Raw genomic sequence first — 70,247 nt, forward strand, 5'->3', positions numbered from 1 at the left:
CCCTCCGACTCTGTGCTGACAGCATGGGTCCTGCTTGGGATTCTCTCTCCCTTTCTCTCTGCCCCTCCCCCACTTGTGCTCTCTCTCAAAATAAACTTAAAAAGGCAAAGAAACAAGAACAGAATGAAAAAAACAAGAGGAAAAGGAACCCAGAGACTTATGAGCCATATCGACAAAATGCAAGGATGGATCCTGAATTAAATAAACCAGTTGTAGGGGCGCCTGGGTGGCGCAGTCGGTTAAGCGTCCGACTTCAGCCAGGTCACGATCTCACGGTCCGTGAGTTCGAGCCCCACGTGGGGCTCTGGGCTGATGGCTCAGAGCCTGGAGCCTGTTTCTGATTCTGTGTCTCCCTCTCTCTCTCTGCCCCTCCCCCATTCATGCTCTGTCTCTCTCTGTCCCAAAAATAAACATTGAAAAAAAAAATTTTTTAAATAAAAAAATAAAAGACAATGCTCTACCCTATGATCCAGTAATTGTACTACTGGGTATTTACCCCCCAAATACAAAAAATAAATAAATAAATAAATAAACCAGTTGTAAATGAGAGACAGGCAAGTGGGGCAGTTTGAACTTGTGGTTACCGTTCTCCAGGATGGTCCCCTAAGATCCTGGCCTCCCAGTATTCACACCCTCTCACAACGAAGCAGGTTGGCCCAGGTGACCAACGGAATAGTGGAGACGTGTGTGTGACTTACAAAGCTGGGTCAGGAAAGGTTTTGTAGCTTCCTCCTTGGATCCTTGCTCTGGGGGAAACCGGACAAGGTTCTGAGGCCATTCAAGCTGCCCGTAGAGAGCCCTTGTGGTGAGGACCTGTGCCCCTGCCAAAAGCCAGCACTGACCTGCCAGCCTGTGTAGATGAGCCACATGGAAAGCAGATTCTCCAGTACCTGTCAGACTTCCAGGTGACTGCCATCTCATGAGACGGTGATCCAGAACCACTTTGTTCATCTGCTCCCGGATTTCCAACAAACTGAGCAATAATAAATGTTTATTATTGTTTTAAACCTCTCAGTTACACAGCAACAGATAACTAATATAAATACTGATTAGATAATGATACAAAGAAGTATTATGAATGCGTAATGCGAAGAATGTTATTTGAAAGTTGTTTTAGAGATGCATACTGAAATATTTATAGATGCATTAACATGCCGCCTGAGATTTGCTTCCAAATAATGCAGTTAAGCGGTAGCAGAGAGTGGATGTATAGATAAAGCAAATGGTCATGAGTTTATATTGGTTGTGGCAATGAACATATTCACTGTACTATTTTCATATTGTTGAAATTTTCTATAATATTTATCATATATCATATAGATATAGATATATCTAGATATATGATATATATATCATATATCTATAGATATATATCTATAGATATATCTATAGATATATATCTATATATCTATATATCTATATATCTATATATCTATAGATATATCTATAGATATATATCTATCATATATAGAAATTTTCTATAATAAAAGTTTATTTTATTTTATTTGAGAGAGAGAGGGTGCGAGGGGCAGAGAGAGAAGGAGAGAGAGAAAAGCGGGAGCACCTGAAATGGGGTTTGTGTTCATGAGCCATGAGATCATAACCAGAGTTGAAGTCCAATGCTTAACCGACTGAGCTGCCCAGGTGCCCCATAAAAAGTTATGTTTTTTAAAAAGTACTTACGGGGCACCTGGCTGGCTCAGTGGGGGGAGCATGTGACTCTTGATCTTGGAGTTGTGAGTTTGAGCCCTACGTTGGGTGTAGAGATTACCTTAAAAAAAAAAAAAAAAGGTACTTTCAATGGTCCAGGCAAGAGAAAAGATGGCTGCAACAGAGCAGTAGTTATAAGGGTTATAAGAAAGGCAATGGAAGTAAAATATTCAGAAGGTAAAAATATACAGGTCTCAGTGATTGAACAGACATGGGGAGGTGAGAAAGAAGAATCAAGAGCGAGTCTGGGAGCTGGATGGACATACCGGCCACTTGCCAGCTGTGCAAGCTTGGGTGAGTTACTCAGCCTTTCTGTGCCTCGTTTCCCATGTGTGAAAATGAAGGTAAAAACAGTACTACCTATAAGGGTAATTGTATTAAGTTAGTTAAAACATGTAAAGCACTCAGAACAGTGCTTAGCACATAGTAAACCCTCTAAGTGTTAGCTCTTCCACTGGGGAGGCCCAGGACTCCTGCGGGATGGCAGTTTTGGCTTTCCGTGTGAGATTGTGGCGGTGGGGCACTTCCATGAAGATGGCAGGAGACATTTGCATCTCAATCTGAAGTTCAGGAGAGAAGGTAGAGAGAGAGATGTGGATGACTCGGCACATTTTAAAATAAAAGTGAACCAGCTCTTTGAACAGACACTTCACCAAAGATACACAAATAGCAAATAAGCACGTGAAAAGATGTGAACTATAACTAGATAGTAAGCAAATGCAAACTAAAGCAAAAAGGAAACACCTCTGTACCCATGCCAGAAAGACAAAAATTAAAAAAAAAAAAACCATATACAGTGATAATACCAAGTACTGGGAAGAATGTGGGGCAGCGGGAGCCATCATACATTGCCAGAGGTCAAGTTAAAATGGTATGTTTATGGGACGCCTGGGGTGGCTCAGTCGGTTGGGCATCCGACTTCAGCTCAGGTCATGATCTCACAGCTCATGAGTTCGAGCCCCGCGTCGGGCTCTGTGCTGACAGCTCAGAGCCTGGAGCCTGCTTCAGATTCTGTGTTTCCCTCTCTCTCTCTACCCCTCTGCCGCTCATGCTCTGTCTCTCTCTGTCTCAAAAATAAACAAACATTAAAAAAATTAAAAAAATAAAATAAAATGGTACGTTTACTTCTGGAACTTCTGGAAGACAGCTTGGCAGTTTCTCATAAAATTAAACACATACTAACCATACAACCCAGCAATTGCACTACTGGGTGTTTATCCTAGAAAAATAAAAATTTGCATTCACACGAAAACCTGTATGTGAATGTTCAGAGAAGCTTTATTTGTAATAAGCCAAACCTGGGAACAATCCAAATATCCTTCAACAGGTGAATGGATAAACTGTGGTATATCCATACAATGGAATACTCCTCTGCAATAAAAAGGAATAGGCCATAGATATATACAACAACCTGGAAGGATCTCAAAAGCAATATTTCATGAAGAACGAGCAAGCCCAATGGAACCCCAGGAACCTCATATGTAAGGAGCATATGGAAACCTTTTCAATCTGTCCACGGTTCCCCAACACAAGTGCTGCCTAGGTTCAGGCCCTACTGAATCTTGCCTGGGTTACTGCTCCAGCCTCCTCACTGGCCCCAGCCCCCAGCCCCCAGCCTGGGGTCTCTCCAGTCCACTCCACACACTATTTCTAGACGGATCTCTCTGAGGGTAAACCCCGGACTTTTCAATGGTACATCTTTGCTCTCAAGATAAAGTCCAAACATCTCAATGTATACTCAAATCTCCTGCTTACTTATGTCCTCTCAACTTTCAGATGCCATCTTATGCCCCAGTGGCCCTCTGCCCAGACTCTTCCGTGCCTCCCCACTCTCCTGTAGGCAACAGTCTCTGTAGGCTCCAGCCATAATACATTCATCTTTATGCTGGAATGTTCCATTTGATCGCTCGCTGCTAGGCTTTGGCATTTAAATTTTTCTGCCTAGAACTCTCACCGCCACCTTCCGTGGCTCAGTTAATCCCACCCTGCAGGTGATGGTCCTGTTACCGCCTCCTCTAGAAAGACTGGGTTAGAGCCCCTTCTGGAGCCTCCATAGCACCTGGGTGCGCTCTGTTGCAGCACTGCCCACGTTGTCCTGTGATCACCCAGTGACCGTTTGGCATCACCCACTAGAATTGTGAGTCCCGAGGGCTGGGACATGTCACATTCCCCTCTGGGCCCCTGGTATCTAGCTCAGTGCTTCACACCTACTAGGGGCCCAACAAGCGTTTGTTGTATAAAAGCAGTGTGGGTGGATGAGGAAATGAAGGCATGAGAGGGGAGGTCCAAGTCCACATACTCATGCTCTCTGTACTTTGCGCAACTCGTGAGGGCGTGGGAAGATGGCAGCTGATTTGGTGTGTCGGTCGCAAATAAAGCCTCCCTGCATTTCCTCTTCTCACCACCGGGTGGCAATTCAGGCCCGCGAAGCTCTCAGAGGGGCGCCGCTGCCATTGCACCACCTGGTGGCAATATATTTTCCAACCGTTCTGCGGGAAGTGATTTTTTGGAGTACAAAGAATCGCCAAGAAAATACGCGGCAAACTTAATTTTGTAATTTTAAAATAACTCCTTGGAGTGCTCCTGCCTTAGAGAAGACCCCCGGTGCTACCCTGTTGCCTTCCACACGAGGCAGTGACAACCCCGATTTCCTGATGGCTTCTGCCACCCGCGGCCCCAGTGGCCCTCTGCCCAGGCTCTTCCCTGCCTACCCACTCTGCTGCAGGAAGCAGTCTCCGTATTTATCAGAGTCCTGTCTCCAGGTGTCCTCTCCCTCCATGTCCGTGTCACTTTGGGACACTTCAGTGTCCCGTGGATGACCCTCCGCCTGGACCACCCTGCTCCCCGGTTCCCCAAATCTCCCAGTTCTGCAGGGACTTTCACCTCTACCTCACCTCAGCCAGCTGCACCGGATTGTAAAAGTCTACCCTTCCGCTCTCAGACCACAACCACACATGGGTCCCGTTCTCACTTCCTCTGCCTCTCCCCTGCACTGTGGTTGCACCCAAACCCCAGCCCTGCCCCTTCACCCTTCCGCGGTTTTTCTGCCTCTTTCAGCTCCTCCCTCTGTCGCCCTGCTCGGGCTGAACTGCCTCGTTGGAATCCCAGCTCTTCCACAGACAGGCTTTGAACTTGGACGGCTTACTTGAGCTCTCTGAGCCTCACGCTCTCATTCATATTCAAGTGGGGGTAACAGTAATGCCTGCCTGAAAGACTGGCGAGGGTAACTGAATTGATACGGACAGCACTTAGAACAGTCCCTGGCACGCTGTGAATGATGATACATCATATACGCTGATATATTATTATTATTGCTTAAGCTGGAGCCTGTGTGGATGACCTCACCAGCCACCTCAACGCCCTCATCAGCAAAACCCACCCTTGCACAAATCCCACAATCTTCCTTCGCTAGGCTTAGAACCAGGCCTCTGCACCCCAGCAAGAAACGAAATAGAAGCCACAAAAATTCCACGATCCTGTAGGTTGGTGCCACTAGACATTCCTGCCCTTCAGCCTCCACTGGGCTCCAGCCTCGCTTGAAAATCCCTGACCTGTCCTTAGCCCGACCCCTCTTCTCTATCTGCAGTGACCATTCCACATTCTTTACCACGTTCCCCGCGCACATGCTGTGAAGTTCAAAAGGTACAAACGGGGCACATTGGATTGTGGTAAGCTGATAAACGTGGCCACGATATTTTGTAACTGTTCCCCCTGGCGTGTGATGATCCCTCATCTCCCACGCTCTGATTCTCCTAACCCTGCACATTCCCTGCTCTGTTCCCATCTCCTAAAACCCTTCCCCTGGTCCCTCTAGAGCTCACTGCTCCCCATCAGCAAGCTCCCTCTGGACATAGCCCCTGTGAAGGGTCCCTCTGCCCTGCCACCTCTCCCTGAGGACACTGCTCTCTCTCCTTCAGCTCATGTGTCACTAGGCCAAAAGGTGGGCAGTGTCTTCCTTGCTCTTCAGTGCTGCTTTCAGACCCTAAAGTCCCTCAGCTTTGAATCTCCTCTGGACAGACTATACCACCTGCTATGCCTCCCTTTTCTACTCATCTACACTCCCTGGGTTATTTCCTCTCATTTCTTTTTTTTTCTTTTTTAATTTTTTTTTTTCAACGTTTATTTATTTTTGGGACAGAGAGAGACAGAGCATGAACGGGGGAGGGGCAGAGAGAGAGGGAGACACAGAATCGGAAACAGGCTCCAGGCTCTGAGCCATCAGCCCAGAGCCCGATGCGGGGCTCAAACTCCCGGACCGCGAGATCGTGACCTGGCTGAAGTCGGACGCTTAACCGACTGCGCCACCCAGGCGCCCCTCCTCTCATTTCTTGGAGGCTTTGGCTCCTGCCTCGCGGTCATCCCCTCTGATCCTAATTCTGTCCTAATGCTTAGAGATTTCAGTGTCCACACAGAGAGTTCCATGATCTCTTCTCCTCCAATGACCTGGCCCGACCCTATCTGAATTACCCACTCCGTGGTCATTTTCTGGTCTTCGTCATTACCGGTGACTGCTACCCCTCTGTATTAGTGTCCCAGGGCTGCTGTAACAAAGTACCACCGACTGGGTGGCTTTAAAAGCAGAAGTGTATTGCCTCACAGTTCTGGAGGCTGGAAGTCTGAGATCAAGGTGCCCTCAGGCTTGGTTTCTTCTTCTTCTTCTTCTTTTTTAAAGCTTAAACTTTTTTTCTTATGTTTATTTATTTTTGACAGATAGAGGGACAGAGCATGAGCGGGGGAGGGGCAGAGAGAGAGGGAGACACAGAATCGGAAACAGGCTCCAGGCTCTGAGCTGTCAGCACAGAGCCCGACGCGGGGCTCGAACTCACAGACCGCGAGATCATGACCTGAGCCAAAGTCGGACACTCAACCGACTGAGCCACCCAGGCACCCCTTGGTTTCTCCTTGAGGACTGTGAGGGAGCATCTGTTCCCTTCAGACCCCTCTCCTAACTTCTGGTGGTTTGCTGCCCGTCGCTGGCCTTCCTTGGCCTGTGGATGCACCATCATGACCTCTGCCTGCATCTTCACATGGCCTCTCCCTGTGTGCTACCTGTCCTTGTGTCTGACTTTCCACTTTTTATAAGGACACCAGTCATATTGGATTAGGGGTCACCCAAATGACTTCAATTTAACTTGATTATCCTGTAAAGTCTCTATCTCCAAGTAAGGTCACATTCTGAGGTACCAGGGGTTAGGACGTCAACATTTTTTGAGGGGGTCACAATTCAACCCATAACACCTCCTATCGTCTCAATCTCATGCTTTCCACCCTCTGATCATCACCTCATTTCTTCCCAACTCATTCCTCTAGTGCCCTATCTCCAAAATTCCCGTGGTCTCGGCAAGACCAGGAATCTACTGATCGCATCTCCACCATGCCTCTCTCCTTTATCATTCCCTCTTCCCTCTTTGACCCATGTAAAGCCCACAACCAACTAGTAGAATCGCTCCCTTGCATACACCTTCAGTCCCCTGGCCTCTCTCTTTCCTATTTTGTACTCATTTGGTGAATTGGCAGCCCTGGCTAATCCTGCCTATTCTGCACTTGATCTTAGCCAAAAGGCCAAGAAACAATAATCCTGCCTATTCTGTACCTAACATGGCAGGAGAAAGACCCCTACACGTTTGTGTTAATAAGTCTCACTTTACATTCCTAGTCACCTCAAGTGGACCCTTCATGCTGCTCAATACCCCTACTGTGTTCCCTAGAGTATCCACTCTTGACCTTCCACGTGGCTACTCATACTATATCTTCTCTTCTCAAATCTCCAGGACTTCTTTTCCCATCCTTCCTCTTAACTGATGACCTTGATTATTTTCTTGAGAAAATAAAAGCCATTAGAAGACTTCTTTTTTTTTTTTTTTTTTTACATTTTTAAATGTTTATTTAATTTTGAGAGAGAGAAAAAGAGACAGCATGAGTGGAGGAGGGGCAGAGAGAGAGAGAGGGAGACACAGAATCAGGAGCAGTCTCCAGGCTCTGAGCTGTCAACACAGAGCCCGAGGCAGGGCTCAAACTCTTAAACAGCGAGATTGTAACCTGAGCTGAAGTTGAACTCTTAGCTAACGGAGCCACCCAAGCACCCCAGAAGAGTACTTCTATAAAATAGACCCTCATACACCCAACTGCTTCTGTGCCTTCCTCCCTCCTGTACCTGTGGATGCTGCTTAGGGCCACTCATGCTCTAGAGCCCAACAATTCCCTTTTCTCTCTTGTGGGATCATCAAATTTTCTCTGTTTTATCTTTCCCATAAGTATAAGAAAATGCTTTAATTTCTTCTATCTTTAAGAATTCCTCTCTTAGAAGTGCCTGACTGGCTCAGTCAAAAGAGCATGGGACATGAGTTCAAGCCCCACATTGGATGTAGCAATTACTTAAAATAAATAACCCCACTAAAAAGAAAGAAAGAGGGGCACCTGGGTGGCTTAGTCGGTTAAGCGTCCGACTTCGACCCAGGTCATGATCTCATGGTTCGTGGGTTCAAGCCCCGCATCAGGCTCTGTGCTGACAGCTCAGAGCCTGGAGCCTGTTTCAGATTCTGTGTCTCCCTCTGTCTGCCCCTCCCCCACTCGCACTCTGTCTCCCCCTGTCTCAAAAATAAATAAACATTAAAAAAAAAAACTAAAAAAAAAAAAAAAGAAAGAAAAGAAAAGAAAAAAAAGAAATCCTTTCTTAGGGCTTAGGAGCTGCAACTCCCCAGTAGCAATGAGCATACCCAGCCTCCAGGTCTTGGTTTGTTTGTTTGTTTGTTTGTTTGTTTGAAGTTTATTTATTTTGGGGGAAAGAGGGAGAGGGAGAGAGAGAATCCCAAGCAGACTCTATGCTGACAGTGCAGAGCCCAATGTGGGGCTCAAACTCGCAAACCGTGAGGTCATGCCCTGAGCTGAAATAAGAATCGGACGCTTAACAGACTGAGCCACCCAGGCGCCCCTCCAGATCTTGGTTTCTAAATATCATTCCCCACCAAAAGAAACGCAGGGTCCTTTGGAAAAATGGCTGGTTCCAAGGCTGGGTTGGGGAAAGTCCAAGATGAATCTCGAGCACATTGTGCCAGAAAGTACATCCTCAAAGAATGACGGGCGTTTGTCAAAGAGAAGGAAGCCAGCCTAAAGGGGCTCCTACTGGCCAAATCATGGACATTTTGAGCACCAGAGTAAATGATGACAGTAATGGCTTACAAACCATTGAATAAAATAGGAAGTCATGAGTCCATACAGATATAAACAAATGAATAAAGAGACAGTTTGACGAAAATGAACGATTTACACAGTTTCAAAGTACCTCCCTGCTAGATTCTTATTAAGTATATAGGGAAAAATTGTAAATGTACAGTGAAGAAGTTGGGCAAATACCAACTTAAGTAATGAACGTGAACATCCTTAGTAATGAGGTAAATGAAAAGAATGGCCTGTAAAGTTTAAAAAAAAAAAGTCAGGTCCCAAGGTTAAGGACAGCCTGAAGTTTGTTCCAGTTTGAAGGACACTAAAGAAATATGACTGGGGCACCTGGGTGACTCAGTTAACATCAGACTCTTGATTTCAGCTCAGGTCATGATCTCACAGTTTGTGAAATAGAGGCCTGTGTCCAGCTCTATGCTGACAGTGCAGAGCCTGCTTGGGATTCTCTCTTCTCTCTCTGCTTGTTCCCCACTCATTCTCTCTCTCTCTCTCTCTCTCTCTCTCATTCAAAATAAACATTAAAAAAAAAAAAGAATATGATTAAAAGCCATATGTGACTGTTGAACTGGGTATAAAAGACATTATTGGGACAATTGGTGAAACTCGGATGTGGTCTGGGGATTAGATTATCATATCTTAATTCCTGATTTTAATGATGGTACGAGGGTATATAAGAGAATGCCCTTGTTTGTAGGAAATCTATAGTCAAGTATTGGGTGATGAAGCATCAAATTGGTAACTTTCAAATAGTTTGGGAGAAGAGAGTTTTTTGTACTGTACTGGAAACATTTGTGTAAGTTTGAAATAGTTTCAAAAATAAGACTTAAAAAATTGCACTCTTGACTCCACTCTCTTCTCCCGTTCTCTTCACTACTTCTTACAAGAGTTGTCTATACTCCAATCCTTCCTTTCCTGTTTTTTCTTGAACTGCTCCAAGCAGCTTTCATTTCCACTAATGCTCTTGCTAAGGTCACCAGTGACTTCCATATTGCTAAATTGAAAAAAACAATTTTCTTTTTTTTTTTTAAAGTTTATTTATTTTGAGACAGTGTGCAGGATGGGGGGGGGGAGAGAGAGAGAGAGAGAGAGAGAGAGAGAGAGAGAATCCCAGGCAAGCTCTGCACCATCAGCGTGGAGCCCAGTGAGGGGCTCCAACTCACAAACCATGAGATCATGACCTGAGTCAGAACCAAGAGTTGGACGCTTAACTGACTGAGCCACCAGGCACCCCGAAAAAACAATTTTCAATCCCCATCTTGGTGTGTCAGCAGAATTTGACACTGATTAATCTTTCTTGAAACATTTTCTTTTCTTTTTTTTTTTTTTTTTAATTTTCTTTAATGTTTATTTCTGAGAGAAAGAGACCGAGCATGAGGGGGAAGGAGCAGAGAGAAAGGGAGACAGAATCTGAAGCAGGATCCAGGCTCTGAGCTATCAGCACATAGCCTGATGTGGGCTCGAACTCATGAACCATGAGATCATGACCTGAGCTGAAGTCGGACGCTTAACTAACTGAGCCACCCAGGTGCCCCTTGAAACATTTGCTTCACTGGTATTCCAGAACCCCACATTTTCTTGGTACTACTGTCTTTACTGCCTCTTGTGTGATCTCTCCTCATTCCCACTGACCTCTAAAGAAATGAAATATCCCAGGATTTAGGACTCAGACCTTTCCTCTTCTTACTCCCTTGTTGATCTCATCCAGTCCCCTGGCTTTAAATAACATCCATATGTTTATGACTTACTAATTTATATCTCTAGCCCAGGCTTCTTTTCTAAACTCTGGACTTGTATAACCAATTGCTTATTCCACATTTTCCATTGGATGTTGTCCAATAGACATCTCAAATTTAACATGGCCAACACTTAACTCCTGATCTTCCCTCCCTGAAGTCTGCTCTATTTACCCTCCCCCTTATCAGTTAGTGACAATTTCTTCCTACCAATTGCTCCAAAAACCTTGGAGTTACCCTTGGCTCTTCTCCTTTCTTCACATCAATTACATTAGCAGGTTTTATTATCTACAGTGCCGCCACCCTGGAACAGGTCACCACCATCTATCATTGGAGTTACCCAAGAGGCCCCTTACTGGTCTGCTTCCATACTTGCCCTCTATAGTTTATTCTTTATCACCCTCTAATGGCTCCCCATTTCACCCTGAGTAAAAGTCAAAGTCCCTAACATTGGGCTACAAGACTGTCTACATGATCGCTTACTCTGACCAGATTGGCTAAGAATAAAAAGTGTGCTAATACTGAATCATGTAGAAGATAGTCCCACTTATACATTGTTAGAGAAATGCAATTTGTTAATATCTATGAAAAATTTAAATTAAGCCTACGCTATGACCTAGCAATTCCGTTTGTGAGAATTTATCTTATGAAAACATACAAATGGCCAAAGACACAGATGCAATATTCACTGCAACACTGCTTGTCATGGGAACACAAATTAACAAGGCACTTCCATACAATGGAAGGCCACGTATGGTAATGGAGATTCATGGGCTTTGGAAAGATCTCCAAGGCATATTACTAAATGCTAAAAGAAGCAGATCAGTCACAATACAATAATCTCATTGTCTAATAAAAGGTCAGCATAAACACACTCTATATATGAAAGTGTGTGCACACATCTAAAATACGATTTGCGGAGTGCCTGGGTGGTTCAGTTGGTTAAGTGTCCAACTTCAGTTCAGGTCATGATTTCACAGTTTGTGAGTTCAAGCCCCACAAGGGGCTCTGCGTACTGACAGTATGGAGCCTGCTTGGGATTCTCTCTCTCTCCCTCTCTCTCTGCCCCCTCCCCAGCTTGTACTCGTGCTCTCTCTCTCTTTCTCTCAAAATAAATAAATAAACATTTAAAAAAAACACACAAAAATTATTTTAAAAGATTACCAATCAACCTGGGTTCTGTCTGGGGAGTGAGGTTGGGATTGGAGTATGAAAGAGACGTTTCTTCCTTGTATATAACATTCTATTCAACTTCAATTCCTTTAAAAAAAAAAAAAGAAAAAAGTGTGAACATGCACTTTTATAATTTGTATGTCTTTAATAATTATAAAAAAAGATTTAAACAATTTTTTTTAAATTTTTTTTCAATGTTTATTTATTTTTGGGACAGAGACAGACAGAGCATGAACGGGCGAGGGGCAGAGAGAGAGGGAGACACAGAATCGGAAACAGGCTCCAGGCTCTGAGCCATCAGCCCAGAGCCTGACGCGGGGCTCGAACTCACGGACCGCGAGATCGTGACCTGGCTGAAGTCGGACGCTTAACCGACTGCGCCACCCAGGCGCCCTAAACAATTTTTTTAATGTTTATTTATTTTTGAGAGAGAGACAGCATGAGCAGGGGAGGGGCAGAGAGAGAGAGGGAGACACAGAATCTGAAGCAGGCTCCAGGCTCTGAGCTGTTAGCACAGAACCGAATGCAGGGCTTGAACTCATAAACCGTGAGATCATGACCTGAGCCAAAGTCAAACACTCTCTATAGTTTATTCTTTATCACTCTCTGAGTGATAAATCCAGGTGCCCCTATAGAAAAGATTTTTAAAAGTTCTTCCCCACCCCAAGGTCATAGAAATGCTCACCTATATTTACTTCAAATTCACTTGTCTTAAAAAAAAAATTCTATATTTGATTTAACTCACACAGGATTACAGAATGGGTGTGTATATCTAGAGTTTGCTGTGGAGCGTGACTGTTTCTTTTTTAAAACTTTTTTTTTGATGAAGAAAACAAAACACACCATTTGTAGAAAAGCTAGCAATAGAAACTCTTGGCAACCCAGAGAAAACCTGTTAACATTTTAGGACATTTCCTGTAAAAGGCAGGGTGCCCAGAGAGGTGGAACCTGAAACCTTATCAGTCTTTTGCTGATGCTCTGGTGCCATTTGGGGGGATAAGGGGGGGCCTGGCAGTTTTGGCTTCCTCTGTTTGGGAAATTCAGCAGAGAGGGTCACACACAATGGTAAGACAAACATTCACCCATTGTTCATGGAGAAAATAGTGAGGTCACCTTAATCCTGCAAGCAGATGTTGCAAACCGAGATATGAAGTGTTCCCCCATAGTGAAGATCGAGTCGTCTTTTAGCCAAACCCTTTTCTTGAAATACAAGGAGAAACTGATTCCCCAGGACTGTCTTTAACTCACTTGCATGTCCCCTTCCACAGAATTACTTGAGATGGACTATTTTGGTCTCTATGGAGGGCACACATGGTTATGTGGGCTATGAGATGGCTCATAGGGGCCTAGCACTCCTTAGCAGCACCCTGGAGCGGGGTGGGGATGGGGTGGGGGGGTGGGGGGACTTAGAAATGAGAGCTGCTCACCTTGGAACAGTCAGTAGGGCTGGGCTGGTTCCAAAGAACCAGGTGTGGCTGATGTTGCTTGGCCCACGCTGCCCCAGGGGCCACGGTGACACCTTGCATTTGCAAACACTGCGGAACAGAGCCTGGCTGCCCACTGACCAGACCCTGGTGACAGAAACATGGATGGACCCTTTGGTATCAGCCTGCGAGAGGTGGAGCCCAGAGTCAAACCCACCGCGCCAAACTCTTTCCCGGAAAGGAAATAGGATAAATATCCCGCAGGCAAACAATTCTGTTCTAACAAGGAAATGAGGTCATACATCAGGTTCAAACAGAGAAAGGGGCTTGAAAACCCCAGAAATAAAAAGTTAGAAGGATGTAGAACTTTTATAAGCCCTCCCGGCAAGAGGCAGATTAGCAGCATGGCAACATCATACTTAAGCCCATTGAAGTAGAAGGGACAGTGGGATAGGACTTGTAAGTAGAAGGTGGAAGTAAGAAAACCCAAGATCTCTGCTTGACCCTTCTAGGAATCTTGTTAATTTCTTCGACAACATCAACCAAGGGAAACAAGAGGGAGAGAGGCCAGACTGAGGGAGGCGTAGGAAGACTAGAGAGCTAAGGACGAAGGTGGTCTGACCCAACCTCCTAATCTTCCATAGGGAAGGAAAACCAAAGCCCAGAGAAAGGATGGAACTTTCCCACAAAACCAGACTCCATGGCTAAGACTCTTGACTTGCAGTCTAGTGCTCTCAAGCCCTGTCCATTAGGACTGACCCATCGGCCAAAAAGGGAGGAGGGGATTAAAGTCCTGCCGGAAGAAAGGAAAACTTCATACTCAGAAGCGAACCACTCCCGTCAGGCCCCATCACTTCTCAGCCTTGGAAAAACCATTGAACACCTCAGAGCCTTGGCATCTTCATCTCTGAAATGAGGCTTGGTGGGGGAAGGTGGTTAGGGACCAGGAGGCGGGTGGCATGGTAGGTGTTTATTTTAATGGAGGGAGTTCTACCACTCTCTGGAGCATTCAGGGGCTGGAGACACTGGTGGAAGGAGCTAGTATAAAGGGAGGCCCTGACATCCTCCCCACCCTAAACTTCCTTGGGCTGGCCAGAGCACAGGAAGGAACCAGTGGTTTAACCAACTTGTGAATGGGCCCAGCTCTACTCCCTGCCAGACACCCCTGTGACCTTGGCTCTGCAAGCCTGTGGTGCAGACCATGTGTTCACCACAGGGCCCCCACCCCCAAGATGAACTGTTCAGAATCCCAGTCACAAGGCCCGGGGTGCTGACGGTGCGTGCTGCCAGGTGGTCTTCAGACTGTATTTCGTGGGGAGAGGGGAAGTGTAGGCTAGGTCAGGTGGGCACTCTAGACAAGTCACCCCACGTCTTACAAGCTAGGCAAGAAGGAGGCCTTCCTGGGCCCAACTTGGCTGGCCAATGTGATGGTCTGGCTGCCACCTGCCTCACCCTCAGGTAACGCCCCAGCTCCACGTCCAACAGGAAATCTAAAGGCTAGGGGGCCACAACTGCCCCATGGCCTTTTCATGCCACGTGGAGAGTACAAAATAACTCCCTGAAGCCTAGGCCCTTCCACACAGCCTCATTCCCGGCCTCCCCTTTCCATATGGAGAATTTCAGAGTGAGGGGAACCTGTGGTGGAAATCTGAGGTAGAAATAAGGGCAAGAAGATCGGCGGGGGGTGGGGGGGGTGGGGGCGGGGGGTAAAGCCCAACGTCTGAGGAGAGATAAGGTGGCAACAGTTGGAGAACCAGCTGTGCTTCACTTCCTGGCAACAGAAGGCTATAGACACTTAACCCCGTCGACACTTCGGCCCCCGCAGCTCAGTTTGTACATCCTATCCCACCCAGTATGTACAGGAGTTTGAGTGCATGCCCACAGCCTCCCTCGCCGCAAGCTGCCCAGCCTTCTGCCCGACCCAAGGAATCCCCCTGACCCCAGGGACCACTCTAGGCCTGTGGGGGGTGGGGGGGGCTGCCTCACAGGAGCACCTGAGGGAAAGTCTACGTCCCTGGGGTCCCTCGTCCTGCTGCCCATGCAGCCTCCACCCACCTGTCCATCCCCGAGTCCTCCCATAGAAAAAGCAGAGTCCAGGGCAGGGAGGGGCCTCCACATTTTATTAGGAATAGGGCAGAAGCAGAGGCTGGAAGCAGAGCAGCCGAGTTCTTAACGACAGATAAATTAACCGCAGTGCGGGGATGGGGGATGGGGACCGGGCCAGGCGCTTTAATATAAAAAACAACAAAAAGACAGACAGACGGACCCCAGAGACATGGGGCGGGGGAGGGCAGCACCATCCAGACAGCGGGGAGGACCAGGGCAGACAGAGAGAGAAGGCAACTTGACCCTTCGCCCCCAAACTCCACCAGCACGGGGACTCTGGGCTGGCCCCGTGGGGCTCCAGGGCAGGGAGCAGCCAGGTTGGGCAGAGACGGCACAGCTGGCGGGCAGGAAGCCCAGCACCACAAGATGGCTCAGCCTGAAGGGGGAGCTGGGGGCTGGGACACAGCCACCTTGAACCCCCGGTCCCTCAGAGAAGAGCCTTACTCCAGGTGAGAGAAGGGACCAAGGGTGGGGTCTCTCCCTGAGCTGAGAGCGGTCATCCCCTCCACAGCAGCAGTGGGCAGTGGGGTGTGTCAGGGACCCCCTTCATCTTCTTTTCCATCTGCCTCCTTGGTCCCTGCAGGGAGGGGCCCCACTGGCCCCGAGGGATGGGGCGCCAGGAGAGCTGGTCCAGTCGGTGGTCTCCAACTCCAGAGAGGGACCGTAGTGCGGTGCAGCCCCTCAGCCCTGACTCCCACAGGAGGAGAGCGAGTCGTAGAGGGAGTCACTGAGAGACTCTGAGGTCTCCAGACCTGGGGGGCCCCCACTGGCCACTCTCCCTTCCTCGCCCATGTCCGATGTGCTGGGCGTGCGGCTACCTCCAAACGTCGGGCCCTGGGGTGCAGGGGCTGGACGGCTGGGCTCCAGGTTCTGCTTCCGGTCCATGGGCAGGGCCTGGGAAAGGAAGGGAAGTCGGCTCAGGAGGAAGTCCCTCTGCCTCCTGGTCCAGTCCAAGGGGTGCTGGGCTCTGCCCACTGATGGGGTGCTGCAGGTGGGGCTCACCGTGGTGGGGCACATTTCAGAGGAAGCGGGCTAGAGGCACCACTGAGCGTGGTCTGCCAAGGTTCTGGGGAGGGAAATAAACCCTTTCTCCAAGAAGGGTGTGAGAAGGGGCAGGTGGGTGGGCTGCCCAGAGGGGCATCCAATGCGGCTGACCCTTCATCCGCTTCCAAGACAGGGCTGTACCTCATTGCAGGGACTGGTCTCCCCACATCATCCCTCCTGCCCTCCAGGCCCATCCCCCTTTTCCTTTTGGCCATGCTTACCATGGGGGTCCTGGGCAGCCCCTCCAATTGTCGGGATGGGCACAGGAAAGGGTCAGTGGAGCTGCCGGCTGCCCTCGCATTGGGGAAGGTCCAGTTCTTAGCCAGCTGGACAGGAGGGGGAGGGCCTGGGTCCTCACACGGATCTGCATGGGAACAAAGGGAAGGTGGATGGTGGCGCGTAAAGCTCCAGGGATGGCCCACCCTTCTACCCAGACACTCACCGTCAGGACAGGCCTGATGGCCCCGGTGGCCCGGAGCAGCAGTGAGCAGAGCGGGGAAGGCTGGCATGCTAGGGTGCCGCCCGCTCACCAGCAGTTCCTCTATGCCCGGCACCTCACGCTCCAGCGTGTGGGCGCGGCGGGGGACTTTGGTAAGGGGCGGGGGCCGAGCTGGGGGGACTCCGGGTGGGGGATCCAGCCGTGGTGGCTTTGTCTTGGGAAGATTCTTGCTGGGGGTCCCATTGCTGCCATGGTCTGGGGGTGGAAAGGTCCCAATGCCACTGTCCAGGGTTCGAGTCAAGGAGCCACAGGCTGGGGAGGGGAGGGTAAGTCAAGGACGTGAGGCTGTGGGCTCAGCCCCTCTGCCTTCTTCTGGCGTCCTGCCCCAGCCCAGGCTCCCCACCTGGGCAGGGCCCCTCCTGGCCCGACAGGCCGTCATCCCTGCCAGCCCTCCCCCCACCTCCCCTGTGCTTGGAGAAACACGTGTGGACGGCAGGCCAGGTACCCCAAGGGCAGGGAGGGGTTTAGTTCTGCGCAGCCCCGGTGCCTATCTGGTGCTTGGCACCACGACGGCACTCTGGGCCTGGCACCTGGTACAGTGACAGGAGTAAAGTGGGCAGGGGGCGAGGAAGAGGTCCCATCCTTGGCCCCCGACCCTGCTGACCTGTGAAGTGTGAGGTGGGCACTGGCTCAGCCAGGCTGTCCTCGGAGGGCATCTCTTCCCGCCTTCCCGGCTCGCTGCTCGGCTGTGTGCGGTACAGGAGACCTCAGAACCCAGTCCTCGCACCCTCACCCACAGCCCTCCCCAAGTTCTGCCGTTGGGACCCCTGAATTGTGGGTCCTGGTGTCTGCAGTCCACCAGCATGCAGCGACCATGAGTACATCCAGCAGCTTCCAGGCCCCAGGGACGGGGAACCCTCTAGGCCCAATACCTAGCCCCTCTCCCAAGAACCTACCTTTCCAGGAGGTTTTCCGCAGCCCTGAAGAGGCCCCACCAGGCCATTTCGGGGCCCACAGGCTGGCCAGGGGTTCTTGGGGTCAGAGGACACTGGCTGGAAATCGCCATACTCTGGTTTGGGCTCCCGCCAGTTCTTGGGGGGCAGCTCCTTGCCATCCACCCTACAGGCAGCAGTGCAGACGGAGATAAAGGGAAGCTTGGGTCTACCCAGACATGCTGACCTCACTCCCTCCAATGGTGCCGGGCCTAGTGAAATACCCACAGACCCCTGCCTCTGGGATTGGGGACATATCCCTGGTGGTTGCCTCCATCGACTCCTCCTGATGCTGGGCACAGGCGGAGACCCTGGGGAAAACCTCAGAGAAACAGCAGGGGCAGGGGACATGAGACGACTTCCCCAAAGTTACACAAGGCTGAGCCTAGAGACCTCTCGACACTGTTTGCTAATAGATGGCAGACTGGTCACTTCCTGGTCCATACAGGACACATCTTGCCAGCCCCAGCTGAACTTGAGCACGCTTGCTGTCCAAACTGCACCCCACCTGGCACCCAACCCCATGGACATTCTGCCTCATCTGGCCCAGACGGAGCAATCCCAAGATGGGGTGGCCCCTTCTCTGAACCACAGCTCCTGCTGCTGAGTCTGTGGCAGGTGCCAGTGGGCAAGATGGGAAGGGGACCCTCCTTGTTCTATAGGATAGAAAATCCCAGAGTAAGACCTTTATCAGCCCACGGTTAGGAACTAGCAGCCCCTTTAACTACCACACGCAGGCAGCATTGGAGACAAATCTAGGGAAATGTGGACTGTGAACCCCTCTTAAACGGGCCCAGCGTGTCCCACATCAGACAGCCAGAGAGAAGGGGAGTCGGGGCACAAACCCCAGGCTTCTGATTCAAGATCCCATCTTTCCTCTGGGCTAGACCATGAACTCCCAGACACTTCGGCGGCATTTTACCTGACCTCCTACCCTTTTTGCTCTCAGGAAAAGCAGTCACAACCCCAGGTGTGCCCATGGAAAAGCGCCCCCAGCCACTGAGCACCTGCTGACTGGTCCCAGGCCCTCACCTGTTGAGCAGCTGCTGCATGAAGGTGTCTGCGCCCTGGTACATGCCAGCCAGCTGGCCCTGCACCTGCCCCAGCCCCGTACTTGGTCCTGGCGCTGGCCCTCCGGCCCGGGGCCGGGCCCTGCTGCTCAGGTAGGCCTTCTCCTCCTCCAGTGCCCGGCGTAGGTCTTCCGCCTTAGCCATCAACTTGGAGATGTTGAGACTCTCTGCCTCCAGCTTCCGGGCTTCCATCTTGACTTCCTTCCGGAGTGGGGAGCCCCCACTGGCCCCCTCCTTGCTCTTGGCGGTCTCTGTGCGGCGGTTCAGCGCTGGCAGCTTGCTCTTCTTAAGGCCAAACCAGCTGGCAATGCTGCTGGTGTTGCGGTGCTTGGCCTCAGCGCCTGGCGCCCGCTCCTGGCCCTGGAGCCGCAGCACATTCTCCTCGATGCCCTTCATTACCTTCTCCTCGATGGCGGAGTGTGGGGCCCGCCCCTCAGGGCCTTGGCTTGGGTCAGCAGGGCTGGGCGCGGGGGACGTAGGCTGGGCGGTAGTGCTGCCACACTCTGCCCAAGGTGGGCCCTTGCTCTTGTCAGGCTTGGGGGGCTCCTTGGTAGTTGGTGGGGCCAGAGGTCGGGGTACCACCTTGGTGGGTGACTTGGAAGGCAGCTTTGTAGGGCTGCCATGGGGGCTCTTATTGGGCTTGCCAAGGCTGGGGGCTGAGGTTGGCACTTTGGCAGGGGCACGGGGTACCTGGGGGCACAGGGCCCCTGCCAGCCGGCTCTTGGCCAACTCCACTTTGGTGAGGCAGCTCCTTGGTGAGACAGGCTCCAGGTCCACCCGGGCCCCCATGGAGTGGGAGGAGTAGACTCGGGCCCCGGGGTCCCCCAGGAGCCCAGGTTCTTGCTGCTTCAGGCTGTTTGTGCCTAAGGCCACTGCCCCCCGCAAGGCCCCCTTGGCGTCTGGCCCCTCGGGAGGCCTGGGGGCGGGGGGTGCCATGTCTCCAGCGCTCTCCCCTGACCTCCCTGCTCCCCGGGACTTCTCAGTGCCAGGTCTGGCTGGCACCCCGTTTTTCTCTGGCCCCTCAGGGCCAGTCTTCAGTTTCCCCAGGGCTACCAGTCTGTCCCGCAGAGGTGTGTAGCCAGGATCCCCAGGTCGCCGCCCTGCCCCCTGGCTGGGCTTCTTGGATGAGCTGCCTGGGGTCCTGCGGCCAGGATGGGGAGACTCTGAGCCTGCTTTGTCCAAACTCTTCTCCTGGGCACTCCCATAGGAGCAGGATTCTGGGAGGCAAGGGCTGGGAGGAGCTCCAGGACTTCTGAGGACCTCAGGGGCCCGTGGCACCTCTAGAGTTAATTGTGGGTAGGTGGGTACCTGCAGTGGGGAAGGAGGTGGCTCTGGGGAAGGCCCCCTAAAGGTGCTCCGGGAAAGGTCCAGGATGTTCTCATAGCAGGGAGATACCACAGGTCCCGGGGACAGCGTGGTGGACAAAGCTGGCTGGGGAGGTCTCAACTGTGCAGAGTCCAGGGCTGTGGAGCAGGGTGAAGGACTGGTAGGCAGGGCCTGTGCCCCCTCCGGGGACAGCTCTCCTCCACCCAGACCCCTGCGGGCCAGCAATGGGGAGGGGCTGCCGTCTGAGCCGCTGTTTCGACAGGGAATTCGGGAGTTCCGGGGAAGCTGGGGGCTGAGCTGGGGGCCTCCTGGGCTGGGCACCTTCTCCGAGGCTGGAGGCAACTTTAGAAACTTGAGACCTCTGGCTGGAGAGGGCAGAAGGGGTCCCTGGGCTTCCCCAGGAGAAGGGGGGCCAATTTGGAGCTTGCTTTTCACCTGAGATGAGGAGTAGGGGTGGCCAGGCCGAGAGCCCAGGGGGGCATCACCTGCACCCATGAACATGCTGAGGAAGGGGAGGGGCCCCTGGCCCTCTGAGGTAGCACCAAAGCCCGGCCTGTGGGCCTCTGGGGTACCCCCACCCCAAGCTGACTTGGGGAGGCCTTTGGACTTGGACAGCTGTGGGGGCCCCTGGTCTGGGGAAGATGGCTGCCCAGGACCTGGTTGGTCCCCACTGAGTGGGCCTGCAGCCCCGGCCAAGAAGGCCTGTAGGTAAGACTCTGTGTCCTCAAGGAGCTGGCCCAAGTTCAGCTGTTTGCGGGCTAGGGCCCCAAGCAGGGTGTCAGGGCTGGGTGCCTCGTTGGGGTCACCTGCCTCATCAGAGGAGGAAGAGGAACTGCTGCCTGGGGCACAGGGAGGCCCAGAGCCAGTGCCTTGGGCCTGGGAGGAAACTCTACTCGGGCCCCAGGGCCGCCCAGCACCCTCTTCCCCCCCTGGGCCCCCCAAGAGGCGCTCCCAGTGTAGCAGGCCTCCCAGGCTACCAGGGCCTAGTAGCAAGTAGGGGGCCCAGGATGAGGGTTCAGGCTGGGGTGGGCCACACAGCTCGCCGTTGATGGGCTCTGGGGAGCCAGGACCCTCGCTTGGAGGCCGCCAGGGAGTGGCAGGTGAGCAAAGAAGCAAGGGGTCCGTCTCTTCCAGGGCTCTCAGCACCTCCAGGATCTGGGCTTTCTTTCGAAGGAAAGGGGACAGGGCATCCAGCGCTGGGGGCAGGGCGGCTGGGGGTCCTGGGCCTCCTGGCCGCAGCTGTTGCTCCCAACACACCTTCGGGGAGAAACGGCATGATGAGGAGGCCATGTGCAGGCCCAGGACCTGAGCTGCGAGTAACTGACTATGTCAGGGACAGAGCTGGCCTGGTTTTGTCTGAGTCGCAAAAGGAATTACTAGCTTCTCGGATGGGACAGCTCAGCTTCCTCCAGAGTCACTGAGCCCCGGTTACCCCAACTCTTCTTCCTGGTGTCCTTGGGGTTGGGTGGGTACCCTACCTCCCTTCCTGGTGATCCCAGCACCCCCCTCCTCCACCACTTCTCACCGCTGCTGGGGTCAGCAGGGCTGACACCCCTACAACCCTGATTATCTAGGTTTGCCCCAGGGGAGGGAGGCCTGTTTTGCAGGCTCCAGAAAGAACACAGAAACTATAGAAGGGGATGTGTTGGGGCCGAGTCCTCAGTCAGTAACTGCAGGCAAGCCCAGGCCTTCTCAGGTCAGACAGCTGACCTGATCCCTGTGGAGAAGGCAACTGGGATAATTCTACTGCAAGCCCTTCCCTGTTTCTGCCGGCTCCTTCTTGGACCCAGTCCACCTGGTGTCATGGTTAACTAGATAAGGCTCTGGGGCCAGACTGTGTAGGTTCAGGTCCCAGGTCTGCTGCTTCACTAGTCATATGAACTTCAGCAAGTTTCTTAACCTCTAAGCTTCACTGCATCACCTAGGAAAGGGGATGGTCCCTATGATTAACCTCATAAAATAAATGAGACCAGGGATGCAAAAGAATAAGTCCATAATAGTTCTAGACTTGAATAAATAAGTATGTGTACAATTATAAATGTATGCCAACGGGCACCTAGGTGACTCAGCTGGTTAAGCATCTGACTTCAGCTCAGGTTATGACCCTGTGGTTCACAAGTTCGAGCCCTGCGTCAGGCTCTGTGCTGACAGCTCAGAGCCCGGAACCTGCTTCGGATTCTGTGTCTCCCTCGCTCTCTGCCCCTCCCCCACTCACGTTCTGTTTCTATCTCAAAAATGAATAAACATTAAAAAAATTATAAACGTATGCCAAAAATTATTTTCAAAAAAAAAGATAAATGACATCCAGGTGTTCAGCACAGTGCCTGGCATAGGGTAAAAGCTCAGGAAATGTTTAACTACAAGTCTTACTAATACCTAACTAACTTTGCTTGCAAGGCTAGCGACTGGCAGTGGGATTTGGTTCTTAGTATAAGGCTGACTGCTGAGGGCTCATATCTGTGCCCCAGGAAGCAGCCCTTCCCCTGGAACTCCTTAGGAAACAGCAATGGAGTACCCATTGAAGAGTCTGCAGCCAGCGAAGCCCTTGACCACTGTGCCCGGATCTCCTACCTCTCTCTGTCCAGTACAGTGCCCCAGAGGCAGCGAGGTGGTCGGTCCCTCGACAGAGCTCAAGGAGGGAGAAGCTGGTGGTTCTGATGGAGGCTGGAGTGGGGTAAGTGGGATCTGCAGGGAGAGGCAGAGTTAGCATAGGGCCTTGTCTGTCCCAGGTCCTTACCCCCTCACGAAGTTAGGACTTCCCATCCCGGGTAGGAGAACATTCTTCCAAGTCTGCTCCTTCAGGGATGTCTCTTGACCTACAGTGTGGCTTTCACCACTGTCCCTATCACTTGGTCAGAGGAGCCTTGGGAGACGATGCACAGATAGAATGAAGAAGTGTGAGGCCCGGTGGCAGGGAGACGGGACTACTCTGGGGCTGTGGAGAAACCACAGGCAGTGGCAATGGCAATGGCAGGCCTAACCTGTGTGCCCATGGCGGCCCCAGGACCACTCTGCTTTTCTGCAGGCCCTCCTCCCTGATTACAGAGAGGGCCAGCCTCGAAGCCCCTTTCCTGTTCTGACTGCCTGTGACCCTAGCATCACAGGGATGGCTAAGACTAATGGAAAAGCATTTGTCACTGGGTCCTAGAAAAGAGATGGCAGGAGTTATCATCTCTGTCCCCACCGACTGGTCTCTGAGGAGGACAAAGGTACTACTTAATCACAGGTTACTTCTCTCTCAGTCCCTGAAAATGTCATTTCCATCCCCTAGGCATCTCCACTAGACAGGAGGCAGCTTAAAACTCCCGCTTCTGTGGCGTCTCTGCTTCCCCTCTGGCCGGCCGGCTCCGGCCCAGATCCTTACTGCTGTGGCCTGGATGCTGCTTAGCATTTGTCTCCCTGACCCGGTTTGGTGCCTTTACAAATCTCTGACACACGAAGTAACCTACAGTATTTTCTTCTTTTTCATCCAAAGCATCTTTGTGCTCAAAGCCTCCGATTCCTGCCCACTGCCTAAGAAGACGAGTCTGGACTCCTCTGCCGGCATCCTGGGCCCGGCCTGCAGGACCTTCCCCGATGCCACCTCTGGTTCTCACTCGCTGCTCCTTCGTACAGCCTTTGTTCCGGCCCAGCTGAACAGCTGCTGCTGCCTAGGCTTCCCTGTGCTTCCTTCTACAGGGTATCCCTTCTCTCAACCCCAACTGTGTTTTTTTTAAAATCTCCTGTCCAGCAAGGCCCGGGTCCCATGTTACCTCCTTGAGGTCCCTTCTCTGCTGGCCTCTCTCCCCTCTGGGCTCCTGGACAGTACTGTCACACTCTGCTCTGTACTAAGGCTGTCTGTAAGCAGTCCCAGCCTTCAGGGTTTATGTGCTCTGCACAGGCCACACCCCTGTCCAGTTCCATACATGTGTCGGCAAAGGAGCTGCTCACAGCAAGAGCTTAATTAACATCTGCTCAGTGGAGCTTTCATGCTAGCAAAGCACAACTTGAGAGTGACACTGATAATGAAAAAGAGCTGCTGATTATTGACTACCACTATGGGCCAAACGCTATATATTATCTTATTTCATCCTTACGACGACGTGCAGTGTGGGTATCTCGAACCTCATTTATAAGACAAAAACTGGGGTTCGGAAAGTTAAGTAATTTGCCCAGGGTCACATAACTAAGAATTAGCTAAGTCAGGGACCCAGTCCAAGTGTTTCTGAGGCCAAGGTTCATGTTCTTTCCATTATGTCATGTTACCGCTGGGGGAGATAGATCTATTGCCCCAAACCCCAAGAGGTCCCAGATTTCATTTAAGGAATCAGTGACTTAAGGATGACCTACACCTCTGTTATCACTGGTCACCGAGAAAGGTGTGGACAGGGTGAGCCTGGCCAGTGTGGTTTGGGTTCTAGGATCCCAGGGTGGACTCTAGAGCAGGGACAGAGGCTCCTAAAAGACCATGGTGATGAAAAGCCTCTGCCAGGGACCAGGCTTCTCAGGGAGCCGTGGGGCATCATGCTCAGGGTGTGGGGGGGGCAAGGGCTGCCCGGTGTGCATCAGACAGATACACACAGAAGGTGCTTCTCTCCTTGTCAAGGTTGGGGGTGGGCTAGAGGTGTGCTGGCTGACCTCACACCTGATGCTCACCTTGGGTCCCTGGAGCTGCTCCTGATCTTCCCAGTCCCACGTCTCACCCCGGCCTTGGAGCTACTGACAGACTGACCCCGAGGGACATCTTAACTGAGTTCAGGATTCACCCCTAGTAGGCTTCTGCTTTTCCTGGGTAAGCCAGGTGCCAGGGCTAGAATCAGGGACTAACAGTTGAGGACATGCCTGTGTGTCAGCGGGCGAGCACTCACAACTAGGCATGCGCACAGAATGACCCGGCTGAAGTGCCTTTCCTGACCTCTCTGTGACACTAAGCACGGGGCGCCTTACACCCAGCCCCACCCCTGCCCCTGGCCAAGAAGCAGCAAAGCAGTGGCCAAAGGGGCCCCCTGGGAGCTTGAAATCATTGCATTTTCAGCCTCCACCCATCTCCCCACATAGGGCAGGAACAAGCAAGAACCTTGTCTGTCAATAAGAAAGGATGCCATCCAATTGGGCGAGGAGCACCCGGGAGGCTGGGGAAAGCCAAGCATGAAGGGACTCAGGGAGTCTCCCCATGTCCCCATCTAAGGCTCAGATCTATCAGGCCAGATGGGCCTTTCCCAGACGGCCACAGCCCCCAGAATGGAGGGGAATGGCTGTGGCCTGCTTCTTCAGGTGCTGGGAGAAAAGACGGTGATGATGGTAGGGCTGGGAGAGGCAGGAGCTGAGGTAGGAGGAGGGAAGGAGAATTGCTTGTGCCCACCTGGGGGAGGGAGCCTGTCGTCAGCTGGAGCTTCTGCTGGAACAGGGCGCTGAGCATCTGGTTCTGCCGTTCCAGGTCAAACACCCTCTTCTTCAGCTTGATGCACTCCTCCCGCAGGTCCTGCCACCGCCCAAGGAGGCCAGGGGAGGGTGGCGGGGAGAGGGCGAGTGGTATGAGCTCAGTCTCCTTCATCAGAGTGGCAGCACTCCTGCTGGGCACGCCCTGCCCCCACGGCCCCCTTCTATGGAGATCTGAGCCTGCCTGCCTATGTGTATAGCTGTCACATTGTCTGGGGATGGTAAACTCCCTAAAGTTTACCACCCTTGGTGGGAGGTAAATCCTATTCCCTTTGGCATCCTTCCCATCCCTGGAGCCAACCCCCTGCCTCTTAGACACCACACATCAAAGAAAGGCCCATATAAGGCAGAGGAAGACCTGGGGGTCAGAGTGGCTCATAAGTCAAGAAGTTCCCACAGTACTTGAGTAAATATTTAGGTGACACCTTGTGCTCACAATATTAACACTGCTGTCAGGGCCATCACAATCTGGAGAAAACAGCTCGGGCCAGGATAAGGGAAAGAGTCAAGCCCAAATCAAAGTTACCATAGCTCAGAGACCTGGCCTTACCTAGCCCTCCTCTGCCTCCAGGTAGAACAGTATGGACCTGTCTGAGGTGGGGAGAGGGGGCTTTGTTGGAGGGTCAATAGGCCATTTCCACCAAGCTCCCTCCTCTAGCCCCTATCTGAGTAGGCTCAGGGGTCCCCAGGAAGGACTTCCCCTGCTGGACCCAGGGTCTCTCCCCAGGGCATCTGGGCTTAGGGGTAAGAATGTCTCCCATGGCTGCTTACCTTTTGGTTTAGCAGCGCCTGTACCACGTGGTTGGCAACCTGGGGACAGAAAGCCCAATGCAGAGCCATCAGCCCATGAACCTCTGCCTGGAGCATTGACAACCCGTGCTCCCCCCGCCTCCCGATATCCCCCAGCATCAGTCCCAATGGAGACACGACAGACCTCATCTAGACAGCGCTCATAGGTCTCCCGCTGGTTTTCATTGGCCTGGGCAAGCGCCGAGTTCTCTGCCTACGGGAGGAAGAGGGCAAAAAAGGGCTATGGGATCATTTGTCTGCCAGGGAAAATTCCTTTTGGAGGAAAGAGAGACATGGAGACTACTAGCTACACCCCTGCCCCAGTTCTTGGCTCTGACTGGATTCTACCACGGGGAGGCCTACAGAGACAGACCATAGGCATCAGGAAGGCAGAGCTAAGATGGCTGGGTTTCTGTAAACCCCAACCTCAGTCAGTGAGGTTGGAGGGGCCAGGGAGATACAGTGGCCAGGAGGACTTAAGCTGGGAGGTGTCAAAAGTAGTACTTGGGGCACCTGGGTGGCTCAGTTGGTTGAGCGTCTGACTCTTGATTTTGGCTCAGGTCATGATCTCATGGTTCACGGAGTTTGAGCCCCACGTCGGGTTTTGCACTTCTAGCACGGAGCCTGCTTGGAATTCTCCCTCTCCCTCTCTCTCTGCCTCTCTCCTGCTTGCGTGCTCTTTCTCTCTCTGAGAATAAATGAACTTAAAAAAAAAAAAGTAATCCTTACTTCCCTGGGGAGAGGGCAGAGGAGGCTGGAGAGAGGAGGGCAGGTTCTTAAGAATATGACAAAGAGGGGTGCCTGGGGTGGCTCAGTCAGTTGAGTGTCTGACTTCAGTTTGTGAGCTGGAGTCCTGCATCAGGCTCGCTGCTGTCAGCAAGAAGCCCATTTCCCATCTTCTGTTCCCCTCTCTCTCTGCCCCTCCTCTGCTCACGCTCTCTCTCTCAAAAATAAATAAACATTAAAAAAAAAAAAAGGAAAAAAGAATTGGCAAAAAGCCTAGTTTAGGGATCCGTGTCCTTGTCATTCAACTCCTGAGCCCTAGGTCATCTAAATCCTTCTTCCCGTGGGCTCTGTGACCATGCCTTTCCGAGATCAGCACGGGCATAAAAGTGGGGAAGAAAGGGGTAAAGACGAGAGACGTGTGGGGGTTGGGATAGGCCCACCCCTGTGCATGCCTCCTGTTCCAAGCTGGTCCCAGGTTGGAGAGTTCAGAGCAAGGAAAGGGCTTCTCAGAGGAGCTCTGCTCCAGCCTGGCGAGGCAGGCTGAGAGGAAGGGCCACCACATCCACAAAGCCCACCCAAGCTCCCCAGGGTCCTGGCCAGCACCGCCGCCCCCATGCCGCCCGGTGCCCCACCTCCAGCTCCCGCAGCCGGTGCAGGAGCTCCTGGCAGGTGCCCGTCTCTGTGCCGCCGTCACCACCCTCTCCCGGCCTCGGCTTTCCAGGACTCGTGGCTGGCTGCTCCATGGCCTCCGACATCGGGCCCTGGGAACAAGTGAAGGAAGCCCTGGCGGCTCCTCCAGGGCACAGGGAGGAGGTGAGTGGAGGAGGAGGACAAAGACAAAACTTGTCAGTATTCTTGGAGTTTAGTGTGACCGATGTGCCGTGGATACTGTAACAACTCAGGGTCTGACTCAGGCTCTTCTGGTCACGGGACAGACGGACGCACAGACACACTCTTCCCATTTTAAGAACGGGGACCACTGTTTTATAGCCCCTGCAACTGCGCTCAGCTCGGCCTACCACAGGTCACACAGATGTTGGCCAACTGCCAAGAGACCGGGATTCTCGGCTGAGATGGGCCTCGAACTGTATCTTCCTGGGCACGGTGGTGGGAGGTGGCCTGCAAGCCTCACAAGCTCCCTGCTCCCCGCGAGGCCCCACTGCGCATGCCCTTCCCTCTGCAGGGTCTCCTGACCCCTCCCTGCTTTCCAGTTGGCCAGCTCCTTTCTAGTCATACTTCAGGGCCCCCACTCCAAGGCCGGGCCGGGCACCCTTCCTACACAGTTCTGTAACCGCCTCCCCGAGACTGTCAACCCCGTGAGGGCAGGGGCTCTACATTCACTTTACTGCCCAGGCCCCCACTTGTTGGTGTGAAAGCTGGCATGTAAGAGACAGAATGATGACTACACAGATGAGTTTGTCACTGCCTGAACACAATACAGCCAGGGTTCTGTCCCGTGTCGTGTTATGTGCCTCCCCCACTCCCAGCTACTGCCATGGTTACTGGCTTTAGCTGATGAGTCTTCATCTGCCCTTTGAGTTTCAATTTCTCTGCTAGAGGAAAGTACTCATTTCTTTCTTTTGCACCCATATTGTAGAAATTTCCAGTAGATGGGAAACCCTTCCTAAAAGTGTGGGGGCCCCCAGTCCACCACTGACTACTGGCCTCTTTGACCCCCCCTGCAGAGCTGAGTTTAGCACTTTCAGCCCAAGGAAGAGAGGAAGGAGTCCTCTAACAGCTCACCAACCCCACATCTGATTGGTCCCCCCCCCATCCTCTGCTGTAGGGCACTGGGGATGCCTCTCCTGCCCCCCATCTTCCTCCTCCAGTCCCCCCAGCAGCATGCACAGGCTCAAAGCCCCTCACCTGTCTCTGCCTCCTCACCCAGGCTGGCACACACTCTAGAAGCCAAAATGGTCACCTTGGCTGTTGAGAAAGAGGGAGACGATGTTAGCCATGCAAGCCACAAGCATTTATTTGGCTCCTGCTGTGTACCAGGCACTGGGCCATAGGGGTGAACAAGCCAGAGAGAGCTCTGCCTTTATGAAGCTTCCATTCCACTAGGAGAGGCACATAATATACAGATAAACCAATGAACGCACATCGGGTCCCCACAAGGCACTGACAGGTGACACCGAAGCAGAGACCTCAGTGGAGTCCAGAGGAAACCCTGGAATGGGAAGAGCATTCCAGACACAGAAAAGAGCCAGCGCGAAGGTCCCCGGCTTTCAGCCAGAAATCACTCAGATGAGAAATAGGAGTGAACAGCAACACATGACGCTTTGGGGCCCTTCCACAACACACATCGTCTTCTTTAATCCCCACAGCCACAAAAGGAATTGAATGTTACTGTCAACACCTGTATTCGAGCTAAGGAAACCAAAGGGCAGGAGTTACGCTCACATACACCGCGTGTACCCTGTGTGCTGAGCAGTGTGTTGGCACTTTCTCATGCACTCCTACATCTGATTCTCCTAACAACTTTATGGGGAGCGGGGGTACCGGCCTGGGTTGAGGAAGCAGTTACTGGAGGCAAAGGATGCTTCCCAGGACATACACGCCGGTTCACAACGCACACTGGACAGGCCTCCTTTTCCTCCTTCCCATGAGGCCTCTCTGTACACACACAAGTTGTACCGTGAGCTCCTTGTATTCTGTAAGCTCCACACAGTCCCAGGGCTCCTGGAGCTTTGCACGTGGACGGATCCGGGTTAGAATCCTGACTCTACAAACTCTGTTTCCTCACCTATAAAATGGGCGTAAGAATACTTAGCCCACGTGGTTGTTGGAGGATGAAATGAGATCATGTATAAAGAGTATCTTGCGTGAACTCGGTAAATGGAGGATTTTCATGATCACGTCCTGACAGAGACACGATGCAAAGCCCTGCCTCATAGCCTGCTGCTACTGTCTGTTCACCTGTAAGGGACTCTGAGTCCCAGGCTCCTCCCTGTGGGGTCGGGGCAGTAGGGGCAACCACAGATCTGAGAGTGCGGCCCCAGCCTGGCTGCACTCAGGGCCCTCCTCCTCCCCAACCCCTCCCCACCCTAGAGGGAGAAAGGGGCAACTGCAAAAGGGGAGAACCATTTCTTTGCAAGTAAGAGACAGTGTGTGCCCGTGTTTATGTGACATTGGGAAAGGGGGCTTCTGGAAACTGCAGGAAAAGGAAAAACTTGTAACACTTATTTTTAAACATTCCACAACAATCTAAAGTCCTTTGTTATTTTAACATCATAAAAAATGTATCAAGTAGAACTTCATTCGCCTCATGACATTATCGTGTTTGGTATTTTTAGAAATGGACAGGCTTGGAAAAAAATGAAAAAAATTCAGGAAATATCCTCCCCTTCCCACATACATAAATAGGGGTTAAAACCAAAAAAGGCCTCAGGTTACCTCCGCCATTCGAGTTCCACCCTTCCCCCAGCACGGCTCCGATCCTTTGAGTCAGAGGCTCCCACTGTCCCCACGGTTTCCTCGCCTTCCCTCAATCCCCTCACCATTTCTTCCCTGCAGACGCTCCCCGGGAATAGTGGGGTTGGGGTTGCAGAAGGAGTGCTGGGGGATGGGAGAGACAAAGTTGGGAGGGCGAAGGAAAGGAGTGAGGTGAACAGGTCGGTGTCCAGGGGCCAGAAAGGGAGAGAGCTAAAGCTGAGAAGAGCCGGAGTCTTTGTGCTCCCAACACAACAGCAAAAACCAAACTCAGGGCGAAGACGGTTTAGGAGAATCTCTCTTCCTAAAACAACAAAAGTAAAAACACATCCATGAGGCCCCAGATCGTGGGGACTGGCAGTGGATTATGTATGTGGTTTTATGTGTGTTGAGGAGGGTGGGGACCCAAACACACCACAGAGCTGACCGCTGCCACTCTCTCAAGCTGAGCCTCTGTGGATCCCAGGGCAGGGAGGCCTGAGTCCCACCGTGACCTCGAGGAGACCCTCCAAGTGATGAGCCGCCCAAAAGCAACAGCTCTGTCACGCGCGTCTGTCTCTGGATCCCCAGCTGGGCTTAGGAGAGGCTCCGGAAATGAAGGCAGACCGTGACTCAACCTCGCTTTGGGGAGAAGTTTTCTGCCCTCAGTCGAGGTGGTCTGGCCAACTCAGGCCCAGAGGCCTTCTCTTCATCTGCAGGGCCACAAGCAGAGGGCAGGAAGCTGTCAGCTCGGATCGCTACCGAGTCCCAGGGAAGAGGTCGACACTTAAACTTGGCGCCAGGAGCAGAGCGTGCCGTGAGCAGGACCCCAGTTTAAGTTCAAGATTCCTATGGTGAAAAGAAAACTTCCTGCAGCCTCGCTCTCCTCTAGGGAATCGAGAGAGTACCACCTCCAGCTCCCAATCTGAGCCTATTTAGGAATCTGGCCCTTCAGAGTCTGGGCTTTCAGCTTCAATCTCATGGGAAGAAAACCAACCCAGACTGGCTCCCCAGTAGCTCCCCCTGCTGGGTGTCAGGGGGGGCCCCTCTCCCAGGGGCTGCACCCCCACCCCCTCCCCATCCTCCCTCAGGCCCCACAACTCCTACTCACAGCTTCTGTGCTCAGCTCTACCCCCCGGCCTGGAAAACCCCCAATCTGGGTGCTTCAGGGTGGCCCTGGTTTCAAACATTCCTCCGGTGGTCCCACGACACGCCTGGATGTTGGATGTTGGGTCTGGAACACATGAGGCCGGCCATGCTGGGTAGAGATGGAGCTGCAGGAGGTGGGAGCTCCAACTCGAACTGGAGGCTTCTCCCGCCAGAACTGCCAACGGGTGGCCCCGCCCCCCACAAAGGCCTGATTCAGAGGGAGGTGACCTCAGTGCCGCTGAGGGGAGGGAGGAAGGGGAAGGGAGGAAGACCAGAGCTGGGGCAGTAAGCAGCAGCCAGGGACAGGGAGGGGGAGCAGCTGCTCAAGGGGGTCTGGGTAACCTGGGGACACAGCTGGTTCAGCCCAATCACTGAGCAAATCTGGGTGACACGATCTCTTTGGCCTAGTCACAGGGCCCAGAAGAGAGCTGACTGTCCGGGCCTTTCAATCAGACAGATCAAAGGAGTAAGGATTGCAGTGCCCACCCTCTCCCCAGCCGGGGCACAGACGCCTCCCTGCCCTCCAAGGCCAGGCCTGGGAGGAAGAGACTAGAGAGGTGGCAGCAAGCCTGACTTCCATGCTCCCTCACCCTGGCCCTCAGCCAAGGGTTTTGGGCCCCAGTGAGCCCCTCACTCACCAGCTGTTCCCCCCAGAGTCCTTTAGGGAGAGAAGCCAGGGACCAGGGAGTGGGGGAGAGGGGGCAGCTGTGGGAAGGCAGAGATGGAGAAGCTCACTTTAATAACAGAATCATCCGTAACAACAACCGTTTCCCCCCTGCTCCCCCCCATCCCCCAGCTGCTTTCTGGAATCCCCGTCACACCCAAGAGTCCACTTGTAAACAGCAACTTCTGCACCCACAGCAAACACTCCTTTCCAGACAGTATCAGCCCTGGGTCGGGGAGGGATAGAGGGACTGAGGCCCCAGGGCATTCCTGGCCTGAAAGCAGCCACCTTAATCCCTGCCTAAAGCATCTTTCAGCCCTAAGAATTCCAACTGGTCTCCTCCCCCCTCATGGAAAGAGGACAGACAAGAATTTCCTTCCCTCCTCCCGACAACTGGCCCCAAGACACAATAGCCCTACTGAGAGGCTTGTGTCCATGGGGAAGGGGCCCCCAGCATCTCCTTCCAACTTCCTCTTCACAAGAGGACTTTGGATGCAAGAGCTTCCATCCCATGGTGTGGGTTCTTTCTTCCTTCCTTCCTTTCTTTCTTAAGTTCATTTATTTATTTTGAGAGAGAGAGAAAGCACGAGCAGAGGAGGGACAGAGAGAGGAGACAGCAAGAATCCCAAGCAGGCTCCGCACTGCCAGCGCAGATTCTGACACAGGGCTCGAACTCATGACCCTAAAGATCATGACCTGAGCTGAAGTCAGATGCTTAACCGACTGAGCTGAAGTCAGATGCTTAACCGACTGAGCTGAAGTCAGATGCTTAACCAACTGAGCCACCCGTGGGTTCTTTCTAACCTCGGTCCCCTGCCCTCCAGGCAGGCCGGAGGAAGGCCAGTTGAGCCCCAAAGTCTTAGACTTCAACACCCCTTACCTCTCTTCTCCTAGTTCCTTCATGCTCCCTGCCCACAGCATAACCCAACAACAAAAAGCAGCTGCTGGGGGGTAGGCAGAGGAAAGGGGCTCAGACACAGACACAAAGTGTTTATTTATAGGGCCACATAGCCAGGGGCTCTGTGGCCCAGAAGCCTAGTCCCCACTCCCGAAAGCCCAGCTGGACCCATCTTAGCCAAAAGGCAGAAGATTTAGAGTCTAGTCCCAGCACTGCAATTTACTTGCTGTGTGACTTTAGGCAAATCACTTTAGCCTCTCACAAGTTCCGTTACGCCAAGTGGAAGCTGTTCTAGAACCATGTTCTCAAAATGCGGTCCAGGGGCCCTGACGTTCTTCCAAGGAATCCACGGAATCAAAACTATTTTCATAATACTACTAAGACACTATTCTACATTACTCTCATGTAGATATTATACTAATGTACATTAATGTAGATACTACACTAACTCTCATTCTCTGAGTATACAGTGGCATTTTCCAGAGACTATGTGTTATGTGATATCACAACAGACTGAATACGGAAGCAGATATGAGAATCCAGCTGCCTTTTATTGTCAGACATGACAGATATGCCAGAATGAAGAACAATGCCATTCTTTTCACTATTTTTTTGCTTTGGAAAATATACAGTTACTTAAAATATGTCAACATGTAATGGGTTTATTATTATTTTCACTTCATTAGATGTTGAAAACTCTCAGTTCTGATTTACATGACAGTAAATATCAATAGGTATAACCTACATAAACCAAAGCTCTTTGGGGGTCCTCACATTTTTAGAGGTTGGAGGGGTCCTCAGGTCAAAACAGCCTGAGAGTCACTTTTCTTTTTTGTTTTTAATTTTTTTTTTTTTAATGTTTCTTCTCAAGAGAGACAGAGCACGAGCAGGGGAGGGGGAGAGAGAGAGGGAGACACAGAATCCGAAGCAAGTTTCAGGCTCTGAGCTGTCAGCACAGAGCCCGACGTGGGGCTCAAACTCATGAACCGTGAGATCATGACCTGAGCCGAAGTCGGACGCTTAACCGACTGAGCCACCCAGGTGCCCCAAGAATCACTTTTCTAGAAGTGTTTTCCGACAGAACTTTCTGTGATGATGAAATGTTTACTCTGTACTGTCCAATATGGTAGCCACTGGCTATCTGTAGCTATTGGGCACCGACATGTAGCTAGTTCAATTGAGTAACTGCATTTTACATTTGAATTACCGCATGCAGCTACTTTACTGGATGGTAGAGTTCTAGAAGATCGCCAGGATTCCCTGACTTGAGCCTTCTGGGCCAATGCTTTCTTTCCACACAGAGTCTAGAGGATGGGGTAGGACAGGTCTTGACCCTCACTCCTGTCCCCAGGCTTTTGCTTACGTTATTTCTTATTCTCTCCTCACCAAAGGAAAGTCATCCCAGCCAGATCACCGCCAGTCCTGCCTGGCACTCCTACCCCAGTTCCCTGTTAGATCTGCAGTATATAGGGCTTCACGCCTACTCCACTCCCTCAGTCGCCTGCCCTATCACCTGCCCTGGTTTCCCCAGAGGGTCAAAATCAGCAGAGGGAAAACCCCTCAGATCTCTTCCCACCTCCTCATCTCCTCCCGTTGACAGCAGAGGGGATGTCATCTTCCCAGGGAAGGTCAGGCCTTCCTGCCCCGGGCCCATCCCCATTTAGGTCTTGAGTATTTACCTCCTGAAGAGACCTTTCCCGCCCGCCTTTAAAACTTCTGAGGCTGTCTTTCATTTGAAAAACAATCTTTCCCCTGACATTTCTACAGATGCTGCCCTCTTCTGCCTTCCACAACCAAACTTCTCAAAACGAAAACAAAAACAAAAACAAAAAAAACCCCTCCTCACGTCTTACTCCTTCCTCAGCCTGGTCCAATGTCAGCAGTAACTGCCAAACTGCTAAATCCATACAATATTTTCCCATCCCCGTTGCCTTCTCAGGCACAAGTGCCTCTAGTGGCCACTTCCTCATAGACTTTTTTTTTTTTTTAAGGTTAAAAAAAAATGTTTATTTTGAGAGAGAGACAGAGAGAGAGTATGTGCAAGTGGGGGAGGGGCAGAGGGAGAGAGAATCCCAAGCAGGCTCCATGCTGTCAGCACAGAGACTAACCCAGGGCTTGATCTCATGAACTGGGAGATCATGACCTGAGCCGATATCAGGAGTTGGATGCTTAACTGACCAAGCCACCCAGGTGCCCTTTTTTTAAACAAAAAAATTTTTTAATGTTTATTTCTGAGACAGAGCACGAGTGGGGGAGGGGCAGAGAGCGAGGGAGACACAGAATCCGAAGCAGGCTCCAGGCTCCGAGCTGTCAGCACAGAGCCCGACGCGGGGCTCGAACTCACAGACCGCGAGATCGTACCCTGAGCCGAAGTCGGAAGCTCAACCGACTGAGCCACCCAGGCGCCCCACCAGGTGCCCCTTTTTAAGTTGTGAGACATAGTTCACATCCCCTATGACTCACCTATTTAAAGTGTGCAGTTAATGGTTCGTAGTGTAATCACAGATATATGCAACTGTGACAACTTCAGAATGTTTTCATTACCCTTTAATTAGCATCCCCTCACCCTCAACCCTAGGCAACCAGTAATCTATTTTCTGTCTCTATAGATCACCCTATTCTGGACATTTCATATGAATGGAATCGTAGTAGAGGTCGTCTTTGTGAACGGCTTCTTTCACTTAGCATGTTTTCAAGGTTCATCCACGTCGAAGCACATATCGGTACTACACTCCTTTTTCATGGCCAAATAATATTCCATTGTATGGCTATGCTATCAGTTGTTCATCCATTCATCTGTTGATGGACGTTTGGGCTGTTTCCACTTTTTGGCTGTCCCGAATAATGCTGCTACGAGCATCTATGTGCAAGTTTCATGTGGATTTATGTTTTCATTTCCCTTGGGTATATACCTAGGAGTGGACCTGCTGGATCCTATGGTAACTTTAGGTTTACCTTTTGGAGGAACTACCAAGCTGTTTTCCAAACTGAATGCACCATTTTACAGTCCGGCCAACAGTGTACAAGCGTTTCTCCGTTGCTCCATGTCCTCACCACTTGTTATTGTCTGATTTCCTGGTTTTAGTCACCCTAGCAAATGTGATACGATATCTCATTCTGGTTTTGATTTTTAGTTCCCCAGTTAGTGATGTTGAGCATCTTTTCATGTGCTTATTGGCCATCTGTGTATCTTCCCTGGAAGAATGTCCATTCAGATCCTTGTTCATTCTTAATTAGATTATATGGGGTTTTAAAATTTATTATTATTATTATCATTTTAAATGTTTATTTATTCTGAGAGACAGAAAGAGAGCTGGGGAGGGGCAGAGAGAGAGAGAACCCCAAGCAGGCTCTGCACTGTCAGTGCAGAGCCTGATGCAGGGCTCGAATTTATGTACCCGTGAGATGGTGACCTGAGCCAAAATCAAGAGTTGGACACTTAACCGACTGAGCCACCCAGGTGCCCCAATTATGTTTTTTTTTTAATTGAGTTGTATTCAAAATATATATAAAAAATCCTCACAAGTCTCTTATATATTATTTGCAAGTATTTTCTCCCATTCTATAGCTTGTCTTTGATGGTGACCACTTTCTCCTGGATGACTTTTCCCTTTTTTACGATGCTCCTCCCTGCCCTTGCCCCAGCCATCTTGTACTTCTACTTCTGTGTGTATTTTAAAACGTAGCATGGTTTTGTAGGGTTGTGTATACACACACACACTTAAAAAAAAATAGACATAGCACCATGTTCTTCTCACTGTTCTATACCTTTCTTTAGAAAAACAATTAAACAAACAAACACCCAAACCACAGACTTTATTTGGCTTTTACCAGTTTTTCCACTAATGTCCACTCCACTGATGTTTTCTAATCCAACATCTAATCTAGGATCCCACACTGTATTTAATCACCAAATCTCCTTATTCTCCTATGATTCATGATAGTTCCTCAGTCTTTGGTCTTTCATGACCTTGACATTTTGGAAGGGAAGGGAATGGATCAGGTCAGTATTTTACAGAACGTTCCCTTATTGGGGTTTGTTTGATGTTTTCTCCAGTTAGACTGAGGTTCTGAATTTTTAGAAGGAATACCATAGAGGGTGCCCTTCTCAGTGCATTATATCAGGGGTATAATGTTGCGACGTCTTATGACTGGTGAGGTTAACCTTGACCACCTGGTTAGACGGTATCTGCTAGTGGGTTTATCCACTGTAAAGTTACTATTTTTCCTTTTGTAATTAGTAACCAGTTTGGGGGGCAATACTTATTGACCACGCAAACACCCTGTTTCTTCTTAAAATTCTCACCCACTAATTTTAGGATTCATCAGTGGATCTTGCTTGCAGCAACTGCTGTAGCATTCTAATGATAATTTTTGATTGCCTTCATTCCTACACATTTGTTAATGAGAAGTTTTCTATAAGGAAAAGCCGTCCCTTCACTGACACTGATTTACCTAATTACATATTTATATTAGCACAAACTCATGGATATTTTATTCTTTGGATTATAATCCAATAGTATCATCATTGACTTCATTGCTTAAATTCCAGCCTTGATCATGGAGAACTCTTTCAGGCTGGCTCCTGTATCCTTTCAACATGCCCCCATATAAAGAAAATGTATTTACTTAAAAAAAAATTTTTTTTTAACATTTATTCATTTTTGAGAGAAAGAGAGAGAGAGCGTGAGTGAGGGAAGGGCAGAAAGAGAGGGAGACAGACAGAATCCGAAGCAGGCTCCAGGCTCTGAGCTGTCAGCATAGAGCCCGATGTGGAGCTCGAACACATGAACCGTGGGATCACGGCCTGAGCCGAAGTCGGACGCTCAACTGACTGAGCCATCCAGGCGCCCCGAAAATGTATTTACTTTTTAACATCTGCTTACTTTCTGGCACCATAAAATGTTCCAGACTTATCTTATATTTTCCCTGCCACAATCACTTTTCCAAGAAGCTCCACCAGAGCAATCATCTTTCTAAAACTGTAAGTCTAATTGTGTCCCTCCTGCCTCAAATCTTCCCATGACCTCTGAGTGCCTCGGGGACAGACCAAAGCCCTCAGCACAGTCCTGGAAGCCCTGCCCTGGCCCCAGAGCAATTCTCCTGAAAAGCTGTCCTGAACTGATGCTGCCCACATTGATCTGTCTTCTTGAAGTGCCTCCTGCAGGACCAACTGTACTGTGTCCTGTTCTCCAGTCCTCCCCTATGAGGAAGACGGGACTTCCCGGGCTATCAGAAGGGGAGCTCCCCGAGGAGGAGCCCTGCCTACATAATTGTACCCCCACTTGCTGCCAGTGCACTGCTTCTGTCCACGAGGCCCTGAACCTGGTGATCTCCTTTCATTCCAGACAGAATAAGACCAGAAAGAAGAGATGGTGGGCTCATCAGGGTCTCTTCAAGACCCCCAACTGCGCCCCCCCCAATGGTTCTGAGGGCCCATATGACAAACCATGCTGAGAGGTGAGGAAGGGATGGTTTCAGATTTGTCCCTATCCAAGCCCTCAACCCACTCCCAAGCCTCAGTGGTTCCTTCTGGCAAATGGGACTAATCTATTTATTTTGAGGATATTTCCAAACAGATCACTCAGTGGGAGTCACAACACTGGGTACTGGGGGGCCACTCAGAGACGGATCAGTTCTTCTCACCTCTTGGGGCTTGCAGTCTGTTGGGGGACATAAGACATGTAGGTGATAGCTGTACTGTGAAGGAAGTCCCATGAGAGAATTTTTTTTTTTTTTTGAGAACTTTAAAAATCAGGAGAGAAATAGTAAGCTGCAGTTGAAACAGTTTTTTCAGAACTCAAGGCATCAAGTGAAGTGGGACTTTATAGACCCGTAGGGTTTAGGGACACGGGAACGGCAAGGGGGTCATTCTAGGCAAAAGGCAGGCATAAACAGAAGAAGGCAGAAATCTGTGGGTGTGTACGGAAACAGAATGACTCAGTGCAGCTGGACTGAAGGGCATTTGAAGGTGAGTGTCTCCTGGTCCCCTGGCCCATGCCAGTTACTAACTCCTCTCCTATCTCCTGACCCAACAGCAGAGTCAGCATATTTTCAACACCCTGGGTGTAACCAGAGACACGTGCTGGGTCCCACAGGAAGAGCTGAGGCAGAGAGGCTCCTGGAGGCAGCAGTAGAGGCGACTGCTGAGTTGACTACTGGTACATCAGCGATCCGCTCTCAGGTCCAAGAGGAAAAGGGCCTGGGAGGCTGCATCGCCTGATGGCTCTCAGGCTGCACCTGCAGGCCCTACCCTCCCAGCCCCCAGGGCTGACTCCCCCAGCTTCCTTTCTTGGCCTCTTTCTTCAAAGGGAACAGGCTTTGGCCAGCCAAATGCCTTCCACGTCCAGGCGGCTTCAGTGTTGACTTCGTGGTTGTCATTTGGCCAGAGCGCGGAGGTGACCTCCTAAGCTACCAGCTCTGGCAAGAAGAAAGCAGCCTTCCCTGGGAACAAAAGTAGCTCTGGCACACTCACAAATCCTCACTCTCTGCTCTTATTTGTGCCCACAAATGGGAGTGAGACTTCCTGGATTCCGGTTCTGGCTCGGCCACACCGAAGGACCCTGGGTGAAGCCTAGAACCTTTCTGGGACTCAGTTTTCCTATCTGTAAAATGGGATGAATTCTCTGACTTCTCTCCTCCTGCAGGACATAGAAGGATGAGATCATGTCTGGAAAGGGATTGCAGCTGAGAAGACAGGTCCCCTCATGTGGGGTAAGGGGGTTGAAGGTGAGGGGCTTGGCAGGGCTTTTAGGAGAAGCCCTTGGCTTTGATTCTGCCTTCCTCCCACAGGGCCCACAGGCTTCTCAGGAAAGCAGGGGGTGGGGGGCGGGGAGTGGGGAGAGGAAGGGACAGCAAAGCCAAGAGCTTTAGCCTTCTTCCAGTCCCAGGGACAGGAAGTGAGGTGCCGTCTAGAGAGGAAGTGAGAAGCAAACACCCCCCAACTTCCCCTCAGCCTGCAGTGGAAAGGAAGGTTCCAGCTTCAGCAGCCTGCAGGCCCAGAGCTGGGGATAGAAGGCGGTGGGGTGGGGGTGGGGAGGAGGCCTTATCCATACCATCTGACAGAGAAAGGGGTTTCTTGTTTTGGACATAATAAAAGTCAAGGGGCCCAGGACATCCCACAGACTGGGAAAGAGGTCAAGCTGAAAAACCCAGCCTTCCAGGTCACGTGGCACCACATCGCAGTCCTGGGCCCAGACCCTTGCTCCCAGCTTCATACTGTGCCATACCATGTGCCCCGCCCCCCTCGGCAACACATGCACACTCCCACACACACCAAGGTGGACCAGGTCCTCTGATTACTGGTTCTTCCAATATATGCCCTTTCCTTAGCACAACACTAGCACATAGTAACTGCTGGACAGAGCTTGAGAATTCCTCAGAGGCTGGTTTTGGCCTAAACCTTGGCATCTGAATGAAGTTTAGTATACGAAGCTGAACAAACCCTGCTTATGGCCTGGGGCCAACTGGGGGGCCCTGGGTGGGTGGTAAAGATCGGAAACCAGAGACCTGACGGAGATGGAAGGAAAAAATCCATGCTCACCCAGATATTGCCAACAGGTACCAGATGAAGACAATATATGCTATCTGCTATCATTTGGGTAAGGGAAGAAACCTAAGAATACGCATTACATTCGTTTTGTGTATTCTTTTTTTTTTTAAGTTTAATTTTTATTTATTTTGAGAGAGAGAGAGAGAATGAGCAAGGGAGAGAATGAGCGGGGGAGGGAGAGAACAAGAGAGAGGGAGAGAGAGAGAATTCCAAAAAAGCTCTACGCTGAGCATGACATGGGGCTCAATCCCACAACCATGAGATCACGACCTGAGCTGAAAGTAAGAGTCAGTGGCTTGACCAAATGAGCCACCCAGGTGCCCCTGCGTAAAGACATTCTTGAGGGCTATGTAAAAAATAAGTGATTATCTGTAGAGGAAAAGAGGGCGGAGGTGGGAGCACAATTTCTCAACGTATACCTTTTTGTACCATTTTGATTTTTGGACTATGTTAAAAAAATGTCTAATGAAAACCTGCAATACGAAACTTAAAAAAAAAAAGAAGGTATAACCACTTTCCCAAGTGATTTCTTTTTTTTTTTTTAATTTTTTTAATGTTTATTTATTTTTGAGAGAGAGAGAGTGTGTGTGAGCAGGGGAGGGGCAGAGAAAGAGGGGGATACAGAATTGGAAACAGGCTCCAGGCTCTGAGCTGTCAGCACAGAGTCCGACACGGGGCTGGAACTCATGAGCCGTGAGATCACAATCTGAGCCGAAGTTGGATGCTTAACCAACTGAGCTACCTACGTGCCCCTCCCAGGTGATTTTTAAAGCTCATCCCAGCTGGGGATATTAGAATGGGGAATATGGGGACATTCCCATATTAGAAGTAGGGACCAGGTCCCTGGGACAAGGGAGTGGTGAGGAGATCTGGCTAGATGAGGCCAAAGGACACCAGTCTTCACTCCCTTTCTTCCCGTAATGCTCTCACTGAGCTAGGAGACAGGCCCTTTCACACCCAGGCTGTGGTGCAGTATGGTAGCACCAAACTATTCAGAAGGTGGTCAGGGCCGCTTCCTCCTGGGTTCATTCTAGATCGCACAGGGCAGAGGCAAAGGTGGGAGGTTGGGCAAGGGGAGAGTTTGGGGCAGATGGGAGTACGTTGGGGTAAATGACACCCGGGAGTACCTACGGCTGCTGCGGACAGGTTCTGGGGGTGTCTCAACAGGTCTTAATATCTATCTAAAAGGACCATAAAAGGACCACCTGCAGCCCCCACATCAAGCCAGCTAGGGGTAAAATGAATCAGGCCACAGAACTGTGCTGAGAATCCTAGGGCCACACCCCAGAAGTTCTGGGGCCCCTCACAGTCTCATCTAGGAACAACCTCATCATTCTACCCAGGGAGGGACAATTTCAAGCCCTTCATGACAGTGAGAACTGTAGACGAGTGCCCCAAGCAGCACCCACCACCACTCAAGCCTTGCAGGCATCAGCATGAGAAGCAGAATGGGGTCCTCTCTCTTTTTAAAATATCTATCTATAGGGAACCCTGGGTGGCTCAGGAGGCTAAGCATCCATCCGATTCTTGATTTTAGCTCAGGTCATGATCTCACAGTTCAGGAGTTCAAGCCCCACATCAGGCTCCATGCTGACAGTGTGGAGCCTGCTTGAGATGCTCTCTCTGCTGCTCTCTCCTTCTTGCTCAAACATAAGTAAACTTAAAAAAATTTTTTTAAATAAAAGAAAAATAGGGGTGCCTGGGTGGCTTGGTCAGTTAAGCGGCCGACTTCGGCTCAGGTCATGATCTCACGGTCTGTGAGTTCGAGCCCTGCGTCGGGCTCTGTGCTGACCGCTCAGAGCCTGGAGCCTGTTTCAGATTCTGTGTCTCCCTCTCTCTCTGCCCCTCCCCTGTTCATGCTCTGTCTCTCTCTGTCTCAAAATAAATAAACCTTAAAAAAAAAAGAAAAAAGAAATAAAATAAAAAATACCTATCTATATGCATATAGATAGATATTTTTTTTAATTTTTTTTTTTTACATTTTATTTATTTTTGATAGAGAGAGACAGAGCACAAGTGGGGGAGGGGCAGACAGAGACAGAGACACAGAATCCGAAGCAGGCTCCAGGCTCCGAGCTGTCAGCACAGAGCCCGGCATGGGGCTCGAACTCACATACCACGAGATCATGACCTAAGCCGAAGTCGGACGCTTAACCAACTGAGCCACCCAGGCGCCCCTAGATAGATATTTTTTAAAAGCTTGGTGAATACTGGAGAAATCCCAGAGCCCAAGGACAGCTATAAGGCCCAAGTGTGCCTGGCTGTGCTCTTCTCAGCGGCTGCTGGATTTGTAGAAATCAGTAATAATAGCAATGATAATTCACCTTAATAACAGCCTGGCCTCCTCAGGCTTCTTTCATCTGTGTTAACTCCCAGAGCTGGGAAAATGGTAATTATTGAGCGAGTGCCACACCCCAGCTATGATGTGTTATTCATCCATCAGCACAGGCTGGGAAACTGAGGCCCAGGGAGGCTTTCCCCTCACACAGAACTAAGAATACAGGAGCTGAGGGCCACTGGGTAGTGAGGAACTGAAGGTGCTGGTTCCGTTCCTGCTGCATTTTGGGCCAGGGCCTCTGATCTTGAATGTGTGTGGACACTCACTCTGCCAAAGTACTGCAAAGCAGATCAACAGCTGCTTTGAGCACCTCTGGATCTCCGCAACGCACACAGGCACTGCAGGGTAAGTGAGCGCTCAGCCCTCCCAACAGCCCCACACCGCGGGCGCCATCTGCAAAGTGGGAACAAGGGGCATCTTGCAGCTGGGAGGGTGGATCAGATCAGAAATATGTCTAGAAGTGGGGAGACTACTTCTCAGGGAGTCAAGCCCATCTCTGCAACCCCCTTCCAACTTTGGCACTGATTTCAAAATAACGAGACCCTTCTTATAGCAAGGTGGCATGGTCTGTCACTGTTGTAGAAACCTGCCGAGGAGGTCCAGCTGGCCTGTGCCCTCCAGAAGGGCAGGGGAAGGTAGGCAAAGAGTCACAGACGACTAAAGATCTTTTCCCACCATGGCCATGGAGGGAAGCAGCAGAGGCTCAAATGAGGATGGGAGGGTCAACACAGAGGCACTGCCTGTGCGGAGCCATCCACAGCCTATGTGCCTGGTACTGTGAGAGATGCTGGGAACAGACACAATCTCAGCCCTGGGGAAACCGCAAGGGCCAAGCCAGGAGCAACCAATGACCTTGTCCTCCAACCTTCCAGGGCAGGGCCTGGGGAAAAACATTAAGGGTGGTGCTCCAGGGGATTGGAAGTTATTTTTCTTCAGCATGTTAGAGCTGACCAGAGCCCCTGAGATAACACTCTGACCCTCCAAAAGTCCAGCTCTCCACAATCTCAGGTTCAAGAAATGCCCTCTCTGCTTTAAGTTTGGCCAGGCCCCTCATGCATGAGAAATTAAGGCAGGCTGGAACCATGTAAAACACTAGACCAGAGTCAGGAGCCCTGCCTCTGACACTCATCATTGCATGAATCACTTCCCCCTCTGGACTTCACAGTTTCCCCATTTTTAACACGAGGGCGTTGGACTAGATGTCTCTAGGATTCCTTCCAGCCTATGACTATGTTGTTTTGATGTGGTGGCAGATCCCAGGTTGATTTACATAAATTTGCATGTTCAATCAGAAATCCCAAACTCCAAGTATAGAAAATCCAATCAGTCCATTAGTGCAGCCAGACTAGGGCTGGAGGAGCCTGCCAGGTTCGGGTGAGGATTGTCAAAGCAGACTGTGGTAGTGGTGGTGAATTGGGGGAGGAGCCGGGGGAAGCAGGGCGAGAAGTGGCATTTGTTCTAAGGGATGCAGTTCTGGTGAGCCACAGCTGACGGGGCCAGGGTCCCCTCTTCAGCTATCAGGCAAGGGTCCTTTCTCCTCCTGCTTCTAACGGGGCCTCTGGCTGGCCAGCCTCGGAGCCACACCCCAAGAGGAAACAGCAGCCTCTGCCTAGCAACAGCCGCATCCTTCACTCTGACAGGGACTCCACCATTAACCACTTTCTGGGAAACTGACCTCCCTGGGAGCTTCCATTCTCCTATCCAGGGACTCCTCACAGTGAGGAAGGTTTCCTTGGGGTCTAACCTAAATACCTCCTGTTGTAGCTTCAATCCACGGGCAGCAGGGCCCAGGGAAGAGGGCTCCCCAGGCCCAGGAGAGCTAGCAATGCAGGAGAATGCGTCCCATGTCTAACCAATCCCACAGCCTCTCTAACTACCACCTCCTCTAACATCCCCCTTGGCACCTGGGAGATCAAGGATGAAAACAAGCAAGGAAAACGTGAAGGCTTTGGCTCTTGGGCTAGAGAGCAAGTCCCAACCTGGAGAACCTGACTCCTGAGAAACTGTACCCCCAGGAGGGAAGGAGGCTGGGAAAGGTGGGGCTGGGGCAGTTTCTCCCTGCTGCTTGGCTGCCGTGGAAGGGCTTGGGAGGCTGGCTGGACTGGGTAAAGGCAGCAGGGAGGACTCCTTAAGCCCACTGCCTGGGGACTGGGTAGGGAAGAGGGGTGGGGGAGGGCACAGGTGAGGTGAGTAGGGCCAGGGAGTGAGATGGGCAACAGCAGCAGGGCTCTCGTCCTCTTCCCATAAGAGGGTGGATGAGTGTGCTGTGCTCCCTGGCTCAGATCCTAAAACAAGTCCCAACAGCTGAGATGCAAACTGTCTCCTGGGAATCTGCTTACCCTACTGGCCCTTGGCTGCCGCCCCTTCTCTCAACTCCTCCCCAAAGGCCCAACTCAAAGACTGGCCTGCCAGGATGTCTCAGCAGAGGCCTTGATGGGTGGGCCAAACTCCAGCCAGCAAGAGTTCATACCAATCCACCAAGAGTAAGCAAGACAATGGCAGAAGAAGCGATTCTTCTTAGGCAGAATAAGGGAGTCTGCTCCTCTCCACCGAAGGTTCCAGTCCTAAGCAACTATGACTTAGAACTGTATCACCCAACATCTACCCCTTCCAATTTCAAAGCCACCCTGCCAGAGGACCTTTCTACCTTTCAGATTCACTTATCAGTGGAACCACACAATGTCAAAAAGCGAAAGGGAATGTTAGAGCTCTCTAGTGCAATTGCTGAATTTTATAGATAGGAGAAAAAGAGCCCCAGAGAGGCAAGCTCTCTTGGCCAAAGTCACACAGCAAGCTGGGAAGAGAAGACACCAGTGCTTCTGACTCCCAGTCCACAGAGATAGCAGCCTGGTCCTCATATACATTGGTTTCTGCCTACTGTGGAACAGCCTTCTCTGCAGCCCAGGCCATCTGCCTCTCTAGGTTCCCACTCTGTTCCAAAGACCTAAACTGGAGAAAGATGCTGGAGTGCCTGAGCCACCTCATGCCGAGACCACAGACTTAGAAAACAAAGTTGAATTATGTGGGAATAGCTCCCCAGACAGGAACACACGTTTCTCTGAAGTAGGAAACCCACTAACCCTAGGCTGTTCACAGAAAGTCAGGGAACCAATACGAGAAGTGAATTTTGTGTCTCCCTTCTTGAAAGACCAGGGGTCTTGGAGTCAGCTAGCATAATGTCTTCCAAGAGAGGGTCTGCAACAAGACAACTAGGCTGGGTTCATTTTTTCCAAAAGTACTGTCCATAGAATGGTTAGACACTGACTCCCTCTCTCCTGTCCCCCAGGACCACCCCTGTCCCAGGCATCTTCCTCCAGCCACTACCTCTGGCAGACAGTTGTGCTTAGCCAAGAGGACCCGTGGAGAGGGCGAGGGTGGTTGGGAGGGAATAAGAGGGGTTTGCCTTCACAGCCAGGAACCCATCAGTGTAAGACCCCCCTGGTTCCTCAGAAAGGCGAGCATTTGCGAAGTAGCAGCTGGCAGGCTGGATGGATAGAGCTGAGAACCTGGAAAACCAGGCCTGCGGGAGGTGAGGGACCTTCGTGCCCTTGGGGCAGTGCCAGGACTGGAGACATGGGGCCTTGGGCCCAGAATAAGGAGAAGGGGGCTGGGGTTCGGTGAGCCGCTTTTCTAGTCGGCCTAGGCCAGGGGAGTGTCGGGCACAGATAAATTCTCTGCATTCTTCTGGCACCGCAGCCAGGACCCAGAGAGCCTTTTCTGCAGGCGCTGCCCTGGCCCCACACCCTGCCCAGCCCTTCTCCCTTCCTCAGTCTCTCTGTAGTGTCCAGCCTCCCGGCCCCCGCCTCCTTCCTTCCCGCAGCCCCTCAAAGCCACGGAAGGATTGTTCCTAGAGACCCTGATCTCTCCGCCTCTCCCCATCTTCCCCACGCCCTACCGCCCCAGGCCACGGGGACTGCAAGGAGGGCGAAGAGGAGCCCGGGGCTCGCCTCCGCGCCTGCGCTTTGGGGAGAGCCTCCCTCCCCCCTGCGCAACAACCCCGCACCGCTAAGCGGCACCCGGACAGTGGGATGCGGGTGGGGTGGGGTGCGCAGCTGGGGCAAGGTCAGTGCTTTCAAAGAGGGAGGGAGACCGGCCCCCGGAACATCCCCCTGTCCCGAAAGTTTCCCTTCCGGGGCCATGGAGTGTGCGCGAGGATGGCGCGGGGGGCGGTAGGGGGTGGGGTAGGGGTGGACAGAGTCGCAGCCGGACCCCCCACCCCCACCCCGGGACAGTGCGGCGGGAGGGAGGGGCAGGCAGCTAGGTCCGGGCAGGAAGGCGCGCCGCCCCCTCCGACCCAAGGCTGCCACGAGAGCCTTACCCTTCAAACCGCCCACCCCCAGCCCAGAGCTTACAGACCCTCCACTCGCCGCCTTTTAAATCCCAAGTAGGCCTGGAACTCACCGAAATGAGGTGCTGAACTGGGCCAGGGCAGGCCGGATCCGCCGGGTCCATGGCCGCGGCTCGGGGGCGGGGGGCAGAAGAAGGGGGGTGCTGGGGCCGCCTCTTGATGTCAAGGCTTTAAAGGGGCCAGTGAGCCCCGCCCCTCGCCGAGACCCCGCCTCCCTCCTTCCGCACAGCCAATCCACGTTCGCCCTGGATGCGCGCCCCTCCCAGCCCCCCTCCAGATGTTCCCAGGACGAGAGCTAAGTCCGGCCGTCCGGAGACCGCCGCTTCCGCCCCGGTGGGAAGCACCTCCCCTCCCCCTATAGAGAAACACTCTCCTCTGGCCCGGTGGGGTCCGGTTTGGTAAACCTTCCCGGTGCAGGGGGTAGAAGAAGCCGCGCTGGGCTGGGCGGGGGTGGAATGGGGGGCATCTATAGCACAGAAAACTAAGTAGGTACGCGCGGAGCCACGGGCATGCGCATCCGCTTCTGTGGGGCTGGGCGTGCACGTGTATGTGTGGTTGTGAGCCTTGGTGTTTGTAATTTGCCTTCCTGCTTACGTGTGGGGTGTAAATCTATGGGAAGACGCTCGAGTGCCTCCTTGGCCTTAAATGCTCCCTCCTCACTTTTCCTCCTCCGGATCGGTATCGGGTCCTCCCAGTAATATGGAAAACTGGGCGTTGGGAACGGGCTCCACTCTTTAGAGTAGCGCTGATTTCCTCACTGGAAGAGGTTAAGGCTGAGCAGAAAAAGGATATAACCTTGTTCTCAGCCACTTGCTATCTTGGTGGAGACAAGTAGAACTACCCTCAGGCTTAAAAGAAGAAAGCAAACACCCACCTAGGCCCCTGCAGGGCCTCAGAGCTCCCTTCAGTATCATTCTCATTGGTGCTGGATTAAACTTCTATTTGCCCTTGTCTGGATACCGTATAATCTTCACAAACTGCATCATAGTGACTGGCCTGTTAATGCAAGTTCTGAATGGGGTTCTGCAGAGAAATACAAAGGGCTCCCTAGCCCATTTTATTAACATTGCTTCTGTTGTGGGTATACACGGAAAGTAGTAATGCATTATATTAGCCCAATAAAGGAACATAAAAGCTGAGGGATCTTGGGGTGCTCACATTGTCTAGGATTAATTAAGAGTTCCTCTCTGAAGGAGAGAGGACTTGGGAATGGGATTTGAAGGGCAGAGAGAACTTGAGCAAATTCAGACAGGGTAAGGACACAAAGCGACCTAGGTAGGAAAGAGCAGACTAGTTGCATGGGACAGTGAGATCACTTGGTAGGGTGGGAAGTAGAAGTTAGCGGAGGAGGTTTTTGTACTGAGATCAGAATGAGGATATGGATTTGACAGGACAAGTGATAAAGAAGTCATTTTGGGTTCTTGAGCATAGAAATGAGTGCCTGAGGTCAATTATTGGAGCCTAAAAGATGTCATAATGGTTCTTCGCACCAACTCTCTCACCTTTGGTTTAAAACAAACTTTATTGATTGATTTATCCTTAACATACAATAAAATCTTAGGCACAGATCTTAGGTGTTTTGTTTGGTGAATTTCAACAATAACATACACCGATGGAACACCCCGAACAAGAAACTGAACCATCACCCCAGAAAATTCCTTCATGCCCCTTTATATTTACAGTGAACTACCCTGCACCTACCACCACCCACCCCCTGCAACCTCCTGAATTCCATCACCATAGTTTTGTCTGTTCTTGGATTTCACATAAGTGCAATCAAATAGTATGCACTTTCTTGTGTCTATATATATATATATATATATATATATTTTTTTTTTTTTTACGTTTATTTATTTTTGACAGAGAGAAAGAGCATGAGTGGGGAAGGGGCAGAGGGAGGGAGACACAGAATCTGAAGCAGGCTCCAGACTCTGAGCTGTCAGCACAGAGCCCAATCCGGGGCTCGAACTCACTGACTGCGAGATCATGATCTGAGCCAAAGTTGGACGCTCAACCGACTGAGTCACCCAGGCGCCCCTGTGTCTATATTCTTTAGCTTAGTAATGTTTTTGACTAAAGTGAGTCTGTTCTTTTTATTGGAGAGCAATATTCCATTGTACAAATATATCACAATTTGTTATCCATTCTCCAGTTGATGTATATTTGGGTGTTTCCAGTTTGGGGGCTATTATGAGTAAGGCTACTATAAACTTGTGCAAATCTTTTTATGAATATGTTTTCATTTCTAAGAAAGCTCACTTTATTTTTTTGAAGTATTATTAAAATACAATCATATTAATTTCAGGTGTACAACATAGTGATTCAACATTTATATACATTGCAAAATGATCACCATAAGTCTAGTTACCATCTGTCCCTAAAGTTCATACAATTTTTTTGAGTTTATTTATTTTGAGAGGGAAAGAGAGAGAGCACAGCAGGGGAGGAACAAAGAGAGAGGGAGAGAAAGAGAATCCAAAGCAGGCCCCGAGCTGTCAGCGTGGAGACCCTTGTGGGACTCGAACTCACAAACCAGGTGAAATCACGACCCGAGCCGAAATCAAGAGTTGGATGCTTGATCGACTGAGCCACCCAGGCGTCCCAGTTCATACAATATTTTTGACTGTATTTCCCATGTCATACAATACATTCTCATGACTTATTTGCTCTATAACTGGCAATTTAAGCCTCTTGATCCCCTTCACTCATATTGCCCACCCCCCTACCCTCTTTTTTTTCTGGCAACTATCAGTCTGTTGTCTGCATCTATGTCTGGTTTTGTTTGTTTTGTTTTTCAGATTCTACATGTATGTGAAATCATGGGGTATTTGTCTTTTTCTGACTTATTTCCCTTAGCATAATACCCTCAAGGTCCATGTATATTGTCCCATGTGACAAGATTTCATTCTACTTTATGGCTAATATTCCATTGTATGTATATGGGTATATGTATTGTGTATATATGTACGTACACACACACACGCCACATCTTGTTTATCCACTCATTTATCGGTGGACACTTAGGTCGCTCCATATCTTGGCTATTGTAAATAGTGCTGCAGTGGACACAGTGGTGCATAGATCTCTTCAAGTTAGTGTTTTTGTTTTCTTGGATAAAAACTCCAGAGTGGAATTGCTGGATCATGTTAGTTCTATTTTTAATTTTTTGCGTAAACCTTCATACTGTTTTCCATAGTAGCTGCACCAATTTACATTCTCACCAACGGTGTACAGGTGTTTGCTTTTTTCCACATCCTCATCAACACTTGTTATTTCTTGGTTTTTTGACAATAACCATTCTGACAGGTGTGAGGTAATATCTCATTGTGGTTTCCATGTGCATTTCCCTGATGATGAGTGATGTGGAGCATCTTTTCATGTGCTTGTTGGTCATCTGTAGGTCTTTGGAAAAATGTCCACTCAGACTGTCTGCCCACTTTATCTTAATTTTTTTTGCCCTGTTCCCCCTCTTCTGCCTATTTTAAATCAGATTTTTTTTGGTTTTTGTTTGCTGTTGAACTGTATGAGTTCTTTATGTATTTTAGACACTAGCCCCTTATCACACATAGGATTTGCAAACATTTTCTTCCATTCGGTAAAGTTGCCTTTTCATTTTCTTCATAGTTTGCTTCACTGTGCAAAAGGTTTTTAGTTTTGATGTAGTCCCGTTTGTTTATTTTTGCTTTTGTTGCCCTTGCCTGTGGAGTCAGGTCGAAAGAAATATTGCTAAGACTAATGTCAAGGGACTTATTATGCTTTCTTTGAGGACTTTTATGGTTTCAGGTCTTACATTTAAGTCTTTAATCCATTTTGAGTTGATTTTTGTGTATAGTGTTAAGATAGTGGTTCAGTTTTAATCTTTTGCGTGTATTGCACAATTTTCCCAACACCATTCTTTGAAGAGATGGCCTTTTCCCTGTTGTATATTCTTGCCTCCTTTGTCGTAGACTAATTGATCATATATGTGTGGATTTATTTCTCAGTTCTCAATTCTGTTCCATTGATCTTTGTGTCTGTTTTGTGCTAGTACCATTCGGTTTTGATTACTATAGCTTTGTAGTATAGTTTGAAGTCTGGAAACAGGGTCCACCTTTGTTCTTCTTTTTCAAGGCTGCTTTGGCTATTTGGGGTCTTTTGTAGTTCTATACAAATTTTAGCATTATTTGTTCTATTTCTGTGAAAAATGTCATTGGTATTTTTATAGTTATTGCATTGACTCTGTAGATTGCTTTGGGTAGTCTGGACATTTTAACAATATTAATTCTTCCAATCCATGAGTGTGGTATATCTTTCCTTTTATTTGTGGCTTCTTCAATTTCTTTCATCAGTCTCTTATAGTTTTCAGAGTACAGGTCTTTTACTTCCTCAATTTTATTTCTAGGTATTTTATTCTTTTTGATGTAATGTGAATGGGATTGTTTTCTCAATTTCTCTTTCTCATAGTTTGTTATTAGGGTTATAGAAACACAACAGATTTCTGTATATTAATTGTGCATCCTGCAACTTCACTGAATTCATTTATTACTCATTTATTCTAATAGCTTTTTTTAGTGGAGTCTTTAGGAAGCTCATCTTGTTGATATTTTTGGAATCTTTTGGCATTGATTCTTATTCAATCATCCAGTATTTCTTGAAAAGGAATCAGTGGGCTAGTCCTGGGTTTACAATAAAAATTAGACATGAGCCTTTCCTCACAGGGCTTAAAAATCCAGGAAAACTCCACATATCTATTACATTCCACAACCACAGGGTGGAAAAACCTTAATAGTATGCCAAGCATTTCTAACCATTTGGGGATGTTTCCAAATAACTAAATTTTTGGAAATAAACAAACCATCTGAATTTTTTCCTTTTCATTCAGATGCTCACCCTCAAAGAAAAAAAATGAACATCTACACTTGTCACAGCACGTATCTTCTCTCCTTACTTAAAAGCTCTTGCACACTTGAAAGTTTAGGCATTCAGATTTTGGCATATTCTCTATGCTTCATAAACCTTCATCTTCACTGACAGGAGGTTAAATAAGTATAATTATTATTACCCCATGATCGCTTTCTGTCTTTGATAGTGCTTAAGACACTTTGATTCCTCAGTGGTATTAGTCAATTAAATTATTACAAAATATACAGAAGTCCCATGGTTTGTTTTTCACCCTTGTTATATACCACTCATCACATTGTTCTTTGAGTTGTCTGTGTCATAAAACAAGCTAGTCTCTTGGCCTCTTTTTGCTACAAGCTGCTAGTAATAAGCCAGTATGGTGGCATGGTCTAACTGTGCATATAGCGTTAATGACTGACTGACCAGTAGATCACTGCTCACATCAGTACGTTGAATGGTTTTAAGCAGGGGATTGGCATAATCAGAATTGCATTTTAGAAAGAATTCTGTGGTTGCAGTGTGGGGAACAGATTAGAGAGAGCAAGACTGAAGTCAAGGAGAACAGAGAGAAAGTATTTGTTGTAATTGAGGGAAAAAGTGAGAAAAGATGTGCTCTGGACTAGGAAAGTGATAGGGGTGATGGAGAGGAGATCACTTCAAGAAATAAAGTGTAGCAGAGTCAGCAGGTCTTGAGATTGGAAGGGGAGGAAAGCAGAGAACTAAGCCAAGACTTCCGGACTGAGTAACTTGCAGATGGCAGGACCACTCACTGAAATAGAAAACACTGGAGGAAGAGCAGTTTTGGGACATTATATGCTCACTTCCAAACACGTTAACCTTGAAATGCCTGGGGGATGTCCGAGTGGAAATGTCTATCCAAGAGGTAAGACCTTCCCAGCTGTTATGCCTCATGAAGAGGTTACAGATGTGCTGCCTATTGATTTTCTCAACCCTCAAGGTAGCATGAACTCCCTCTGAAAGACAGCAGTCTTGGTAAGGTATGTTGCTATGAAAACACCATCATTCTCTATGTGTGCCATGATCTGGAAAAGGCCGGAAAGTATTAATGTGTAATGCTATTGGATAAGTAATTCTGAAGCTCAGGAGAGAGATCTAAATTAGAGATAAAGGATTTATAGGCATGAGAACATCAGAACATAGGTGGTAACTGAAGCCATGAAGTGGGGATCATGCGAGGAGAAGAGGTACTGGAACAGAACTCTAAGGAACGGCAACATTAGAGAGGGGTCTCCAGAGAAGGAGGAAGACAGCTGGCTGAATGCTGTTACCAGATCCCCAAGGGTTTCCCAAAAAAAAAAAAAAAGTTCCTGATAATTCTAATGTCAGGTTGGATCAGGACTGACATGTATCTGCTGACTTTAGTCACATCATTGGGGACTTTGGCAAACCCAAATTTTGAAGGATTGAGAAAGATGTACTAAGTAAGGAATGGAGACAAGAAGTATTTAAAACTTTTTCAAGACTCTTAACTATACTGTGAGGGAAAAGTTAGACAGGTAGGCGGGGCAACAGGGGATGAGAATTATTTTAGAAAGCTATTTTTAGAAAGCTACTGCTTAATTTTATTTTAAAATGTATTTAAAATTCATTATTTTTAAAAAGCATTATGTGCATATGGTTAACAAATCAACACAGAAGCAATTATGTGCTCATTTCCCACCCCCAACAATGAGCCATTTTAACTTTCTGGCTGATTCTTCATTATGACTAAATATGCTTATATGGCTATTCTTTGATTTTTCACTTTTACATGTTTTATTACTTTCTGTGTATATATTCTTTTTTAAAGGTACAAAAGTGGAATCTTATCATTCATACTGTTCTGCACTTTACTTCTTGCGCTTAAAATATCTGAGACCTTTCTATTTTAACATAGATAGAGCTACCTTGTTCTTTTTAAGAACTGCATAGTAATCTATTTATGGCTCTACCATATTATTTGTTTTCTCCTGATGAGCATTTAAGAGGTTTCCAGTTTTTAATTTTTATCAGACAACTGTAATGGCTAATACTGTACATATATCTTTGCGTATTTTTTAAAAGTTTATTTATTTTTGAGAGTGACAGAGAGAGCGAGGAAAGGCAGAGAGAGAGAGAGAGAGAGAAAATCCCAAGGAGGCTCCACGTGGGGCTCGATGCAGGGCTCGATGCAGGGCTTGAAGCCACGAACCATGAGATCATGACCTGAGATGAAATCAAGAGTCAGCCACCTAACTGACTGAGCCATCCAGGCACCTCTATCCTTGCATATTTATGTGAGCATATCCACAGGACAGATTCCTAGCAGTGGAATTTGTGGGTATGTGTAGTTTATGTTTTGATAAATATTGACAAATTGCCTTCCATATGGTCATGTTGATTTACCACTCCCACTAACAGGGTGGAAGAATACCTGTCTTCCCAGATTCTCACCATCACTGTTTAAAGTTTATTTATTTATTTTGAGGGGGGAGGGGCGGAGAGAGAGGGAGAGAATCCCAAGTAGGCTCCACAGTGTCAGTGCAGAGCCCAATGTGGGACTCGATCTCACAAACTGGGACATCATGACCTAAGCCGAAATCAAGAGTTGGATGCCCAACTGACTGAGCCACCCAGGGCACCCCCCCCCCCCACTTCTTAGTTTATTTATTCACCATCACTGTTTAAAATTTTTGTGAATATTGTTGTGACAAAATATTTTTTCATTGTTTTTATTTGCATGAATTAATAAGATTAAACAAGTTTTCAGGTGTTTATCTGCCATTATCATTTTATGTGAATGTCTTTTCTGATAGATGTATAAGAGTTGTTTGGATTATAATGAAATTCACCTTTTATCTGTCACTTGTATTGCATAATGTTTTCCTCATTGGTAGTTTCTCTTGTGACCTTTTGGATTTTTTTCTTTGCCTTAGGTAGTCAAATTGGTCTTTTCCTTGATGGCTGTTAGGCTTTTTATATTTAGAAAGTACTTTTTAAAAATCTTTTTTCTCGGGGCACCTGGGTGGCTCAGTCAGTTGAGCAACCGACTTCAGACCAGGTCATGATCTCATGGTTTGTGAGTTCGAGCCCCGCATCGGGCTCTGTGCTGACAGCTCAGAGCCTGGAGCCTGTTTCCCATTCTGTGTCTCCCTCTCTCTCTGCCCCTCCCCCACTCATGCTCTGTCTCTCTCTGTCTCAGAAATAAATAAACATTTAAAAAATCTTAAAAAAAATCTTTTCTCTAGTACATTTATGGGTTTTCTTTTTACTTTAAATATTTCATCCAGAATCTACTTAAATGGCAAAGACCACTGTTATTTCTCAGTACTGCTCAGAATGACATCTCCATTATAGACCATTTAGTCCTATCTGTTCTCAACGTACACAGCACCTGTTCCTTTGTACCTTTGCTGAAAGGTTCCTTTCTCCTGGCTCACAGGTCATGCTCCTTTCTCTCTTGTCCAACACTGCAAAAGCTATATTCCTTTCAAGAACAGTTCAAATCCCATATCCTCTAGAAAGTCTTCCATGCCCACTGTAGCCTGCAAAGACTTTCCCTTTGCTGAAGCTCAAATGATCACATGCTTCCTTGTTTGAGCCTCTTCTTTTCTCAACTTTAACATAGTCGCTAAGCAAATCAAATCTAATTTTTGTTTAATCTACTTTTTCCTACTACCCAAAGCAGCTAAAAGCACGCTGAGTATATGGAATTTGATAAAACACTTCCTGATTTGCCACAAAAGTATATGCATTAGCCACATGTATGTAGCTAATGAGCATCCGAAATATGGCTGATCCAAAATGAGATGAGCTGTAAGTTAAAATACACATTGGAGGGGTGGCTCAGTTGGTTGAGTATCCGACTTCGGTTCAGGTCATGATCTCACGGTTTGTGGGTTTGAGCCCCACATTGGGCTCTGTGCTGACAGCCCAGAGCCTGGAGCCCACTTTAGATTCTTCCTCTCTCTGCCTCTCCCCTGCTTGTGCTGTCTCTCTCTCAAACATAAACAATAAAAAAATGTTTAAATACTCATTGGATTTTGAAGATGGTATAAAAAATAATGTAACATGTCTCATTAATAATAATATTGACTGCATGTTGAAATGATAATTTTTGGAAATATTGATTATATATCTATGTCTATATCTATATCATCTATATCTATATCTGTATCTATATCTATTTGTTTTTGTTTTTAAGTTAAAGTATACCCAGGACCATCCTCTATTCTTGTCCCTCAAGGAGGCTCATCATGCTTGGTGTTGGCTCCTAAATGCGGCTGGTTTGAGGATAAATAAGATCTTTTCTAGGAGCCAAAGGCTCTCATAGGCCAGTATGCAATCATTATCTTCATGGTATCAGGGCCTAATCTTTATGAACACTACACATCTTCTTTGAAATTAACTGCTACAGACTTGAAATACAACACTTCCTTTCAACAGGTAGGGTTAAGTGCTCAGCCAATAGAAATGTTAGTAGGGAAAAGGTCAGGTTCAGATGCTGAAGCATCTCCCAAAGGTTTTAATGACTGAAGATTCCTCAATGAACCGAACCAAGTAGATGGAGCCCCTGACTATCCCTTTGGTCACTGGGGCCATTTTCTGCTGTCAAGGAGTTATTTGGCACAGGTGCCACTTGGCTCACAGCCTAGTCTCATTGTAGTCAGGATCCCTGTGTTAGTTTCCTGTTCCTGTTGTAACAAATCATCACAAATTTATTGCTTTTAAACAACACATATTTGGAGCACTTGGGTGGCTCACTTGGTTGAACATCTGACTTCGGCTTTGGTCATGATCTTTTGGTCCGTGAGTTCCAGCCCCGCATCGGGCTCTGTGCTAACAGCTCAGAGCCTGGAACCTGCTTCAGATTCTGTGTCTCCTCTCTCTCTGCCCCTCCCCTGCTCATGCTCGGTCTTTCTCTCTCCTTCTCAAAAGTAAATAAACATTAAAAAAAATAAAACCAAAATAAAACGACACAAATGTATTCTCTTATAGTGCTGGAGGCCAGAGTCTAAAATCAAGGGAGATTGGCAGAGATTCATTCCTTCTGGAGGCTTCAGGGGAGAATCATTTTCTTGCCTTTTAGTTATTTATTTATTATCATTATTGTTTAAATGTTTTATTTTTGAGAGAAAATGTGCATGCAGGCAGGGGAGGGGCAGATAGAGTCGGGTGCGCTCTGCACTGACTGCAGAGAGCCCGACTCAGGACTCCAACTCATGAACTGCAAGATCATGACCTGAGCTAAAGCTGGATGCTTAACCGACTGGGGCACCCAGGCGCTCAATTATTATTATTTTTTTAATGTTTTTATTTATTTTTGAGAGAGAGAGAGCACGCATGTGTGAGCAAGTGGGAGGGGGCAGAAAGAGAGGGAGACAGTATCTGAAGCAGGCTCTGTGCTGACAGCAGAGAGCCCGATGGGGGGGCTCGAACTCAGGAACCATGAGATCATGACCTGAGTTGAAATCAGATGCTTAACCGACTGAGCCATCCAGGTGCCCTCCTTGCCTTTTCTAACTGCATTTCTTGGCTCACAACCCTTCCTTACATCACTCCAACCTCTTGCTTCTATCCTTCTATTTCTTGCTGTGGTCAAATCTCCCTTTGCCTCCCTCTTATAAGGACACTTGTGATTACATTTAGGGTCCATCCTGATATTCCATATTAATCTTTCAATTTCAAAATCTTTCATCCTTAACCAAGATTTTTAATCTATACATCTACACATTTGTACACATCTACAAAATCCCCTTTGCTATCTAAGGTAGCAAGTTCCAGGGATTAGGATGTGGACATCTTGGGGGAACCATTATTTAGCCTGCCACAGCCTTACATTCATTTCTCTGCATTACTTTGGTGGAGGGAGAGAGCACCAGTGAAGTCACGAGATTTCAAAGTATTCCGGAGATTTACAGAGAAGTAGGTAAATTCATATCTGTAACCACTGTGACCCACCAAGACTATCCTAAACTGGCCTCGTTTCCATTAGCAATGATCACTCCCTCCCAGCATTGCTTCCTTTAAAATGCTCTGTAGTGCTGAAGCTGAACTCATTACTTCCTTGTCCTAAAAAACAAATGATCAGAGATAGTAAGACGTATGTTTTCTAGAGATGAGATGTTTTTTTCATAAGCGTTTAATTTAACAAGCATAGTTGTGGTCTGTGGAATGCTTAGAGTGTAACAGCACCTTGTTTTTAATATTCTGTATTCTGCAAAACACCTTTACATCCTCTAGTTCATTAGGGCATAGTTACTTTAGTTGTACCAATGAATGAGGTTCAGAGAGGTTGACTTGAACAGGGTGGTCATGCAATGAGTTACTGACAGATCTCGATTCCAAACCTGATGTTCTTTCCACTGCACTGTTCCTGGGCCAAACTTGATCTCATGGGGCTGAGAAGGATCTGAGCTCAGGATCTTAATACATCCTGGAATTGGCCTCAGAATCCCTACCTCCTAAGCATGAAACAGAATGAAACCCACTTTGGGGAGGTCTTACTTAGGGGTCAAAGTTAGGGATAGATTGGAATTTCAGGAATTCAGGGGAAGGTTAAGGTAGCTGGCAAGTCAGAGATACAGTGAGAAGGTAAATAGGACTGAGGGAGACTTAAGAGTGTCTATGTCTGCTCTACGTACCTGCCAACTGCTTCTAAAACACTCAGGAGAGGGGCTCCTGGGTGGCTCAGTCAGTTAAGCATCCGACTTCGGCTCAGGTCATGGTCTCACACAGCTGGTGAGTTCAAGCCCTGAGTCCGGTTCTGTGCTGACAGTTCAGAGCCTGGAGCCTGCTTCGGATTCTGTCTCCCTCTCTCTCTGCCCCTCCCCCACTCGTACTCTGCCTTTCTCTCCCTCAAAAGTAAATAAACATTTAAAAAAAAAAAAAAGTATCCATTCTGAAATGGGCCAGGGCTACTGCTTTAAAAAAATTAAAAAAAAAATAAAACACTCAGAAGGGCCAAGCCTATTTAACTGGTAGGCAGCGGCAGGAGTGCTCCTCGGATACTCAACCTAGAATTAGGTCTGACTTCTGTGAGGGGATTTCTGTGAGAATCTGGAAGAGCCAAGAGTGGCCTGGCTGGGTCTCTCATTCTCCAGTGTGAACACATAATTTGAGGAAGCACAGCAACTCTAAAGCCCATGCTCTCTTGCACTGGCTTTCTGGAGTCTCTTCCCAGCCTTAGATTTCTCTGACGTCTCAAGGAATGGTAGCCAAGGCTGACTCTGCCACCTCACCGCCTAGGTTCAAGTCCTAGCTCTGCTTTGGCTTTGTTATGTTGTCTGGCACATGGTGCTATATGTCTTTTCCCCCCTTTTTCCTATTTCTTTCTTTCTTTTTTTTAATGTTTATTTATATTTGAGAGAGAGAGAGAGAGAGAGAGAGAGAGAGAGAGAGAGAGAGAGAGTGTGTTGAGTGGGGGGAGGGGCAGAGAGAAGACAGAATCCGAAGCAGGTTCCAGGCCCTGAGCTGTCAACACAGAGCCCGGCTCAGGGCTTGAACTCACAAGCTGTGAGATCATGACCTGAGCCGAAGTTGGATGCTTAAATGACTGAGCCACCTCGGCGCACCACCCCGCCCCCCCTTTTTCCCATTTCTCACCAGACCTCTTTTGGTTCCTCTTTTCCCCCTTACTCAATAACTATTGGCAGCCCTCAGACCTAGGACCTCTCATCATATCCATGTGTTTTTGGAATTTACTACTCATTAAATCTCGATTACTCTATATGAATGACTTCCAGATTTCATATCTAGTCTTGATCTGCTGTCCTCTCCCAAACCATCAATAGCCATGGCCTTGGAATGGGCATCTTATTGCAAAGGTATGTTTGAGAAAACATACCTCAAACTTCCATGCCAAAGACTAGGCTTATCCCTCTCCCAACTTTTTTTTCTTTTTTAAGTAGACTCCACAGCTGGTGTGGAGCCCAATGCAGAGCTTGAAATCATGACCCTGAGATCAAGACCTGAGCGGAGATCAAGAGTCGCACTCTTAATTGACTGAGCCACTGAGGGGCCCCACTTTCTTAACTTTTTAATTTCTTCCCATTTTCAGTTTCCTGGGCAGTCTTCTGCCCAATCATAGATGGCCTTTTCTTCTCAATACTTGAATTCAGATACATTTCTTTTGTTCATTCATATATGAATTCAACAAGTACTTCTCAGCTGCCCGCCATGTGTCAGTCATTGCGCTAGGCCTCAAAGTACAAAGATAAGTTGGGCTTGAGGAGATCAGTCTTATGGTGGTGGCACACAGGCATAGAAAGATTATAATATGATAGGGTAAATACTGTAATAGAAGCTTCCACGCAAAGGCCCCACTAGAATACAGTAACAAATGCAAAGTGCTATAGGAGTTGGGGGAAGATTTCTGACAAAATGTAACATCTTAACTGTCTTTTAGGACAAACAGTTCAGCCAGGTTGCAAGGTGGGAGAGCTGGGGGAGAGAGAACGAAAATAGAGGGAATTTGTGCTAAGTCTCAGAGGTATGAAAGGACACGGCAAGTAGGATATGGTGGTATGTGAGAAGTTCAAGTGTGACTGGGGTGTGGAGGAAAAGCATGAAGGCCAGCGCTCTCCAACACAACTTTCTGCAGTGATGGAAATGGTCTAAATCTGTGCTGTCCAATAAAGTAGCCACTAATCACATATGGCTATTGAACACCTGTAACGTGGCTAGTAAGACTGAGGAGCTGATTTTAAATTTTATTTCATTTTATTCAATTTACATTTAAATAGCAAGCAGCTACCTTACTGAACAACATTGGTTTAGGCACTGGATAAAGGACAGGACTCTAGCTCTAGGAAACACTGAAGGTTTAAAAAAATTTTTTTTAATGTTTATTTTTGAGAGAGAGACACACAGAGTGCGAGTGGGAGAGGGTCAGAGAGAGAGGGAGACACAAAATCTGAAGCAAGCTCCAGGCTCTGAGCTGTCAGCACAGAGCCTGATGCAGGTCTCGAACTCACAAACGGTGAGATCGGAACTGAGCTGAAGTCGGACGCTTAACCAAGCCACCCAGGTGCCCCAAAACACTGAAGGTTTTTAAGCATAATACTAGCATAACTAGGAATCTGAGGAAGGGAACACCGGCAGCAGGGATTAGATAAGGATAGATGACTTAACACAGAAATGCCTGGTAGGGACCAGCCACATGGATAGAATAAATGGGACTTACGTGTTATTGGACATGCAAGAATTTACTGGACTTTGTGACTATTTCAGTGTGGGGAGACTCACCTGAAGTTTGTAGCTTGAGCAATGGGTGGATGGCAACAACTGAGATAGGATCAGGTTTAGAATGAGGGTAATGAGTTTGCTTCTGGAATATGTTGAATCTGAGGTGCCTAAGAACTATCTAAGAGGATATGATTACAAAACAGGAAAAATGCTAATCTGCAACTGTGGAAGTGAGGCCACCAATATATTTGGGGGTTATTAGCATATAGGTAGTCGCTAAACGCATGGGAGTGAAGGAACTCACTCCATGAAAAATATGTAGAAGAGGACTGGATGGACCCTAAGGGGTCCTAAGCAATCAAAATGTGGTCTATTTTGCATCAGAGTCACCTGGGGTGCTTGTTAAACACAGGTTCCTCCTTGTGATTTAACGCCATGGAATTATACACTTTAAAATAGTTAAAATGGTAAATTTTGTTACATACATTTTACCATGATAAAAAAATGCAACAAACAAATAAACAAACCCAAACAAACAACAAACCCTCCCACAAATCTAATCAAACCAAACCAACCCAACCCTCAAGCCCCATTCTTAACCTGAATCACTGTTTCTGGAGATGAATCCAGGACTCTCCAGGTAACGTGTTCAATTAAAATTTGAACTAACTGCTTAAAGAGTACATAAAAACTAAGAGATAGGAAGAGAATAAAGGGAGAAGGGTATGGTGAAGAAACCAAGGGAGAGCAGTTTAAAGAAGGGATCAACAGTGCTGAATAGTGCCATGCATGACCCAGGAGGAAGACTGAACAAGAGGCCTCAGAATTTGGCATTCAGGAGGTCATTGATGAATGGGAAATAGACTGTGGAGTCTATCCTTTCAAGGGCTTTGCTCACATTTGGTGGTGAAGAGATGGAGACTGAATAAACTTGAAGAGAGATTGGATACAGGAAAACTTGGTGATTTTAGACAGAGAATTGAGCACGTTGGCAGGTGGACAGGAAGGAGTTAATGAAGCCAAGGAGACATCAAAGGGATCCTCAATAAAGCAGTTTGGGAGAAGTAGTAGAGGTTGGGATCAGGAACTCAGGCAGAGGTTATCTGGGTAAGAGTTCATTGGGTAAGTTCAGAAGTGAAAAGGTGGAAAGATGAAGGGGTTTAAGACTGAAGACAACTGTCCCTGGATGGCTCAGTTAAGAGTCTTACGCTCAGGTCACGATCTCACTGTTTGTGAGTTCAACCCCACATCAGGATCTCTGCTGTCAGCTTGGAGCCTGCTTGGATCCTCTGTCTCCCTCTCTGCCCCTCCCAAGTTCACGCTGTCAAAAAAAAACAGTAATAATAAAACAAAAATTAAAAAAAATAAAAAGACTGAGAGCAAGAAAAGACTTCCTGATACAGCAAACAAGAATGGTGCTGGTTGGTGGTTAGGTCATCTGCTTAGACTAGTGGTACAGGGATATAGAGTCAAGAACCTGCAGAAGGGTAAAAGTCCACAAGAGTCACTAGGATGAAAGTGATCAGGAGCAGGAATATAAAAAGATTGAAAAGTAGTACTGGAGTCTGAGATTGGAAATGACACCAACCACATAATTATCCTGCACAAAATAGAAAAACCGGTTTTCCTAAATGAAGGTTTTGGTTCCACTCTCCTATCGTTTGGGGAATGTACTAGCTTTTGCTCTCTATGCATAGAGTTCAAATTCCTTAGCAGGAACTTTTATCTTCTCCACCAATAGGTCCAAAGTTTAATTGGTGGTTCAGACACTCTTATTCCCCAGCATTCCTTCTATAACTTCAGAAAATAATAGGATCTTAAGGACTTTGAAGCTCATCAATCCAGTCGCCCTTCTTAGCTAGGTATATTTTGTTTTCCTATCTTCTCTCCACCAAATCCTTCTCCATCTCCCACTTTCCCTTGGACTCAACTCATGGGTGTCAAAACCTGACAGATATCAGTGACGCCTATCCCACAGCATTTATGCTATAGTCATGCAATTGTAGACTGCATTTTATGTCTGTTTCCCTGCACATATTCCCACTGCCATACTGATGTGTACCCCCCACCCCCATGTTGGTGTGCTTTGGCAGAGGACGCTGACAAAAAAAAAGTCCTAAATTAACTTACTCTCTGGTATGTTTTCTGTTCTGAGCTTGGGTGAGGTTCTTTTTCTTGAGCTGAAAACTCCCTGGATAGAGTGGTTAAAAGCAGAGGTTTCCTACCTACCCCAGAGTCACAGGACATTCTCAATCATACTCAAGTCACTTTTATTATATATAACTATACAGTCCCACTTCATTCATTGTATTTGTACCAGCTGGATATTGGGTCATAATTTAAATCTTTTAAACATCTTATAAATGCTAGCCAGCGCATTTTGGCTAGTATCTGTTACATGCTGTGCTGGGCCTGGGCATGTTGGATACATGACCTGCTCTGGAAAGATAAGATGTTTTTCATACTAATTCTCTCCTTTAGCCAAGCCAGTGACGCTTCATTCCAGATTGTATTGTGAGGTGCTGCCTGAAGGCAGGATAAGGAAGTCCAGCAAAAGCCTGCAGAAGCCAGATCAGATTCAAGTTGCCCATGGAACAGATACATTCTAAGGCTAGCCTGGGCTAAGTCTCTAACCACTAGAAGCAGCCCCCTCCATATCCTAGAACCAAGATCGCTTTTCCTGTGCCATCTCAATCCCGAGAGCCCAGCTCATTGCTCCACAGATACAGTCTCTTCTTCCAGAATCAACTCAAACAGTGGGGAATAGATACTGATTCTTTCAATTGCATGTCTTGGACATTTTTGCCAAAAGTTTCTGCCAGGTTTTGAGGCTGCCTTACAATCACGAATTAAGGACAGTGAACTTAATTCTTTGTATAACACTCTTTCAATATCTCTTCCCTGGCCTTCCCACCCTCCCATTTCACTGTCTCCAGGATCTTAATCTGTTCTTTTCTTTCCCTTCCTCTACCAGTGATTCAGGAATTGGATGAGTCTCTGTGGCTTGTTTTGCCCTGAAGAGCAGAAGGCTTCGGTCCCAGCTGGTGTTGCCAAAGCAGCATACTAATTCCATGCCATGGTCCTGGGTCAAGATCTGCACAATCTGATTGGCCATATCACCTCGGATGGCAAGGGAACGGAAGTGGTCAAAGTCATGGAGGCCCAGCTTCCGGAGACGCCTTGCAGCTGCCCGGTAACACTTCCAGGGCTGAGGCTCCACAAGGAGGTAGCGGCAGAGGGAGGAAAGGTGGGCTAGGAACTCCCACAGACCACGGTCCCCATGGTTCAGATGAATCCACATGGTTACTGACATGCAGAAGCCAATGTCAAAAACTGACCGTCCAAACTGGTTTAAGAAAGAGCTCAAGAGAACTTTCCGGGTTCTTTGATTCATAAAGTCCAGGGTGATAAAGGTCAGGGCATCAGGAAAAGGACATTCTTTTTCAGCTCGTTCCACCAGGACTGGATCTATGTCGCAGCAGAGTAGATGGAGTTCTCCTGAGGCATCTGAGCAGGTCTCCCCGTCACGTAAGGAAAGGAAGTGTTTGTATAGAGCCACACTCAGATCCTAGAGAAATCCAAAAGAGCTTTGTCATTGCAGCTCTCAACCAGTGAATGGAAGAAAGACCTCTATCTCTTATCATCTCATTGGACTGCCACTTAGTCTTTGCTTTATAAGATATGAAGCTCCTAGACTAAGAAGGTTGCCCAAAAAGTTTTCCAGAGAGCAGGTTCTCAGTGCCCTCCACGGGTCTCAGGCAATAATGTGTCATCTCTATACTTCCCTGACATTGATGGTAGGTTGGGCTGTATGGTTGAAAGTTACAGCCAAATGGATGCAGCAAAGGAGCTGAGAGCAGTCTTGTCCAGCTTGAGTAATATGCTGGTAAACTCACTTTTTTCAGGTATCTCAGACCTCAGGGAGAAAGAAAGGATTCCAAGGGCATAGCCAGCATTCCTTACCAGGAAGGTGAGGAACCAGAACAAGCACCATCTTATAAACATCTGCTTCTCAGACTTGTGATTGGGAAAAGTCTGGATTCCAAAAGTCCTCGCTTAGCCTTCATTCTACAGCCTCAATTTTACTGTCTGCCTTATGCTTCACCACCCCCTTTTGAGATTTATTCTACTTCTGCATCTATCACTTCCCAAAGTCACTGCTGACTTCCTTCTAGCCAAGTCTAATGATCTGTGATTTTCACCACCTCAGCACTTTGACTCCTAAACAAGTCACTATCTCCTTTGTCTAACATTGACTTCTATAACCATTACAACTAGTTCAAATTTGTGTTGCTCTAATCCATTTTTCAAGGCATTTTTCTATGCACCACTTGTTTTGCTCTGTGCAACAATCCTGTAAGGAAAATACTTATGCTCTTTGTGCAGGTGAAGAAAGTGTGGCTGGAAACAACCCAGATGTCCAACAACAGTAGCATGGATGAAGAAATGTGGTATATTCATTAAGATGGAATACTAAATAGCAGTTAAAAATGAAGGAATTCAGCTCAGTGCATCAACATGGATGACTCTTACAAATATACAATGTTCAGCAAAAAAGCAGGACACACGCAAAAAATACATGGCAAGCTTCCATTTATATGAATTTCAAAAATGGATAAGATTAAATTACATTGTTTAGGGATACAAAAATAGTGCGCTATAAAGAAAATCAAGGAAATAAGCATAAGTCAGGCTAGTTGTTCCCTCTGGGCGGAGGGGGGCGGTTTAGGAACAGAGAAAGTTAAGGGACTTTTGGGGTTCTGACAATGTCTTATTCTTGATCTGGACAATGGTCATAAAGGTGTCTGCTTTATAATAGTTCATAAAGTGTAAACTTATGTCTTATGCACTTTTCTGTATGTGTGGCATAGTTCACAAAAAATTCTTTTAAAAAGTCATGCTGTTGTTGTAGATCAAGGACCATATTTAGAGTAGGAAGGTCCTATACTACGCTGCTTAATTTTCTCCCCATTTCTATACTTATTTCTTTGCTGACTCCCTCTTCCTGTCTGATCTTGGGTGTGCCAGTTTCACTAGTCATTTGTCACTTCATCCCTCCTCTACCACATCTCTTCACCTTCTCCAACCTCAATTCCCCAATCCCAGAATACCCTGGAAGCTTGAAAAATAAAATATAGACTCAAGCGCTCAATCACTCAAGATCCTGATTCAGTAGGGCTACAGTGGGGCCTGGGAGTTTTAAAAATGTAAATAAAGCACCCTATAAATTACGGTACATGCATACAATTTTGAAGCTGCTAAAAAGAATGTCGTGACATGAGTGATCTCCAAATTATTAGGTGAAAAGCAAGGTGCCAAATAGTGTGCTATTATTTGTAAAGGTAAAAGAGGTGATATTTATACATACATAAATGCCTACATACACACAGGATACATACCCAAGAAATTATAAACAGCGGTTGCCAATGTGTAGGGGGGGAAGGAGAATTTAGGGTCAGGAACAGAGACTTACTTTTTGTTACATGCCTGTGATTTGCAATCATAGGGTCAGAATATCTGCTCCTGTAGGATATGGTAGTAGTTACAGATGGGTGTCAAGGGTGGCATGTCGATATTTTGAATGTAATTTCACTATAATCACTCTACGCCTAAGAATACTTTGAGGTAAGAAGACGTGGCAATGCCTTCCTCCGCCAAGGAGCTGTATCCTCCCTCTCAACCCTCTCCACTGTACTCAGTCAACTCACTGCTTTTAAATAAATATCTACTTGGCTCCAGGATGCATCCTACACCGTATGGCACACGAATCTTAATTCCAGGCGTGATTCCGTCACCCCTGGCTCTTCTCTCCCAGTAACCCAATCCCAACCCTACGCTCCCAAAGGCGGGTGTCCGGACGCCCCCTCTCTGCAGCCAGGTCGCCAGCCACGCTGTACAGGAGGCAAGCGCCGGAAGCCCCAAAACGGTGGCCCTTCCCACCCGAGGTTTGGCCGTGAGGCGGCGAACGCACAAGCGGGAACGCAGGAATTCGGAACGGAGTTTAAACTCATTTGGGGAAAGTGGTGATGGGTGTGATGCCACGCCCAAACCACAGCCCCAGCGAACGCAGAGGAAGCCAACCGCTCGGCTCCCCGACCTCCGACCCCGCCCCCGTCACTCACCCCAGAGTTACACCCTACGTCGAGCCCCAGGATCGGCCTCGATTCGGGACTCTGAGGGAAAAGCCGGCGAAGCAGCTCCGGGGGCAAGAGGCGGAGCCGCTGTTCTGGAGGATGGAAGCGGGAATACTGAGGGAAATTTCCAAACGGGGCGGCCCCGGGTTCCAGAATTCGCGGTTCCTCTTCCGCCGCGGCCTCTTCAACGCCCCCGGTGGCCTGTTTCGTGGACGCCGCCATTTGTCAGCCTGGCTTCTGGGTCCCGGCGGAACCGGAAGTCGGATCCCGGCGCGGGGAGGGGACGGGACGCCAGCGCGCGTGCGTTAAATGGCAAAGAAGGGTGGGTCTGAACGCTGACGTCCCCTCTGGGAGCGCGGACAGCCGGGGCTTGTGTTACTTTGTTGCACCCTCACCACCACCTGGGGGGTGATTAGTTCCATTATCCCGTTTTGTAGGCGAGGAAACAAAAGCAGAGAGGTTCCGTACCTTGCCCAAGCTGATACAGTTTCAACTTGAGCTATACCCAGAACAAGGAGTTTGTGGGGATGTTGGAAATCAATTTTGGTCCAGCTTCCTTTCTTTCCATATGCATTGAGACTCAGGAAGTGGAAATTACCCAGAGACACACAAGGAATCTGTGATACAGGAACTTGCACCCGGTTCATCCCATGGCTCCAGGAAAGGGTAGCCAGGAGCTGTGGGGCACTTGAAGTGTCAGAAGACCCAGGTAGTCCTGACTGCCAGGTGGGACAGGTGGTGGATAGGGGCAACTGTGATTTGTGAGCTCTTTGAGAGGCAAGGACCATGGCTTATGAGCCTGCACTGAAGAGTGCTTATCGGGTGGCAGACCCTCTCTAAGACCTCTGCATATATTAATTCTATATTAATTCTTTAAAAAAAAATTTTAATGCTTATTTATTTTTGAGAGAAAGAGTGCAAGCAGGGGAGGGGCAGAGAGAGAGAGGGAAACACAGAATCTGAAGCAGGCTTCAGGCCCTGAGCGGTCAGCACAGAGCCCAACGTGGGGCTCGAACTCGTGAACTGTGAAATCATGACCTGAGGCAAAGTCGGACATTCAACCGACTGAGCCACCCAGACACCCGTCTATATTTATCCTTTTAATCCTCACATCAATCCTGTGAGGCAAAGACCATAATTATCCGTTTTTTATATATGAGGACATTGGGGTACAACGAATTTGTAATTTGCCCAAGGTCATGCAGTTAGAAATGATGGTACCAGGATTTGAACCCAGGCAGTTGGGCTCCAGAAGATGTGCTTGCAGCCTTGAATCCCCTTTTGCCTACCGTAATATCAGGCCCAAAGATGCTCAGTAAATATTTGTTGAATGAAAACTCAATATCAACAAATCGTGCTGGGAAAACTGGATATTCATATGCAAAATAATGAAAGTGGGCCATTATCTTACGCAAAATCAGCTCAAAATGGATTCAGAACTTACATGTAAGACCTAAAACTGTGTGACAGCTAGAAAAAAAAAAATAGAGGAAACACTGATCTTGGCAATGATGTCATAGCTATGACACCAAAAGCACAGACAACAAAAGAAAAAATAGACAAGTGGGACTACATCAAACTAAGAAATTTATGTTACAGTAATGAAAACCATTGATAGACTAAAAAGGCAACTTACAGAATGGGAGAAAATATTTGCAAACCATATATAGTATCTGATAAGGATTAATTTCCAAAATATATAAGGAACTTCTATAACTTAATAGCAAAAGAACTAGTAACATAACTAAAAAATGGTCAATGGACTTAAATAGACATTTCTCCAAAGGAAGGCATATAAACGGCCAAAAGGTATATAAAAAGATGCTCAATGTAACTAATCATGCAAATGAAAACCACAATATCACCTCATACATGTTAGGATGGCTATTATGGAAGAACACAAACAAAAGACAACAAGTGTTGGCAAGGATGTGGAGAAAGTGGAACGCTCGTCCGCTGTTGGTGAGAATGTTAAATGGTGCAGCCTCCATGGAAATTCTACAAAAAATTAAAACTAGAACTACTATATGACCCAGCAATCCTATATCTGGGTATTTATCCAAAATCAAGATCTTGAAGACAGAGTAGTGCTCCCATGTTCGTTGTGATACTATTCGCAAGAGTCACGATGTGGCAGCAACTTAAATTTGTTTAATGTTTTTTTATTTTTGAGAGAGAGAGGGAGACAGCATCCGAAGCGGACTCTGTGCTGACAGCAGAAAGCCCGATGTAGGGCACAAACTCACAACCTGTGAGATCATGACCTGAGCCGAAGTTGGACAATTAACCGACTGAGCCACCCAGGCGCCCCAAGATGCGGAAACAACTTAGATGTCCACTGAACAGATGAATAGATAAAAATAAATGTGATATTACATACAGGGGAATACTACTCATCTTAAGAAAGAAGGAAATCCTGCCATATGTGACCACGTGGACAAATCTTGCAGACATTTTGCTAAGTGAAATAAGCCAGTCATGGAAAGACAAATACTGCATGATTCCACTTATGTAAGATATCTGAAGTAGTCAAATTCATAGAAGCAAAGAATATAATGGTAGTTGCTAGGGACTGGGG

General features: G+C 48.6%; 2 protein-coding genes and 1 long non-coding RNA gene across 9 annotated transcripts; 1 reads left to right on the plus strand and 2 right to left on the minus strand.

Moving 5' to 3' along the window:
* Positions 1-15,317: 15,317 nt before the first annotated feature.
* NCKAP5L (NCK associated protein 5 like) lies at positions 15,318-47,656 on the minus strand. 7 transcript variants are annotated; one of them, XM_011283915.4, is made up of 14 exons: positions 47,543-47,645; positions 31,652-31,774; positions 28,996-29,055; positions 27,762-27,922; positions 26,549-26,617; positions 26,386-26,424; positions 25,538-25,657; positions 22,768-22,881; positions 18,833-21,453; positions 17,765-17,927; positions 17,473-17,554; positions 16,812-17,120; positions 16,591-16,733; positions 15,318-16,219 (listed from the first exon to the last, which is right to left on the minus strand). In XM_011283915.4, exons 2-14 carry the CDS (start codon positions 31,728-31,730, stop codon positions 16,007-16,009), a joined length of 4,173 nt encoding a protein of 1,390 aa, XP_011282217.2. In that variant the 5' UTR covers positions 31,731-31,774; positions 47,543-47,645; the 3' UTR covers positions 15,318-16,006. The 7 variants fall into 7 exon arrangements, with proteins under 7 accessions (XP_011282217.2, XP_011282221.2, XP_011282219.2 ...); XM_011283919.3 differs by lacking the exon at positions 47,543-47,645 and adding an exon at positions 30,977-31,389 and having other exon boundaries at positions 27,762-27,890; positions 31,652-32,228; XM_011283917.3 differs by lacking the exon at positions 47,543-47,645 and adding an exon at positions 30,977-31,389 and having other exon boundaries at positions 31,652-32,228.
* A 16,132-nt stretch (positions 47,657-63,788) lies between these two features.
* Positions 63,789-67,930, minus strand: BCDIN3D (BCDIN3 domain containing RNA methyltransferase). Its single transcript, XM_003988675.5, has 2 exons — positions 67,658-67,930; positions 63,789-65,103 (listed from the first exon to the last, which is right to left on the minus strand). The coding sequence occupies exons 1-2, from the start codon at positions 67,889-67,891 to the stop codon at positions 64,459-64,461; spliced, it is 879 nt and encodes a 292-aa protein (XP_003988724.1). The 5' UTR covers positions 67,892-67,930; the 3' UTR covers positions 63,789-64,458.
* On the plus strand, positions 64,595-67,285 carry LOC109501572. The gene is made up of 3 exons (XR_002159720.2): positions 64,595-64,728; positions 65,441-65,505; positions 65,922-67,285. It is a non-coding gene; the product is annotated as an uncharacterized LOC109501572 (long non-coding RNA).
* Positions 67,931-70,247: the final 2,317 nt, after the last annotated feature.

The sequence above is a fragment of the Felis catus genome, chromosome B4, assembly GCF_018350175.1.
Source record: "Felis catus isolate Fca126 chromosome B4, F.catus_Fca126_mat1.0, whole genome shotgun sequence".
Lineage (NCBI taxonomy): Eukaryota > Metazoa > Chordata > Mammalia > Carnivora > Felidae > Felis > Felis catus.

What these genes read in the sequence shown, in the direction of transcription:
- NCKAP5L (XM_019834896.3), bottom strand. Translation starts at nt 28,091, where the DNA reads ATGGGAAGAGTGTGTCTGTGCGTCCGTCTGTCCCGTGACCAGAAGAGC. An exon ending in CGACAGGCTCCCTCCCCCAG is followed by an intron (nt 22,882 to 25,537) that starts GTGGGCACAAGC and finishes CTCTCCCTGCAG; the next exon opens with ATCCCACTTACCCCACTCCA. An exon ending in ACTGTACTGGACAGAGAGAG is followed by an intron (nt 21,454 to 22,767) that starts GTAGGAGATCCG and finishes TTCTCCCCGAAG; the next exon opens with GTGTGTTGGGAGCAACAGCT.
- BCDIN3D (XM_003988675.5), bottom strand. Translation starts at nt 67,891, where the DNA reads ATGGCGGCGTCCACGAAACAGGCCACCGGGGGCGTTGAAGAGGCCGCG. An exon ending in ACGTAGGGTGTAACTCTGGG is followed by an intron (nt 65,104 to 67,657) that starts GTGAGTGACGGG and finishes GGATTTCTCTAG; the next exon opens with GATCTGAGTGTGGCTCTATA.